Source organism: Cetorhinus maximus, chromosome 20 (genome assembly GCF_964194155.1).
Source record: "Cetorhinus maximus chromosome 20, sCetMax3.hap1.1, whole genome shotgun sequence".
Classification (NCBI taxonomy): Eukaryota; Metazoa; Chordata; class Chondrichthyes; order Lamniformes; family Cetorhinidae; genus Cetorhinus; species Cetorhinus maximus.
The window spans coordinates 25,092,086-25,153,033 of record NC_135898.1 but is presented as its reverse complement, the minus strand read 5'-3'; the positions used below and the strand labels follow the sequence as shown (position 1 = coordinate 25,153,033).

Below are 60,948 nucleotides of genomic sequence, written 5' to 3'. Positions count from 1 at the left end.
AATAAATACCATGAGTATTTGAAGCCTAACCAGAAATCTTTGCAGGACACCACTAGTCACATTCAGCTTATTGGAGCACTTTGCCCATTATCCCTACTCTCTGTCTCCTGCCACTCAGCAAATTGCCTAACCAGGTCAATAATTTGCGTTCAATTCCATGATTTTCAACTTTAGTTACCAATATCTTATGAGGGATTTTATCAAATGCATTCTGCAAGTCCATATAAATAACATCCATAGACATTGCTCTGTCCACTTAGTCACCTCTTCTAAAAAAAATCCAGCAGGTTTGTGAAACATGACCTCCCCTTTAAACATCCATGTTGGCTTGTTCAGCTGAATATTTTCGATGTGTTCAGTTATCCTCCAGCAATTCCCAATCAAAAGGTGTTAGGCTAACTGGTCTATAATTCCCTGGTTTCCATTTCATCTTTCTACATAGAAAAAAAGAAAATAGGAACAGGAGTAGGTCATTCGGCCCTTCGAGCCTGCTCCGCCATTCAATATGATTATGGCTGATCCTCTATCTCTATGCCATATTCCCCTCTCTCCCCATACCCCTTGATGCCTTTAGAGTCTAGAAATCTATCTATTTCCATCTTAAATATATTCAGTGACTTGGCCCCCACAGCCTTCTATGGTAGAGAATTCCACAGGTTCACCACCCTGTGTGAAGAAATTTCTCCTCGTCTCAGTCCTAAATGGTCTACCCCGTATCCTGAGACTGTGACCCCTTGTTCCAGACCCACTCCAACCAGAAGAGACATCATCCCTGCATCCAGTCTGTCCATCCTAAATGGTCTACCCCGTAGTGATATACTTGTGACAAATGAAATTTTCCAATCTAAAGAAACGGTTCCTGGGTTGAGAAAACTTTGGTTACAGTTCAGGCATCTGGAATGTTCTCTCCAATTTTCTTCAAAACTCTGGGGTGCAAACAGGCATAAAGCCATTATGCACAGAAGGAGACCATTCGGCCCCTTGAGGCCATGCTGGAGCTCTGTAGAGCAATCCAGTCAGTCCCATTCCACCACTCTATCCCCGTTGCCCCAAGTTTATTTGACTCAATTGCCCATCCAATTCCATTTTGAAATCATCCATCATCTCCCCCTCCACCGTCCTCGTAGGCAGAGAGTTCCAGCTCATTCCCACTAGCCGTGTTTAAAAAGTTCTTTCTCACATCCCTCCACTCGCCTTAAATCTGTGTTCCCTAGTCCTTGCGCCATCAGCTAATGGGAGCAGTTTTTCTTCCTGATCATGTGGGTTTGTCACTCTCTTTGTGCCATAATTTTCTTCAATATCATTTTGAATTGTTCATTTTGTCAACAAAATTAATTATTTAATTAGCATTAAAGTTAGTAACTAATCCCTGGATGTATAACTGCTGTTGCTGCGAACCTGTCATCCTAACCTCCGATGATGTTGAGCACTATTATTGAAGCAATGATATGTAAAATAAATGTCATCCCATCAGCCATTGGCATTGACAGGAGCCCATGTTCACAACGCGTCATTTGAGCTATGGTGGGAACTTAAACCCTTGAAAGGAGGCACTACCTTGAACTTCTATTTTTTTTTCCAAACATATACTTCATAAAATTTACAGAAGTACATTACATGAACATCCGGCATTGAAGTGCAAACTAAATCAGTTTCTTCCAATCCTGTAAGTTAGTCCATTTACAATTACAGTTAATATTTACAATATTCATTAAACTCAAACATACAGCCCAAGGGGTTTTACCCAGTTGCCAGCCCCTGGGTGTCATATATATGCTGTTGTGAAGAGTGTTAAAATGTTGGAAAGGTTTAGCTGGCCCAGCTCTGTGTGGAGAAAAGGCAGCCTGCCCTTGGTATCACCACCAAAAACAGAACGTTTGGAGCGTGTCTGGAATTTGTGGATTTAATTACAGCTTCAGAAGTGGCACATATCTGCAAGCTCTGTGAAACCTGGCCAATTTCCTTACGCTTTGCATGATAACATTTGTTTGCATGCTGTATCCATTCCGAGTGACACACAAAATGGGAGTGAGGAATTTCCCATCTATTTTGAGCCTTGAGTAACCTTTTACCTGAAATTATGCGAGTTTGACATTTTTCTGAGCGGTTTAAACCTTCAATTAAAATATTGCACCACTTTGAGGAAGACAGATTTTGCATATGGTTCGTAGTGTGCAGTTTTCCTTTACCTATTTTAACTTTTACTTTAAAATCGTAATTTCTTGTTTCTGTTTAAGCTGCGAGAGCACTGGATGAAAGAAATGTCTCCCATCACTGGAGACAAGTCAGTTGGAAGATTGTGGTCTGTGCTGTGCTGTTCTATGATTCTATAAATGGTGCTCAGCTTAAGCCTGCCATCATTAGAGCTTTGATTCCAAGTCTACTTTTTAAGGTTACTCCCTTGGCCGTGTGAAAATTATTTTCCTGAATTGGACTGAAGTAAACACTCCCAAAATTGTCCCACACTGGGCATGATTTGTAATTATGTCAACTTGTCTGGTCCTGCTTGTTCTTTCTCAGCCACCATTGACAAATCTTTCTGTCGCTCCTTTCAGTAGGCCTTAAGTGTCCCGTTATACTTCAGCTTGTTGCTGAACACTCCCAAGACTATTCTGCTTCACGTGTCTATCTGTTTCTTGGCTACTGAGGGAAGAGATTAGCCAAACCATGTGCCAAATCAGTTTTAAGAACCCTAAGCTCCTATTTTGGCAGTAGACTTCAATATCTGTGCAAGAACAATTCAGTCAGACCAGGAGTAAACAAGTCTTACCCTTATCATCTAATCGGTCACTGAGACTTCTGAAATATTGGCTCTCTCTGCCCCCTACTTTTATTCTGGTTTGAATTTTGGCAACTTTCCTTCTAGCCTTTAAATTGCATGTGTTTTCTTGCTGCAACGATTGCATTTCTGCAGGAATGAGTCATGACTGGGCTGAGTCTCAAACATACCTCAATTCATGTGGGGTCTCAAATGGATTTATTCAGAGATCTTCAAATATCCCGGAGACAAAATAATACATCTTGTGTTTCAAGCTGTCCCAGGTTATCTTGGAGTTCAATATGTGTTCCCTGGACTGAGAAAGCAGATTCCTTTTGTAAATTTGTGATGAGCATGTTACTAGGAGCCGTTGTCTAAGTGCCACAGTGATCTATTAAATATTGTTATATGTTGATCCAATGTGTTTGTGTCACACTTAATCAAAGTAATTTTTCAGTTTGCGACTGGATTAAGTTGATGGTCCCTGTGGATAGGGCCTACTATGTGTAAACATCATAATGTCAAACTCATAAACCTCAGGATTTGCATGCCATTATCTCAAGGCTGTGTTGATTGCAGTTATGAGAATATGGATAGCAGGAGAGACATTTATATTATCTCAGAGGAAACAAGATGCTAATAGTACTCAGTTGAAAAACAGACTGGGGTGGAGTGGAAGACAAAACATCGAAACCAGAAAATAATCACGTACCATGGTTAATGTGCGCACCTCGCATGCCAGCAATCATCAGCTCAGACTAATATCGGTGCATTTCTCTGCTAGTCAGGAGCAATAGGTTCTAATCATTGATCCAATGCCTCAGCAGCAAAGATATCTTGTCGGTGTGTAAAAATGGAACTGGATCACACGCTTTAATGACTGCAGATTGGTTACGTGTGCCAGCAAATCGTACAGTGGCATTAACTAATAACCCCCACTCCCCAGCCGTTTCAAAGACAGGAGGCTTAGCTCAGTTCTCTTTGAATTATAGAGCGCTGCAACACAGGAAGAGACCATTTGGCCCATCATACCTGTGCTAGCAGTTTGAAAGGGCTATCCAATTATTCCCTCTCTCCATAACCAAGCTGCAATTTTTTTTCCTTTTCAAGTGTTTATACAGTACCCTTTTAAATGGAACTATTGAAGCTGCTTTCTCCATCCTTTTAGCCAGATCAACTCACTGCATTTAAAAAATACTCTCTTCACCTCATCTTTTGTCAATTATCTCTCTTTACCAACTCTTCATCTACAGGGAATAGCTTCTTATCGACTCTCCCAAAACCTTTTGTGATTTTGAATTCTTCTATTTGATGTAGGTGGCAGCCTTCCGTCTTGTAAGATGGTGGTTTTCACCGTGGTGTACAGCTCTATGTTAAGCAACGCCTGGTGTGGTTCAGGAGTCCCACTCTGGCACGGCAGCCTCTGCTGCATTTACTGCAGAGAAGGACATTGGGCTGATTAAGTGCGCGATTTGCTGGCCTCTGATCCCTCTGGCTCCATCCTTGGCCAGCAGAGCTTTTCATTTCTGCTCGCTCTTCCGATGCCCTTCCAAACACTCAGTCTCCAGGCTGCCAGCGACTGCCTTCCACTTGCCAGTATCAATGTCCGCCATCTTCATATCTCGCTTGCAGGTGTCCTTGTGACGGAGGTACGGATTTCCAGGAGGTTGTGACTCAGTGGCCAGTTCACCGTACACAAAGTCGGTGGGTAAACGGCTGTCATCCGATGAACATGGGCAAGCCAACGCAGACGTCGTTGGCTTAGCAATGAGTGTATGCTGATGGAATTAGCAGGACCTCTGAGTTGGTGACCTTGTCCTGCCAAGAGATGCCGAAGATGTGTCTGAGACATTGAAGGTGGAAACAGTTCAGCTTTTTCTACTGCCCGGGTATCGCTACTTTAGGAGAGTGCGCCAAGGGTGCAGGTGGCTCCCAGTTTGGTGTTGTATTAAATATCCACCAGACCACCTCTGCTCTGAGAAGAAAGCCCCAGTGTCTCTTCATGTAACTGAAGTCCCTGATCCACGGTACAACTCCGGAAAATCGCTCCTGCACTCTCTCTCAGGACTTGTCATCCGCCTTAAATTGTGATGCGTGGGATTGGACACAATACTCCAGCTGAAGGCTAACAAGTGACTTCGAAAGATTAACGTAACTTCCTTGCTTTCATACTCTGCCCCTGATTATAAAGGCAAAACATCCTGAATGCATGCTGTTTTAAATCTTCCCAACATGTCAGCCATGTCTGAGTTGCTAGCACACTTGCCTTCATGTCGAATGGCTGACGGGTTAAGACTCACTCCGGAGACTTGAGCACATCATCTGGCCTGGCATTCCAGTGCTGTACTGAGGGAGTGCTGCACTGTTTAAGGCACCATGTTTTGGATGAGACGTTAAACCAACCAGCTTCCCCAACCAGACATTAAAAAAAATCCCATGGCACTTTATAAATGGTCAGCACTGTCCCAAGTGCTTTATTTCCTATTGGTATGCATCCTACTCACATAAGGAGTGTTGTGCAGTCACTTTTTGTAATGCATAATTCCTTTGTGTTAATTTTGTTTTGCAAGAGTCATTGCACAGCAGGACAAAGGCAAGAGACAAGACGCTGTTGAGTCAATCATGCTTGTTCCAGCCACAGATTGTGTGCAGTCTACTTTACCTGGAGTGTGCATCAACACTACTTCATGCCACCCTCTGGTGGAATTGTCAAATTTAAAATCCATATCTATGTGAAAGGACCTTGAGAATGGAAAATGGAGCAAGGAGAGCCAAGGAATATGAAGGCAGACCAATGGAGAAATCGGGGAATGGCTGCAATGAGCCTCGAGACTAGGCCATATGTTGTCATGTCACTTAATAGTCCCAAAAAGTGGCACAAAACGCCCATTAAATAGCAAGCACAAAATTCCCAAAAGATTACAAGATAGCCAATTAACTGTCTGAGGTGGTACCAGACTGTCCGCAATTGTGGTTTTGTTCTTGAAATGAGCTTCCCAGACACATATCACTCCGTCTCTAAAACAGCTGATTTCTAACTCCATAACATCGCCCCAAATCTGCCTCTGTTTCAGCTCGGCTGTGCTGAAACCCTCATCTAGGCCTTTGTTAGCTCTAGGCCTTGACTATTCCAACGCTCCCCTGACTGCCTTCCACCTTCCACAGCCGTAAACACTTGTAAAACTGCTGCCTGCGTCCTAACTCACACCAAGCTCCATTCAGCTGCTGGGTCCCCATTAGGCAACACCTTGATTTTAAAATTTTCATCCTTTTCAAATCCCACCACCAATCCCCCACTGCCCCCGCACCCCCCCCCCACAACAGCCCCACCCATGGCCTCACCTCTCCCCATCTCAGTAGTCTCCTCCAGCCATCCAATCCTCTGATATCCACCCTCCTCTAATTCTGGCATCTTCAGTATTCCGAATTTTAATCTCTCCGCCATTGGTGGCCATGCCCTCAGCTGCCTAGGCCCAAAGTTCTGGAAGTGCCTCCCTACACATCTCCGCCTCTCTATCTCCCTCGCCTTCCTCCTTGAAGTCGCTGCTTATAACCTCTTTGACTAAGCTTAAGGCCAGGATTTTCCGGCCCCATCATGTTGGGACCCCTGCCAAGGGGGATGCGACGGCCCAGCCAAAAGTCCATTGACTTTTGACAGGACTGGACGATGGCGGGAGCGAGCAGGGCTGGAAAATGCCACCCTAATTGTGCGTTCTGTCCCAATTTTTGTTTCACAATGCTGCTATGAAGCATCTTTGGTCATTTTACTAGGTGATAGGGCCTATACGAATGAAAGTTGTTAATAATCATGAATTTGGAATGTTAACTGTGATGAGAAAGAGATCAGTATTGATGATATGGATTGCAAGCGATAGAAAACTGAATGCGTTTCAGAAATTTTCTAAGCTGCTGGTAGTATTCCTGGTAGTATTCTCAGGATTCCTGAATCCTGGTAGTATTCTCAGCCCTAATTCAGAATGTTGAGAGTTGAAATCCCGCTCTAGATATTTGAGTGCAAAATCTAGGCTGACACTCAAGAGCAGGACTGAGGGAAGAGCTGCACTATCGAAGGCACCTTTTTCAGATGAGACGCTAAGCCCTCTGAGGTGGCTGTAAAAGACCGGTTGGAAGAAAGAGCAGGTGAGTTCTCGCTGGTGCCCTTGCCAATATTTATTCCTCAACCTGCACCATTAACAGATTTCCTCACCATTGTCATACTGCTGTTTGTGGGTCCTTGTGTGTGAATTTGGCTGTCATGCTTGCTATATTACACCAGTGGTGGCACTGCAAAAGCGCTTAGATGGCTGTCGAAGCACTTTGGGAGGGCCTGCAGGTCTTTCTTAACTTGTTCATTATCGCTGAAAAAAGACATTTTGTTGAAGTTTTTGGTCTTGCACTCATCAGGACACTTCGCAAGAATACCAATGTCAGGAGAAACAACAACTTTATACTGTATGAGAAGAGAGTGCTGATTGGTTGGCAAGTGGACTCTGATTGGTAGAGGTGTTGCGATGGAGAATGCACCAGTTAATGGTGACTGACAGTTAACTGCCAAGCATTGTTTAAAATTTAAATCAGGCAGCTTGACTCTGATTGGTCATGCCATTGCCCTGAGGAATGAACCAACAAATGGCTATCATTTATTTTGTTTAGCTGAAAAGAACAGTTTGAATATATGGAGTTTCCAATACATGCAAATGCACCACATTGCGAGCCCAACTGCCAATATTAAACTGGTTGTCAGTGTAATTGGGCGTAGGTACTCTTGCGGTTGTCCCGATGACTGCAAAATGAAAAGCTTCGACAAAATGTCTTTTTTCAGCAATACTCAGGTTCTGTACTCCCAAATGACAATTTGTTTTCCATTTATCAGTGGCTGTATTTACTGAATTGTACAAACAGGAAAACTGATTTTTATCCAAAGGGTTCTCGGTACTGGAGAATAATGAGAGAGCCTAGCTCTAAATTTATTTTCTGTTAAATATAAATGATGTGGCTGGGCTGAAGATCTTGAATCTGGGTCTTCCTGCTAAACTAGTTTGATTACAGAGCAAAAACAGAATTACCTGGAAAAACTCAGCAGGTCTGGCAGCATCGGCGGAGAAGAAATCAGTTAACGTTTCGAGCCTTCATGGCCCTTCGGCAGAACTGAAGCATAGTTAGAAGAAGGGAGAAATATAAATTGGTTTAAGGTGGGTGGGGGGGGGGTGGAGAGACACATTGAGGGTGTGGTGATTGTGGAGATGAGCAGATAATCAAAAGATGTCACAGACAAAAGGGTCAAAGAGGTGTCGAAGGTGGTGACATTTGTCTGAGAAAAGTGCTAATTAAGAATGGAAGACAGGATATTCAAAGTACAGCTCTAGTGGGGGTGGGGTGGAAAGACTAACGAGGTTTTAGTTTAGATTTAAAAATAATGGAAATAGGTGGGGAAAGAAGAATCTATATAAATTATTGAAAAAAAAGGTGGGGGGGGGAAAGAAACGGGGTGGGGATGGGGGGAGGGGGAGTTTAAGATCTAAAGTTGTTGAATTCAATATTCAGCCCAGAAGGCTGTAAAGTGCCTAGTCGGAAGATGAGGTGCTGTTCCTCCAGTTTGCGTTGGGCTTCACTGGAACAATGCAGCAAGCCAAGGACAGACATGTGGGCAAGAGAACAGGGTGGAGTGTTAAAATGGCAAGCGACAGGGAGGTTTGGGTCTTTCTTGCGGACAGACCACAGGTGTTCCGCAAAACGGTTGCCCAGTTTGCGTTTGGTCTCTCCAATGTAGAGGAGACCGCATTGGGAGCAACGAATGCAGTAGACTAAGTTAGGGGAAATGCAAGTGAAATGCTGCTTCACTTGAAAGGGGTGTTTGGGCCCTTGGACGGTGAGGAGAGAGGAAGTGAAGGGGCAGGTGTTGCATCTTCTGCGTGGGCATGGGGAGGTGCCATAAGTGGGGGTTGAGGAGTAGGGGGTGATGGAGGAGTGGACCAGGGTGTCCCGGAGGGAACGATCCCTACGGAATGCCGTCAGGGGGGGTGAAGGGAAGATGTGTTTGGTGGTGGCATCATGCTGGAGTTGGCGGAAATGGCGGAGGATGATCCTTTGAATGCGGAGGCTGGTGGGGTGATAAGTGAGGACAAGGGGGACCCTATCATGTTTCTGGGAAAGAGGAGAAGGCGTGAGGGAGGATGCGCGGGATATGGGCCGGACACGGTTGAGGGCCCTGTCAACGACCGTGGATGGAAAACCTCGGTTAAGGAAGAAGGAGGACATGTCAGAGGAGCTGTTTTTGAAGGTAGCGTCATCAGAACAGATGCGACGGAGGCGAAGGAACTGAGAGAATGGGATGGAGTCTTTACAAGAAGCGGGGTGTGAGGAGCTGTAGTCGAGGTAGCTGTGGGAGTCGGTAGGCTTGTAATGGATATTGGTGGACAGTCTATCATCAGAAATTGAGACAGAGAGGTCAAGGAAGGGAAGAGAAGTGTCAGAGATGGACCATGTGAAGATGATGGAGGGGTGGAGATTGGAAGCAAAATTAATAAATTTTTCCAGGTCCCGACGGGAGCATGAAGCAGCACCGAAGTAATCATCGATGTACCGGAGAAAGAGTTGTGGGAGGGGGCCGGAGTAGGACTGGAACAAGGAATGTTCCACATACCCCATAAAGAGACAGGCATAGCTGGGGCCCATGCGGGTACCCATAGCCACACCTTTTATTTGGAGGAAGTGAGAGGAGTTAAAGGAGAAATTGTTCAGTGTGAGAACAAGTTCATTACAGAGCCTGTCCTTGCATATTCTGTGATAATTCCATTGTAACTCAGGAGGGGACCTGACTTCAAACTAGCCGACAGCTTATTATCAAAAGCTATTGGGAATGCATGCTCATGGCTGGGGAGCCTGCTGCCATTTTGAAGTCTTAACCCCGCTCTTAGGAATGGAAATGCTGCTTTAACGTGAATGAGAGGAGGTAGGGAAAACCAATTTTGAGGCATCCTTCTGATCAGTAGCACTGTGAATCATAGCATGTTATGACGCAGCAGGATGCTATTATCCGCCCCCCCCCCCCCCCCCCCCCCACCCGTGCCTGTGCTAGCTCTTGGAAAGACTCGTGGGCGTCCGTCCTCATCCTCGTATACCTGCTCAACCCCCCTTCAAAATTATTCATCAAATCAGCTTTCACCACCTTTTTCAGGTAGAGAGTTCCAGATGCCGACAACTTTCTTGAGTGAAAAAACTATCATCTCCTCTCTGTATGTGTTTGATGATGAATTTGAATCCTGACCTCTATTGACCCGCTCGCCATAGGGAATAGTTTTTCTCTATCAGAAGCCCTTAACCTTCTCTGTTCCAAGGAGAACCGTTCTAACTTTTCCGATCTCTCCTTGTAACTGAAGTTCCTCATCCCTGGGGGACATCCTGGTAAACCTCCTCTGTACCCTTTCTAAGGCCTTGACGTATTTCCTTAAGTGCGGGGGCTTGTAATAGCCCACAATACTCCCTCTGAGGCTGAACCAGTTGTGAAGTTTAGTATATTGAGAAAGCTTTTATATTGAGAAAGCACTAAGACCATCACTTGGGGAAGACTATGTGGCCATCTGGGACTGGGACTGCTTTTTTTTGATACATATTAATGACTTGGGTCATAAAAAAGGGCACCATTAAAAATCTGCAGATAGCACATGACTTGGAAGTGTGGACTGAATAGGATATGTTTTTCTAAATTTATTCATGGGATGGGGGCATTGCTGGCATTTATTGCCCATCCCTAATTGCCCTTGAGAATTGAGTGGCTTGCTAGGCCATTTCAGACAGCTTTTAAGAGCCAACCACATTGTTGTGGGTCTAGAGTTACATGTAGGCCCAGACCAGATAAGGATGCAGATTTCCCTTCCCCTAAAGGACATTAGTAAACCAGGTGGGTTTTTATAATAATCAATAATTAGACCTTTAATTCCAGATTTTTATTGAATTCAAATTTCTGCCATGGTGGGATTTGAACCCAGGTCCCCGGAGCATTACCCTGGGTTGCCAGTGGCAATACCACTACGTCACCATCTCCCCCTGTGATAGACCTCAAGAGGGCATGAGCAGATGAAATTTAAGTGCAGAGGAATGCTAAGTGGCATATTTTTCTAGCTTTACAAGACTAATAACTGGAATGGGAGGGTTGTCTTATGAGGAAAGGTTGGACAGGCTAGCCTTGTATCCGCTGGAGTTTAGGAGAGTAAGAGGCGACTTGATTGAAACATATAAGATCCTGAGGGGACTTGGCAAGGTGGATGTGGAAAGGACGTTTACTCTTGTGGGTGAATCTAGAACTAGAGGTCACTGTTTAAAATTAAGAGTCACCCACTTAGTTCAGAGATGAGGAAAAATGTTTTCTCTCAGAGGAACATGAGTCTTTGGTACTCTCCTCCTCAAAAGGTGGTGGAAGCAGAGCCTTTGAATGTTTTTAAGGCAGAGATAGATAGAGTCTTGATAAGCAAGGGGGTGAGAGGTTATCGGAGGTAGGCAAGAATGTGGAGTTGAGGTTAAAATCAGATCAGCCATGATCTTATTGAATGGGGGAGCAGGCTCGAAGGGCCAAGTGGCCTACTCCTGCTCCTAATTCGTATGTTTGTATGTATATTTTGGTAGGAAGAATGAGGAGAGGCAATTTAAAATAGACAGTACAATTCCAATGCGGGCTTTATAAACAGATGCATAGAGTGCAAGAGCAAGGAAATTACAAAACACTGGTTCGTCCTCAACTAGAGTATTGTGTCCAGTTCTGAGCACCACACTTTAGGAAGGATGTGAAGGCTTTAGTGAAGATGCAGAAAATATTTAGAAGAATAATTCCAGCCCAAAGAACATCCATTAACCACTACTCTCTGTTTCCTGTTACTCAGCAAATTCTGTATCCATGTTGCTACTGTCCCTTTTATTCCATGAGCTATAACTTTGCTCACACGTCTGCTATGCGACACTGTCTCAAATGCCTTTTGGAAGTCCATGTACATCACATCAACAGCATTGCCTTCATCAACCTTCTCTGATACACCTTGGGAAAAACTCCAGCAAGTTAGTTAAACACGATTTTCTCTTAAGAAATCCATGCTGGTTCTCCTTAATTAACTCGCATTTGTCCATGTGACTATTAATTCTATCTTGAATTATTGTTTCTGGATGTTTCCACACCACCAAAAATAAACTGACTGGTCTGTAGTTGCTGTGCTTATCCTTACACCCTTTTTTGAAGGTGTAATGTTTGCAATTGTCCAGTCCTCTGGCACCATCTCTGAGCCTAAGGAAGACTGAAATTTCCAGCCAGTGCCTTTGCAATTTCCACTCCCACTTTCTTCTGTATCCTTGGATGCATCTCATCCAGTCCTGGTGCCTTGTTAACTTTTAATAGTCTATCCAATGCCACCTCCTTATCAATTTTAAACACTTCCAGTGACTGAATTTCCTCCTCCTTCACCGTGGCTTGGGTAGCATTTTCTTACTTCGTAAAGACAGATCAAGGTATTAATTTAATACCTCAGCTGTGCCCCCTGTCTCCATGTGTGAATCCCCTTTTTAGTCCCTACTCGGCCTTACTCCTCCTTTTACTACCCTTTTATTATTATATGCCCATAGAAGACTTTGGGATTCCCTTTTATGTTAGCTGCCAGTCTCTTTTCATACTCTCCCTTTGCTTCTCTTATTTGCTTCTTCACCTACCTTCTGAAGCTTCTGTTTTCTGCTTGGTTCTCAATTGTATTTTTTACCTGACACCTGACATAAGCACACCTTTTCTTCTTTATTTTAATTTCTACCTCCATTGTCATCCAGGGAGCTCTGGATTTGTTTGCCCTACCTTTCCCTTTTGAGGGAATATACCTTGACCGGGCCCAAACCATCTCTTCTTTGAAGATAGCCCATTGTTCAGCCACCATTTTTCCTGCTAACCTTTGACTCCAATTTATTCAGCCTAGATCCACAGTGCCTCCTTTCTCGTTGGACTCGCTAAATTGATCTTGCAGAGAGCCAGTGCAGACTCGATGTACTGAATAACCTCCTTCTGTGCTACAGCCATGCTATAATTCCATGGGCAGTATGTTTTGCTCATCGGGTGGATGCTGCCTGACCCAAACGAGCATACAATGACGCGGGATGACATCGGGCGAGCGACGACGCCCTTGCGCGGTATTTCGGTTGGTTGGCAGGCAGGCGAGTTGGCCAGGTGGCTTTTGGATCTTTTGCGGGCAGGATGAGGTTTCGAACAGTGATTTAAAAATTTTACAAACTAATTTCTAACATGTCCCAGCTCACATGACAGAGTCACATGAGGGGACATGTTCACAACATTTTTCAGTTCTTTATTTTTTACTTTAAAATCTTCAGCTCCCTGAGGCAGCTCTGTGGCTCAGGGTGCTTTTACTGCGCGCACCCGGGTGCATACGCGAACTTCCGCGCTAGCCCTCCTCCTGGCAACGCTCAGCATTGCAGCACGCAATTCTGGCCAGCCAGTGTGAAATCGCGGTCGGGGCCCAATCGCGGGCGGCAGCCTGTTTCATGCCGCTCCCACTCGCCCCCGCCGAACCCATCTGACGACCGGAAAATCCTGGCTCGCGTGTGGGTTGTATTCTAGAAATTCGCACACAACTCACTCCTAAACCAGAAAAGTGCCAATCTGAAAATTCCTGTGAGCAGAACTAGAACTGTGAGCAGTTCTAGGTGTTATATCTTCGGAAGGATATGGAGGGAATGCAGTGTATGTTTCCCGGAATGATACCTGACCCCAAGTATTAAATTACAGAGCGAGACTACAGGAATTAGAGCTGTATTCCCTGGAATTCAGCAGGTTAAGGGCTGATTTGATCAAAATTCAAGCTATTTAGAAGAGATGGGGTAGATAGGGAGAAACTATTTCCACGACTTGGGGAGTCTAGGGCTAGGGGGCATAGTCTGAAAATTAGAGCTTTGAGGAGTGAAATTCGGAAACACTTCAACACAGTGAAGCAATCCATGTTCAAACGCAGCAAGACCTGGACAATATCCAGGGTTGGGCTGCCAAGTGGAAAGTAACATTCGCACCACACAAGTGCCAGGCAATGACCATCTCCAACAAGAGAGAATCTAACCATCGCCCCTTGACGTTCAATGGCATTACCATCGCTGGATGCCTCACTATCAACATCCTGGGGATGTTGACCAGAAACTGAACTGGACTAGCCATATAAATATTGTGGGCTACAAGAGTGGGTCAGAGGCTAGGAATTCTGTAACGAGTAACTCATCTCCTGACTCCCCAAAGCCTGTCCACCATCTGCAAGGCACAAGTCAGGAGTGTGATGGGATACTCCCCACTTGCCTGGATGAGTGCAGCTCAATTCAAGAAGCTTGACACCATCCAGGACAGAGCAGCCCACTTGATTGGCACCTCATCCACAAACATTCACTCCCTCCACCATCAACGCACAGTGACAGCAGTGTATACCATCTACAGGATGCACTTTAGGTATTCACCAAGGCTCCTTCGACAGCATCTTCCAAACTCACGACCACTACCATCTAGAAGGACAATAGCAGCAGATAGATGGGAACACTACTATCTGGAAGGTCGCCTCCAAGTCACTCACCATCCTGACGTGGAAATATATCACTGTTCCTTCACTGTTGCTGGGTCAAAATTCTGGAACTCCCTCCCTAACAGTGCAGTGGGTGTACCTACACCACATGGTCTGCAGCGGTTCAAGGAAACAGCTCACCACCACGTAAACGAGGGCAATTTGAGATGGGCAATAAAGCCCACATCCCCTGAATGAATTTTGAAAAAACACAAAGGGTGGTGGGAGTTTGGAATTATCGCCCACAAACAGCAATTGATGCTAGAGAGCGATTTTCATTTTCCTCAGGCATTAAGAGTTATGGGGAAAAGTTGGGTGTATGGAATTAGATCGCAGGTCAACCATGATCTGGCTGAATGGTGGAATAGGCTTGAAGGACTGAATGGCCTCTTCCCGTTCCTGTGAGTTACATTTTCTATGAAAGGGTGATGGAACTAGATTCAATAACAACTTTCAAAGGGGATTGGATAAGTACTTGAAGAGGACTTTTTGCAGGGTTATGGGGTAAGAGCAAGAGGATTGGGACGAATTGGATGGAGCCAGCAGAGGGGGTAATGAGCTGAATGGCCTCTTCTGTGCATTGACAGGAGTTCCCCTGCTCCCTGCGCATGCGTCACCATCGTCCTTTGGAGACTCGGGAAACGGTTGGCTGCTGATTGGCCGAGAGCTTGCATTACTTCACTGCGACTGGCCAATCATAAACCCCCTTCGTGACGTCAGGCAGTTGTCCGTGCTGCCAAGCATGGACGCGCGGGGCGGACGGACAGCCGGCTTGACCAACGAGCGGCAGGGAGGCGACGGTGAGGGGGCGGGGCGCTATCCGAATAAGCCAATGGGGAGCGGAGGCGGGACGAGCGCCCTGTTTTTAAACAGTCAGGCGGGTCAGGTGATGGGACGAGTGATAGGCAGCGGAAGAGACCAATAGGGATGGAGAAGAGGCGGGCAGGCAGGCGGCGCGGCCAATGGGCTGCCGTGGGGGCGGGTCAGGGGGCAGGTCAGGCCGAGTGGCAGCGACGGCGGTTTGTGTTTGTGATCGGGGTGAGAGAGAAAGAGAGACCAGCTCCGGGGACAGCAGCCAGAGAGTAGCCCAGGGAATTATTGTCCCCTCTCTGTCCGGGCTTCAGAAACACAGTCTGCCCCCCGGTTTCGGTACCTGCACCATGCCCGGGGCTCAACACATCGAGCTCCTCATCCAGGCCGCACAGTATCTGGAGCGAAGAGAGAGAGGTAAATATACCCGGGCAGAGGGGGTAAATATACCCGGGCAGAGGGGGTAAATATACCCGGGCAGAGGGGGTAAATATACCCGGGCAGAGGGGGTAAATATACCCGGGGAGAGGGGGTAAATATACCCGGGGAGAGAGGATAAATATACCCGGGCAGAGAGGGTAAATATACCCGGGCAGAGAGGGTAAATATACCCGGGCAGAGAGGGTAAATATACCCGGGGAGAGGGGGTAAATATACCCGGGCAGAGAGGGTAAATATACCCGGGCAGAGAGGGTAAATATACCCGGGGAGAGGGGGTAAATATACCCGGGGAGAGAGGATAAATATACCCGGGCAGAGAGGGTAAATATACCCGGGCAGAGAGGGTAAATATACCCGGGGAGAGGGGGTAAATATACCCGGGCAGAGAGGGTAAATATACCCGGGCAGAGAGGGTAAATATACCCGGGGAGAGAGGGTAAATATACCCGGGGAGAGAGAGTAAATATACCCGGGCAGAGGGGGTAAATATACCCGGGCAGAGGGGGTAAATATACCCGGGGAGAGGGGGTAAATATACCCGGGCAGAGGGGGTAAATATACCCGGGGAGAGAGGGTAAATATACCCGGGGAGAGAGGGTAAATATACCCGGAGAGAGGGGGTAAATATACCCGGGCAGAGGGGGTAAATATACCCGGGGAGAGAGGGTAAATATACCCGGGCAGAGGGGGTAAATATACCCGGGGAGAGGGGGGAAATATACCCGGGGAGAGAGAGTAAATATACCCGGGCAGAGGGGGTAAATATACCCGGGCAGAAGGGGTAAATATACCCGGGCAGAGGGGGTAAATATACCCGGGCAGAGGGGGTAAATATACCCGGGCAGAGGGGGTAAATATACCCGGGCAGAGGGGGTAAATATACCCGGGCAGAGGGGGTAAATATACCCGGGCAGAGGGGGTAAATATACCCGGGCAGAGGGGGTAAATATACCCGGGTGAGGGGGTAAATATACCAGGGCAGAGGGGGTAAATATACCCAGGGAGAGGGGGTAAATATACCCGGGCAGAGGGGGTAAATATACCCGGGCAGAGGGGGTAAATATACCCGGGCAGAGGGGGTAAATATACCCGGGCAGAGGGGGTAAATATACCCGGGCAGAGGGGGTAAATATACCCGGGCAGAGAGGGGATAATATACCCGGGCAGAGAGGGGATAATATACCCGGGCAGAGAGGGGATAATATACCCGGGCAGAGAGGGGATAATATACCCGGGCAGAGAGGGGATAATATACCCGGGCAGAGAGGAGATAATATACCCGGGCAGAGAGGGGATAATATACCCGGGCAGAGGGGGGATAATATACCCGGGAAGAGGGGGTGAATGTGCCCGGGCAGAGGGGGTGAATGTGCCCGGGCAGAGGGGGTAAATGTGCCCGGGAGGGACGGGGGCGGGTAAATGTGCCCAGGGGGGAAGGGGGGAGGGTAAATGTGCCCAGGGGGGGGAAGGGGGGAGGGTAAATGTGCCCAGGGGGGAAGGGGGGAGGGTAAATGTGCCCAGGGGGGAAGGGGGGAGGGTAAATGTGCCCAGGGGGGAAGGGGGGAGGGTAAATGTGCCCAGGGGGGAAGGGGGGAGGGTAAATGTGCCCAGGGGGCAAGGGGGGAGGTGGTAAATGTGCCCGGGGGGAAGGGGGGAGGGTAAATGTGCCCAGGGGGGAAGGGGGGAGGGTAAATGTGCCCAGGGGGGAAGGGGGGAGGGTAAATGTGCCCAGGGGTGAAGGGGGGAGGGTAAATGTGCCCAGGGGGGAAGGGGGGAGGGTAAATGTGCCCAGGGGGGAAGGGTAAATGTGCCCAGGGGGGAAGGGGGGAGGGTAAATGTGCCCAGGGGGGAAGGGGGGAGGGTAAATGTGCCCAGGGGGGAAGGGGGGAGGGTAAATGTGCCCAGGGGGGAAGGGGGGAGGGTAAATGTGCCCAGGGGGGAAGGGGGGAGGGTAAATGTGCCCAGGGGGGAAGGGGGAGGGTAAATGTGCCCAGGGGGGAAGGGGGGAGGGTAAATGTGCCCAGGGGGGAAGGGGGGAGGGTAAATGTGCCCAGGGGGGAAGGGGGGAGGGTAAATGTGCCCAGGGGGGAAGGGGGGAGGGTAAATGTGCCCAGGGGGGAAGGGGGGAGGGTAAATGTGCCCAGGGGGGAAGGGGGGAGGGTAAATGTGCCCAGGGGGGAAGGGGGGAGGGTAAATGTGCCCAGGGGGGAAGGGGGTAGGGTAAATGTGCCCAGGGGGGAAGGGGGGGGGGTAAATGTGCCCAGGGGGGAAGGGGGAAGGGTAAATGTGCCCAGGGGGGAAGGGGGAAGGGTAAATGTGCCCAGGGGGGAAGGGGGGAGGGTAAATGTGCCCAGGGGGGAAGGGGGGAGGGTAAATGTGCCCAGGGGGGAAGGGGGGAGGGTAAATGTGCCCAGGGGGGAAGGGGGGAGGGTAAATGTGCCCGGGAGGGAGGGGAGGTAAATGTGCCCAGGAGGGAGGGGTGGTAAATGTGCCCGGGAGGGGAGGGGGGCATAAATGTGCCCGGGAGGGGAGTGGGGGGTAAATGTTCCCGGGAGGGGAGGGGAGGGGGGGGGGGGTGGTAAATGTTCCCGGGAGGGGGGGCATAAATGTGCCCGGGGGTGGGGGGAGGTGGTAAATGTGCCCGGGAGGGAAGGGGGGTGGGGGTAAATGTGCCCGGGAGGGGAGGGAAGGGGGGGTAAATGTGCCCGGGAGGGAAGGAGGGGGTAAATGTGCCGGGGAGGGGAGGGGGGTGCTGAATGTGCCCGGGAGGGGAGGGGGTGGGGGTGAATGTGCCCGGGAGGGGAGAGGGCGGGGGTGAATGTGCCCGGGAGGGGAGGGGGCGGGGGTGAATGTGCCCGGGAGGGGAGGGGGCGGGGGTGAATGTGCCCGGGAGGGGAGGGGGTGGGGGTGAATGTGCCCGGGAGGGGAGGGGGTGGGGGTGAATGTGCCCGGGAAGGGAGAGGAGGGGGGCAGTACATGTGCCCCGGAGGGGTGGGGAGTGTCACACAGTGGCTACATATGCCCGAGGAGGGGCGGTGGGGTTAGATATACCCAGTGTGGGCGGGTGTCTAAATACGCCGGGGGAGGGCGGCCTAAATACGACTGGTATCTACATATGCTTGGGGAGGAGGGGGTGGAGGGGAGGTCGATATGCCCAGGGATGGGGGTTAAATAATCCCGGGGATGGGGGGAGGTAAATAATCCCGGGGATGTGGGGAGGTAAATAATCCCGGGGATGGGGTGAGGTAAATAATCTTGGGGATGGGGGGAGGAAAATACGACGGAGGATTGGTGGGGGGTAAATGCGCCTGGGGATTGAGGGGGGTAAATACGCCTGGGGATTGAGGGGGAGTAAATACGCCCAGGGATTGAGAGGGGGTAAATACATCCGGGGATGGGGAGGGTAAATATGCCCGGGAATGGGGGGCTTAGATATACCCAGGGAGGGGTGTACTAAATATATCCGGGGAGATGGGATAAAGATGCCCGGAGAGAGGGAGGCAGGGTGAGAGGCAAAGAGGTAAATATAACCCAGAGAGAGAGGAATAAATATGACCCGGGTTGGGAGGGGGGGGGGGGGGGGGGGGGGGGGTGGCGAGGAGGAGGAGGAGGAAAGAGAGAGATAAATATAAATTTAAATTTAACCTGGGTAGAGGGAAAGAGATAAATAAAACCTGAGTAGAGAGGGAGGTAAATATAACCTGGGGAGAGAGAGAGAAAGGTAAATATAACCTGGGGAGAGAGAGGGGGGGTTAAATATAACCTGGGGAGAGAGGAGTAAATATAACCTAGAGAGAGAGAGAGGTAAATATAACCTGGGTGTAGAGAGAGAGAGAGAGGTAAATATAACCTGGGTAGAGAGAGAGAGAGGTAAGTATAACCTGGGTAGAGAGAGGTAAGTATAACCTGGGTAGAGAGAGAGAGAGAGGTAAATATAACCTGGGTAGAGAGAGAGAGAGAGAGAGATAAATATAACCTTGTGGAGGGGAGGAGAGCGAGAGAGAAATAGATAATCTGGGTAGAGAGAGAGAGAGAGGGGGGTAAATATAACCTGGGTAGAGAGAGAAAGGGGTAAATATAACCTGGGTGTAGAGAGAGAGGGGTAAGTATAACCTGGGTAGAGAGAGAGGGGTAAATATAACCTGGGTAGAGAGAGAGAGGTAAATATAACATGGGGAGAGAGAGAGCGGGGGAGTAAATATAACCAGGGGGGAAGAGAGAGAGAGAGAGATAAATATAACCTTGTGGAGGGGAGGAGAGCGAGAGAGAGATAGATAATCTGGGTAGAGAGAGAGAGAGAGAGAGGGGTAAATATAACCTGGGTAGAAAGAGAGAGGGGTAAATATAACCTGGGTGTAGAGAGAGAGGGGTAAATATAACCTGGGTAGAGAGAGAGAGGTAAATATAACATGGGGAGAGAGAGAGAGCGGGGGAGTAAATATAACCGGGGGGAAGAGAGAGAGAGAGAGAGATAAATATAACCTTGTGGAGGGGAGGAGAGCGAGAGAGAGATAGATAATCTGGGTAGAGAGAGAGAGAGGGGTAAATATAACCTGGGTAGAAAGAGAGAGGGGTAAATATAACCTGGGTGTAGAGAGAGAGGGGTAAGTATAACCTGGGTAGAGAGAGAGGGGTAAATATAACCTGGGTAGAGAGAGAGAGGTAAATATAACCTGGGGGAGAGAGAGAGAAATATAACATCGGGAAGAGAGAAGGGGGTGTAAATATAATCCGCCATGGGGAGAGAGAGGGGTAAATATGACCTGGGGGGTGGGGGGAGAAGAGAGGGTGGTGGTAAATATAACTTGGGCAGAGAGAGAGAGGTAGATTTAACCTGGGTAGAGAGAGAGGTAAATATACCCTGGGGGGAGAGAGAGATAAATAAATATAAACTGGGCAGAGAGAGACGTAAATGTAACCTGGGGTGGGGAGAGAGAGACAGAGAGAGTAACCTGGGGTGGGGGGGAAGCTAAAGAGAGGCAGGGGCTAAATATGCCCTGGTAGTGGGGTGTAAACAAACTGGGGTGGTGGGGATTTGTGGGAGAGGGGTAAATAAACTCCAGGGGGGTAAACAAAGCTGGGAGTAAATCACCTGGTGAGGCTAAAGAACCCCGGCTGGGGTGGAGTGGGAAGGTGAATAGTGCTGGGGGCGGGCTAAATGATCCCAGGGAGAGGTGAGCAGCTAACAGCCCGGGGGAGAAGGTGTGGGAAGGGGCTCAGCAATCCGGAGCAGCTTGTGTGTGGAGTAAACAATTCCAGGGATGCATGGCTTTGTAATCCCTGCAGTGGGGAGGTGGTAAATAATCTTGAGCGGCATGGGTTGATGAGGTCTCTGTGTTCACTCACACTGACAGTCTCTCTGTCTGTCTTTATCTCCCCGACCCCCAGAGGCTGAGCATGGTTATGCATCCCTGCCCCCACACCGGAGCGAGGAGACCGGTAGCAAAAGGAAAAAGAAAAGCAAGAAGAGAGCGGGGAGCAGGTAAACGTGGTGGGGTGTGCACTGGGGTAATGTCCATCCTCTCTCTTCCCCACCCATCGCTTTGTCTCCCCCCAACTCCCCTCTCCCCAGGACCAATGACAAAACCCTCCTCCCTCCTGAATCCCAGACTAACCCACCCCGAGACTCTCTTCAGCAACCCACCTGCCCCTAGCCTTACCCTCCTAGGGTACCAGATTACCCCCATTCCCTCAAACTCCATAATATCTCGCCTCTGTGTCTCTCCCCCACCCACTTGTCCCCAACATCCCATGATAACCTGACCTCAGAAACTCCTCAAGGATCCACAATTTCATCGCGATTTTTAAAAGAAATGTAATTCATTTTCCCCTCCCGCCAGTATCGTGGGATTCACATCATCCTCTCGCACTGTTGTGAGGATTAAATTGTCTCACTGTCCTGCAGAATCAGGCTGATATAATAACAAGGCTGTCACTCAGGGGTTAACGCTTATGTTGAGCTTGCTGTATAGCAAGATGCTTGAGTTGGACCCAGTTTGGCCCTGCCACTGTTTAGGGATTAAATTCATAGTTTATTTTCCTTCTCCCCAGTGCTGGGCCAGAGGGTGATCCTGGACTGGGCATTGGGGTGAGGAATCGCCCTTCAGACTGATATCAGCATCAGTGTGTTTAAAAGCAAGATAAATGTAAAGAATATGTATATGGATGAGGACTTGAGCAAAATGGTAGATTTTAGGAAACTGGTATGTTTAAAAATTACATCTTCGTTACTTTGTTTGATCTTTATGCAGCTCTTGCGTTTTTTAACATTTAAATTGAACTCCATTCATTCACTTTCTCTTCAGATGTTGTCGGCGTGCTTATTGCAGTTTAGATTCAATATGATATCGAGTCTGAGGCCCTGAGCCCTTTCCAAGATAAAACTGACTTTTTACTTTCCTTGCTCTTTGATCTTTGGGAACCTGCCAATCTTAAAAAGAGAAAAAAGCTGAATTAACATTCACTCCTGTCTTTGAAAGGACCAATTTTGAATATGAATGGATTTAGTCTGCCACTATTTACATGTTCACAACTTCATTTTTATTGCACGAAACACCATACTAGTAATCTGACTGGTTTGGCATTTAAAGGCTCTTTCACTTCCGGTTGCCTGATTTAAAAAAACAAGTACTGGGCATGACAGCAACCCAAGCTGTCAGCAACCCAGCTTACTCTTGCCAAACTTCGATTGTAGATTGAAGGATGAGTCATGAGTTGAATGGTAGGATTTGTTATTTTTGGGTGTATGTTCAGAGCTCAGATTCATTTCGACTTTATGTTTAAGGGGTAAAGCACTTAATGCACTTCAGTCCCACGCTTCTGATCTACGGGCACCTGGTGCGGAGGGGGGCCGGGAAGGAGGAGGACCTCCTCGTGAACCTGCTCCTGGGCCTGGCCAAGTTAGCCACTAACAGGTCCAGGCAGCGGGTGATCGAGGGGGTTGGCCCACCCGACTGTTTGCCCCTCTTCTGCGGCTACATTCGCGGCTGGGTGTCCCTGGAGAGGGAGCACACGGTGTCTGCAGGCATCGTCGAGGCCTTCTATGCCCGGTGGGCACTGCGGGGGCTGGGGTGCTTTATCGACCCTCTTAATCACATTTTGATTTGATGTTTGTAAGTTTTCTTTAAACTTTGTCTTTGGTTTTACAGCTAACCTAACTTAGGGGCTGTGTTTACTTTATCCCTCATTTTGTTAATTTAGTTTAATTGTTTGACTCTGAAAGAGTTAAGGGGTAAAGCAAAGCTTTCTTTTTAAGACTGAAATGCAATTTGCCTCCTCTGTTTTTCACTCAATCCGTGAACAGACTCTGGGAGCAAATATGATTCTCCACAACTCCCTCTCTGAGGAAAGATCAGCTGTTGATTCTGGAGCATCACTTGTGGTGGGAGGGACACAATGGGAGAGACCTTTGTTTTCCTCCTTGTGAGAAGACCTTTGTTTTCCTCCTTGTGAGAAAACACAAACTCATCCATAAGCAGGGCTGACGTTCGGAACTTCGGAGGAGGGAAGCACATGAAGGGGCGAAGGTGTGTGGGGAACAGTCCATGGCAACCAACTGGAGACATGTGTATCTTCAAGTGTATTTTAATTTTGGAACTGTCTGGTGGCACCTACACAAGTGAAAATCACCACCTTTTTGAGACAAGTAATAATTGCCTCAGCAGCTGCAAGTCCCAACCCACTCGTTCCATCTTTGGTTTTAGTTTGACCGCACTTGTTGCCGACCATTTGAGTTGGCCTGTTGTCTGATCCTCCGCATCTTTTAATGCTCTCTGCCCCTATTTGTGTCTTGCCGCCACTTTTGTGCATGCATGCACCCACATTTGCTTTGTCTCAATAAAACTGTTTGCCTTAATGCTGAGGCTGTAGAATTTGCAAAACTGGATGGGCCTGCGAGTTGTGAAGAGCATGCAAAGTGGCTTCAGGGGGATTTAGACTGGTGAAGTGAGTGGGCAGGGACTTGGCGAATGGAATACAATGTGGAAAAATGTGAAGTTATCCACTTTGGTAGGAAAACCAGAAATGTAGAGTATTTCTTAAATGCCGAGAGATTGGGAAATGTTGATGTCCAAAGGGATCTGGGTGTTCTTGTTGATGAGTCACTGAAAGCTAACATGCAGGCGCAGCGAGCAATTTGGAAGGCTAATGGTATGTTGGCATTTATTGTAAGAGGATTTGAGTGCAGGAGTAAGGAAGTCTTGCTGCAATTGTATACTGCCTTTGTGAGACTACACCTCGAATATTGTGTACAGTTTTGGTCCCCTTACATGAGGAAGGATATGCTTGCAATAGAGGGAGTGCAACAAGGGTTTAGCAGACTGTTTCCTGGGATGGCAAGATTGTCCTATCAGGAAAGATTGAGGAGATTGGGCCTGCATTCTCTAGAGTTTTGAAGAATGAGAGGTGACCTCGTTGAAGTGTACCGAATTCTTAGGGCTCAACAGGGTGGGTGTGGGAAGAATGTTTTTCTTGGCTGAATGGGGGGAGGGGGTGGAGTCTAGAACCAGGGAACACAGTCTCAGAATAAGAGGTCGGGCATTTAGGACTAAGATGGGGAGGAATTTCTTCACTCAGAGGGTGGTGAACCTTTGGAATTCTCTACCCCAGAGGGCTGTGGAGGCTCAGTCATTGAGCATGTTCAAGACAGAAATCGATAGATTTCTAGATGTTAAAAGATATTAAGGGATATAGGGATAGTGCAGGAAAATGGCGTTGAGGTAGTAGATCAATGGCGGAGCAGGTTGGCTGATTGTCCGCCTGCTGCTCCTATTTCCTACGACCCTGTTTAGCTGATTGTGAGGGGATATACTGACTTTTTTTTTAAAGTTCCTCATCTGGCAGGAGGGTTGGTTTATTTTGATGGCCTTGGCAACTCATCAACCAAGCAAATGGTTCAACACGCGAATACAATAAATAGCAGCAGGAGTAGGTCATTCGGCCCCGTGGCCCTGCTCAGCCATTCAATACAATCGTGCCTGATCTGATTGTGGCCTCAACTCCACTTTCCTGCCTGCTCCCTGTAACCTCTGACTCCATTATGGATCAAATATCTATCCAGCTCAGCCTTGGATATATTCAGTGACCCAGCCTCCACTGCTCTCTAGGGAGGAGAGTTCCACAGGCTAACGACCCTTAGAGAAAAAAATTCTCGGTCTTAAGTGGGAGACCCCTAATTTTTAAACTGTGTCTCCTAGTTCTAGACTCTCCAACAAGAGGAAACCCCAGTCAAGTCCCCTCAGGAATTTTATATTTCAATAAGATCATCTCTTGTGGTGGAAGCAGAGTCTTTGAATATTTTTAAGGCAGAGGTGGATAGATTCCTGGTAAGCAAGGGGGTGATAGGTTATCGGGGATAGGTGCAATGCAGATTTCAGGTTACTATCAGATCAGCCATGATCTTATTAAATGGTGGAGCAGGTTCGAGGGGCTGAATGGCCTACTCCTGCTCCTTGTTCATATGTTCATTCTTCTAAACTCCAGTGGGTATAGGCCCAACCTGCTCATAACCTTTCCTTGTAAGATAACCCCTTTATCCCAGGAATCAGTTGAGTGAATCTTCTCTGAACTGCCTCTAATGCAATTATGTCCTTCCTTAAGTAAGGAGACCAAAACTGTACACCACTCCAGATGCAGTTCAGATTTAGTGGCTGGGTTCTGCACACTGTAGGATAAGTTTAAATGATTGTTTTTACACTGGTATGGATTGCTGGCATATAGTGAATGCACATTAAAGGTTTATTGCCAGCAAATTGATGGGGCGACTATATAAAACATCCAAATGTTTAAGGAACTGTTTGCTTTGCAACTGGAAGGGAAGGAGTGTTAAAATGCAACTGATTCCTTTGCTATTTAAAGTTGATTTTAAACCAGTTTCCTCTCACTCCCATGGAGAAGGCAGCATTCCCTGGCATCACAGGCAAATTCCTCACACATGAAAAGAAGTGTGTTAAATGCTGAAACTCAAACATTGAGCAACCAGATAGCAGAGCTTAACTATAACCTGTGAACCACAAAATAGCTTCTGGTTGTGACTTCAAAGCAGCAAATTTCAGCTTGAAGTGGGTCCTGTGATTTGTGGTATAATGTTTTGCAGACATTTTGTCATTAGTATCGTTTAGCGTTTTGTTTTGTGAATCCAATTCTAATGTGAAGACATCAGTTTTCACAAGCAAAATTTCAAATTCTTGGATTTTATTCAGGACAAATGGTACTTTGCTCTAATAGTGATGCAAGGGTAAAAGAAAAGAGAGCATCTTTAAACCTGTTTGTTTTGTAGTAGCCTATTTTAAAGTGTAGTCGATCACAGGCTGAATGGATTATAATCCCTGTCTTAATTCTTTTTCCCAGGTCAACACACAATGAAATGGAAAAAAACAGGTAGGCTGATTGAAGGCTATTGGATGAGTCGGAATGTTAATGTGTTACTGTATTGTTAGTTAAATACTCTATAATATACACTTTCACACTGACCTCCTGATCATCGACTGGAGATTAGTTCTCGATGAATGTTTGCTTCAAGAGCTTAATTATGTGTCATTTCCAGCAGTTATATTGTAAACTGCCTGTATATAATCATTTCCAGTGGTTATACTATAAACTACCTGTATAACACACTTTCTAGCAGGTATACTGTAAACTGCCTGTTTAACATCCTTTCTAGCAGTTATACTGTAAACTGCCTGTATAACAATGAACCCCACGAAAGTTTAAAAAAAAACAGGTTTAATATTGGATTTCAGATGACTGTCAAAGTTCCTTTTCTGGCTAGTGTCACCATAGCCTTGCAGATTCTCTCAAGAAAATGTACTTCACCATTCAGATAAAAATAAGCAAGACTTGCATTAATATAGAGCCATTCGTGACGTCAGCACATTCCAACCACTTTACAGCCAATGAAGTGCTTTTTGAAATGTAGTCACTGTTGTACTGTGGGAAGCCAATTTGCGCACAGCAAGCTCCCACAGACAGCAATGTGATAATGAACAGTTAATTTGTTTTAGTGATGGTGTTTGAGGGATAAATATTGGGGAGGACACCCTACTCTTCTTTAGAATTGTACAGTGGGTTCTTTTACATTGCATGTCACTGTAATCTGTTAAAATTGTAATTCTGTCTTGGCCTGATATCAGAATAGCACTCGTTAATGTACTTGACAATAGGTGGTTAATTATTTAATGAGGAAGCGTTTCTAAACCGAAAATGTCAGGTATGTGTAACATAGGGATTATTGGAATGTCCATCTGGTTCGCCTTCTACCATCACGTTAGCCCCAAATCAAATTGCTGCAAATGTGCAGTTCAGGCAGTGTACTCTGTACTCAGTTTCTCCCAACACAGGTACTGCCTGACCTGCTGAGTATTTCCAATATTCTCTGTTTTTATTGCTGGTAATAGAGTTCTGGCTAATTGTAGTAAGCAATCTCTGTCATTTGGGTCAGATTCAAAAAAATAATAAATTGGGTGTTTGACCCAAAAGCAACACTAGTTGCGATCCTACCCTGGTGTGATTTATGCATGTTACACATGTTATTAATGCAAGTCACATCAAGTCTTCTGTTTTGCAGCTCACCATTTCCACACCTCAGAATGATTAATCCATTACTTTGGGACACAATGCTGGTAGTGTTGTGTCTTAGGTACGCACGAGATGTGGGAACTGTGGGCTGTGTACTTTTTTAAAAAACTCTTTGCAGTAGTAGATGCTACTGATGCTGATCAAGAGTGATGTAACTGTATCATTAAGAGCATTGGGTGGCACACCACCAAAACCTTGCCCCACAGTTTGCTGGAGCAGAATATCTCAAGGGTTTTCCCTGAATTAGACAATTTCCCCCTCATCTTTCAACTGGGATAAATGTTTGTGCCGTGATTTGCTCGATGTAGGGAGGGGACGCCACAGTTTCAGTTGTTCTCTTTCAGGATTCATTGGTGCTGCATGAACAATGATGTGGTCGTAGCACAGTCGAGTACCATCCTGAGCTTTTGGCGGGAAGTTTAATGTGCAAATCCAGCCATTTCTTAAAAATAGTGTGGAGTTGGAGGGGGGTGGGGTGGCATGAGCGAGTCTTTTCACCAGACTAACAGCAAGTGGCTCAACAGCTTTTGGCAACTTGCAAAAAGCGGGGTATCACTTTGTATAGTTGGGCAATGTATGCATTAATAATGGGGAGTGCAATAACTGGCTGTTATTCTGAGCCATCGATTGCTCCGTAACAGAAATGGGGCATATTTTTTTCATGATAAATGGGCTGTATTGATGTCCAGATATTGACGTTGTCAATGATTGTTGTAAAATGGTATAAACTCAACCCTGTGAAATGCAGCAATAAGGTTTGAGCTGTGAGATGAAGTGAGCGCCTGGTGCAGCATGAATGTGCCATTTCATCCACTAATGCCACATTCCTAAACAGCAGAAACCTAAATCCCATTTTAGATGTGAATTTCTATCTATCCAGCATGTAAAAACCATCTGTAGCTGCAGTAAAGCATCAGATAAGTTTGTGGTTAATGTACTCTTTCCTGTGGTATTAAGCTATACAGAGCCATTGCAGGGCTATGTATTGCTTTGTTCATTCTTTCCACTGTACCCCCCACTCCCCCCACCCTCCCTGCCAACCCTGCCTGATGTTGAATGACTACTCCTTATCACTATTCACTTGACTGCTCCTGGAAAGTGTCCGTTTTTGGCAGGCTGTGATGCCCAATGTAACAGTGTTGAATAGATGACACCCAATGTTCAGGTTTTCAAATGTAGGGTTACTTGTGGAAGCTACTGCATCCTACCAAATCTTTACCAAAAAAAGGATGAAATTGTACCTTTTTTAAATCAAAACTGCGTACAGAGCACTGATTGCTTCTTGGGATACAGGGGTTAATATTGAAAGATCAGGACATTTCTGGAAGCATTCCTACACACTGGAGAATTTCTATAGGTAGCCTTTCCAAACTCTCCCCTGTATTGAGCCTACGCACTCTCCAATCTGCCACACACCACCTACGTTCCAAGATGGTCAGATGGACACACTGCTTCTTGTATCATGCTCCCGCTGGTTGTGGTTAGTTGCCAAGAAAAGCACAGTAGAAAGTTCCCACGTTGGATGATCACTCCTTTGTTTGTCTCTGTTCTGGACCCCCTCATAGACACATGAGTGAAATGAGCAATCCAGTGATGGAAGGGATTGATGCTGCATCCACCCACATTTATTTGTTGGATTATTTCTTCACTGCACTGCTTTCTCCTAACCATTCTTATATGTCGGTTTTGACTGAAGCCTTTAACTGGTCTTCAAGCTCCCTTTAGAGCAGAACTCGGCCTGGGCTGCTTGCCTCACCATCCCAAGTATTACAAGCCGAAAAAAGTATCCCTTTCATCAGAAATACCGAGCACGCGGCTATTTTGAAATAGCTGATTTGTTTGTGCGCAATTTGCTTAGAAATATCTGCAAGAGAAAGAGCTTGGGCCAAGTATTCAATCAGATGCTGTGTACATGTACAGCTGCTGTCTCTAAACATGTACCTAGCTCTACAGATGGTTTGAGATCACTGATGAGCATTTGCAATAAGCCGTGGGTACCTGATCGCTCCGCCTCACACCACTGCTGTGTCTTCGTAGACCTCGAGCTGTCTTCTACATTTTCCCCAAATTGAATTGAGTGCTTCCCCTGCTCTGTAACAGATACAGCTTTGACCCCTTTCTTATCTCTGTGGTGCTGCCCACAGGAGGAAAGGAGCATCTCAGTTGGACAGTTGTTCTAAAGCATGTTGTTGCCTAAACATCACATTCCTAATGCTTGGTACCTGGTATTCTCAACACTTATGGTTTCCTTTGGAGAATGCAAAGCAAAATGGGGAGGAGGCCAAACAAGTGTTAATTCCTCCCAAGGTAACATGAGTTGATTGGGATTTCTTAAGTGAAAAATGAAGCCCAAAATCTTCCATCTGCAAACACAGCACTCAGTCAGTAAAGGCACCATTTTAGGTCAGGCTTTGAACCTGCCATTACTGCAGCAAGTGCTGTGTGTGAATATAGCACTGCCCTGGTTAAACACTGTTACATTGGGAAGTAGTGCACATTAAGCAATGTACATTGCAGCACATACATATCCGCTGGATTGTCCAGTATTTCACTTGCTGCCTAGTTGTATGCTTCTTTGAGATTGTACTGCATGCAGTTTTAATCTACCACAGCATCTTCAGCCCTTTTCAGTTCCCAATCAACTGCAGAAGTGAAGTGAAAGCTTTGAACCAGCTTGATGTGCATCATTTGATTAAGGGGAATTATTGTTTAACTCTTCAGATTCGTACAAATGCTAGTATAGCTCATACAAGCATACAAACAAATTGGGATCAGGAATAGACCACTCAGCCCCTCGTGCCTGCTCTGCCATTCAATAAGATCATGGCTGATCTGAATGTAACCTCAACCCCACATTCCTGATAACCTTTCACCCCTTGCCTGCCAAGAATCTATCTGGCTCTGCCTTAAAAATATTCAAAGCCTCTGTCTCAACTGCTTTTTGAGGAAGAGTTCCAAAGACTCTCAACCCTCTGAGGGAAAAAAAATTCTCATCTCTGTCCTAAATGGACGACCCCTTATTTTTAAACAGTGACACCTCATTCTTGATTCTCCCACAAGAGGAAACAGCCTTGCCAAATCCACTCTGTTAAGGCTCCTCAGGATTTTATATGTTTCAATCAAGTAAGCTCTTTCTCTTCTAAACCCCAGTGGATACAAGCTTAGCCTGTCCAACCTTTCCTCATAAGAGAGCCCTCCCAATCCAGGTAATAGTCTAGTAAACATTCTCTGAACTGTATCCATTTACATCCATCGTTAAATAAGGAGACCAATACTATATACAGTACTCCAGATGTGGTCTCACCAATGCCCTGTATAAATGAACCATAATCTCCCTACTTTTGTATCCAACTGCCCTTGCAATAAACAATAACATTCTATTAGCTTTCCTAATTACCTGCTGTGCCTGCATAGTAGCCTTTTGTGATTCATGCACTGGGACACCTAGATCCCCCTGCATCTCCAAGCTCTGCAATCTCTCACCATTGAGATAATGAGCTTCTTTTTTATTCTTCCTGCCGAAATGGACAATTTCACATTGGCCAATATTATACTCCACTTTGCCCACTCACTTAACCTATCTATAATGCCTATGTAGCCTCCTTAGACCCTCCATGTGGCTTTTAACTCCCTATAGCATAGTTGCTGTGTGATAGCTTCATGGGACAGCATAAGAAGATAAGAATTGGGAGATGAACAGGCCAAGATCCACCTGCTTCACCTTTACCATCCTGATACTCACATGATGCAATCATAATCCCTGGGATGACGGGATTGTCTTATGGAGAGATTGAGGAAACTCGGCCTTTATTTTGTAGAGTTTTGAAGAATGAGCAGTGGTCTCATTGAAACTTACAAAATTCTCACAAGGCTTGACAGAATAGATATGGCTAGGATGTTGCCCCTGGCTGTTGGGGGGTGGGGAGGGGCCTAGAACCAGGGGACACAATCTCAGAATAAGGAGCAGGCCATTTAAGACTAAGATGAGGAATAATTTCTTCACTCAGAGGCTGGTGAATCTTTGGAATTCTGTACCCCTGAGGGCTGTGGAGGCTCAGTCATTGAGCATGTTCAAGATAGAGTCTTGGATACTAATGAATAATATCAAAGGATATGGCGATAGTGGAAAAAATAGCATAATGGTAGATGATCAGCCATGATCAGTTTGAATGGTGCAGCAGGCTCGATGGGCTGAATGGGCTACTCCTGCTCTTATATCCTATGTCCTCTTCACAATGTACTCTCCTACTACCTTACTCCCTACCTTTGTATCATCAGCAAATTCATAGCTCTCACTAACTATTATTGGTTTGAGACAGTCTGGGAGCAGGCGTCATGTTTTAATGCAAAATACTGTAGGTGCTGGAAATCTGAAACAAAAACTGAAAATTCTGGAAATACCCAGCAGGTCAGGCAGCATCCATGGGGAGAGAAATTGTGTTAATGTCTCATGTCGATGTCCTTTCTAAGTTTGTTTTTTGACAGTTGTCCCCGTGGGGGTGGGTTACCTGTCCCAGTTGGGCCTATATGTGGGAGATGGGAGAGAATCGCAATGGCACACATGTTGCTTAAGCCTACGGGGATCTGGTCTGCATACCATATTGAACATGGATAGAGTGGCGAGATTTGGAGTGATTAAAATGTACAGAATAACATTGACCAGGTCCTGACCAAAAGAGTACTTTGAAAATCAGAAGGACGCCATTTAGCCCCTCAAGCCTGTTCTGCCATTTAATGAGATGATGGCTGATCTCATTGTTATTGTATTTGAGTTTAAAACCCCTGTTGTTTTTCTGGTCTCTGTGGACTTGGGGCAGCTGCAGAGAGTTGCGCACGCTCTCTGCTAATGTTGCCCTAAATTGGCTGCACGGAGAATCTGCATTCCAATTTTCTATATATTTTGGGGATATTTTTCGATTGTGAGACGATGCTACAATGCTGACTGGCAATTGCCTTCGTTCAGCTCAGTTGCAGTCTCGAAAGTGAGTGAAGAATTGGGTCTCAGATTGTATGCTGTAGGTTTCTGAATGAGATAACATGGTGCTCCTGGTGGAAAGGTCCCTGTTGTGATGAAGGCGGTGTACTTTGCAGATCATGTGACAATGTCATCGATAGTTGGGTGTAGGAGTATTACAAACTTGCGAGGACAGCTGTATTAGAGCTGACAGCAAGCCTTAACACTTGCACTTTCAAAAATCAATCATGGAAATTAGTATGTTCCAAATTTTGTTTGAACAAATTCTCTTCGCTCCACGTGAGCAGCACTGTGTACTCCTGTTGTCGACTTGTGAGTTTCATCAGGCTGCAGAGGTTATGAGTGCAACATGCATTTTAGCTTATATTGCCTATTTCATCTGGGAAGAGAACTGACTTAGCATGGAATGATGAAGCTAGCATGGCACGAGAACAGTTCTCACATGGATGCAGTGGCGGCAAATGGCAAACTGTAAGGTTACAGAATGCGAGTGCCCTTTCTCCTCTTCCCTCTCCCCGCCATAGCCATTGGGAATGTATCATTCTGTCAATGTCCATTCGTTCTTCAATCACTAAAAACAGAGATGGCTGATGGTTTGGTATATGATTTCAGCTCTGATCCAAGTGACTGACATCTGATGTTCATCAAGGTCCAGCAATTATTGCTCAGGCACACTCCCATTTGGCTCAAAGAGCCATTGCATAATCTTTGTACATACATGACGTGATAACTAGGTTAAAATGGCAATGGTGGTGTTCTTCTCTGCACTGAGCTCAAGCACATGCACACAAGCATTACTTGTTTTAGTTTCTTGCCCCTTTATTATAATGCCAGTCTTCATACATCTGTTTCTGTTTGTTGTAAACAGTAATAAGCTCTGTTTCAGGCTGGAATGTACTCCACTGTTGTGAGCCCTTTGGTCTACGGCCTGTCGGATATGAATGTCACATCGTACCTCCTGCATGCGCTGGGTGTTGATGTTTAAGTGCAGTTGCCATTGCTAGTTACATCCATTTCCACTGTTTTTAATGCTAGCCTAATTGATGTTCAAGGACTGTTGGAGCGTTGGGTATATGGATAGAGAAGGAAACTGCTAATATGAGTGAGATTCAGGCAAGGCTGTGTATGATGGCTTTCATCAGATTTCACAACACGGCGTGTATTTTTCCTTAACCCCTGCAAGCAGACACAATGTGTGGGGGCAGTGGTGGACATAATTCCATAGATGGAGACATCTTATTCTGAGTCCCATTCATCCCATTTTGAGTATTGTGCTATTTATTGGATGGTGACCATTTTGAAGCTGTAGTTGCCTGCCATTCCCATGCACCCACTTCGAGCAGGAGTTTCTTATGAAGCAATCAGGAGCAAGGACATCATCAGTATCAGCTGGTCAAATAAAGCTATGAAACTTCCCAACTTTATTATACTTGTGCCTAAATGTGCAAGTTGTGCATTGGAAAGGGAATGGCCATGATCAAACCAAAACAGAAACTACTTCGCCTCCTGTACATTGGTCTATGAGTGGTTGGAAGGAATGAAGCCGGGAAATCGGTTTGGAAACACAACTGCCCTCGATCGGTGCCCTGTTCCGAGACAGTCGAAAGGAATTTATCGACTTATTTTCTGTTGAAACCTTTTGTGGAGTGTTATGAGTCTGCATTTTAATAACAGGTTATTTTGAGCATACAGGGATGAGGTGACGAAGGGCTCTGTGGACTTTTATTATGTGGCCCGAGTTGATGCAAACGGCCCCAGCAACCCAGTCTGGGTGGACAAGGTATCTGGTGAACAAAGTATTTTAAAATATAATTGCAGTGCCTCTGAGAATCATTTCTGGTCTCTCTTGTGGCTTACAATTTATATTTTTGGAAATATTTGATGTGCAGCCTTTACGCATGCTTTTGGTGTGATGGAAAGCATGTTCTAGGGCAGGCCAGAATTTGCTGAACCCTGAGTTAAACATTTTTTTTATTCAAAAGGGGGTTTAGGTGGCAGATCTATATCCAAACTGATTTCCTAGCCTCCTCAAGATCCCTTTTTAACTCTCTCATCTCTGTACATTATTGGCCATTAGTGCATCCAAGAACCTTCCATACCAGCGCTTCAGTTGAGGAAAAAGGTAGATCCAGGATTCCGCCCCCCCCAAATCACTGTCCGTCGTCTCCCCAACCAGGCGTGGTTGACCGGGCCCTTGACTGTGCCTGACCTCCAGTGTGATACCACCACCAAAGACGACATCTTCCCCTCCCCTTTCACCATTCCGAAGGAACTGTTCCCTCTGCGACACCCTAGTCCACTCCTCAGTCACCCCCAATGCCCCGTTCCCTGTCTGCAGCACCTTCCCATGCAAGCGCAAGAGATACAGCATTTCCCTTCTCATTGCCTATGGGCTTGAACACTGCTTCCAGGTGAAGCAATTGCTGCAAATACACAGCAGGCCTGGCAGCATCTGTGGAGAGGGAATTAATGTTTCAGTTCCTGACCTTTCATCAGAACTGGGAGAATGTTAGGAATGTGATTGGTTTTATGTAGGTGAAATGGGCAGGGTGGAATAAAGAACAAAAGGGAGGGTCTGTGATGGGGCGGAAGACATTAAATGACAAAAGAGTTTAGTGGGGCTGATGTGTGCAAAGAAAATGAAACAATGAAGGCAGAGAAAAAGCGGACTGAAATGATCTAACTTAATGTTGAGTCCAGAAGGCTGTAAAGTGCCCAATCGAAAGATGAGGTGCTGTTCCTTGAGCTTCATTGGAACACTGAAAGCAGACCAAGGTTAGCGAGGTCAGCGTGAGAGCAAGGTGGAGAATTAAAATGGCAGGCTGCTAGAAGCCTGGGGGCATGCATGAAAACTGAATGGAGGTGTTCTGCAAAGCGGTCACCCAATCTGCATTTGGCCTCCCTGGTGTAGAGCAGATTGCATTGTGAGCAGCGAATACAGTATACTAAATTGGATTTTGCTTTTGGGAGGGTATCCACGATGTCTGCTTAAGGACACTGAACAACTAGCCCTTGGCTTCTTGTCAGGGAGGACTTTGCAGTAAAGAGATTGAGGACCTCAAAGTAGCACCGACCCATGTCACTAGTGCAGAGATTCACAGCTTAAAAATGTAGATATTTGTAAACCCAGACTTGAATATAAGAAAGAAGTAGGCCATTTAGCTCCTTGAGCCAAATGGAGTCTTAACGTCCTGTTTACTGAATAGTTATAGTGTTGGTGCAGTGCAATGAAATATAAGTAACCGATGCATATTTAGTTTGCTCTTTTTGGTTTCTTCAGTCAGACTAAAGAGCACTTTGAACCTTGGTGCAAGGAAGCAGGCTAACATGTTTGTCAGCAGATTGGAAGAAAGTTTATTTTTATCATGAATAGGCAGTAAATCAGACGCTTGTCAAATTCATTTCTGATATCTAGGAACGTGACTCCTTCCAGCAAGACTACTCGTAACTAACTGCAAACTAAACTGAGTTAATGATCAAGTCCAACTTGCTGCTACAATGGAGCAGGCATAATGTCAACGTGTGTGTGTGCGCGTGTGTGTGTGGAGTATGACCTTGCCAGATCACTGTTTAATGCTGATGAGGCCAGTGATACAAGAGCCTTTCTTGGTCTGTATGATTGTACTGAGCTCAGTGCATGCATGTTCCCAAGTTGAGCAACGTTCGGCACTGCCAAAAGCATCAGTTCGTGACCAGGGGCATGTTGTTTAGGGAAGCATGCCTCCAAAATTTGTATTTTGCGCATGCGGCTATCTGTGGTTACCCTGCAGCTAAAATGAGGTGAAAGTTGCTTCAGTACAGGTGGGACAAAGACTCCCGACAAGTAAAATCTCAAGCAATTTCTCTCCCTGCTAGTCGGCAGGTAATGCAGGGCTGCAGTTACTTCATGTCCCAAGCAGCAGGGCAATCATTTTAAATTTATCTTTAACATATATAAACCTGTTTCTCAATAAACGAAACCAGTTTGGGGAACTGTGTGGTTAAGGTATTGCGGCACTCAAAGTAACATCCTTAATTATCTGTGGTAGGCTGTGAAGTCATATTGGCTCATGAGGTTGGAGGAATGAACTGGAATCTTGTTGGATTATCTTGGGGTTGGATGAAAACGCCATGTACCAGTTTTTAATCTTGTCATTATATTTGTTTTTTCATTGTGGTTTGGTTAGTTATAGTGCAAATGATACTTGGCCTATGGTGGGGGTGGGGTGATGATCTTGAGGGACTTGGAAGTTTCTCTTTATATATTGACTATGGAATTAAAAACCATTTTTATTGTCTCAAAGACTTAAAGGTATGCAGGTACTTTTCGCATAAAATTATATGGAAGGCAAATTGCTGCAATCATGTTGAAGCACATGGTCACTATCTCGCAGAATAGTTAGTGGTGGCATAAAGATCGGATTAGATTAATCTAGTGCAGTTTTTGTTTTGATAAAGGGAGTTGGACCTTTCGATTTAAGTGAACTTGTGCCAATTAAGGAGTTGTGGCACACTAGCTAATTTGGGGTAATTCAGAGTGGTGATGTCTGGTTGTTGGATACTGTTCATCTGACGTCTGCAATTATAACCTCATTTCCCCTTGAAAAGAAAGTGATGGCAAAGATTTAGAGTACTTTCTAAATCACCAGAAAGCAAAATAATTATTTAGTAGTGTTGCGTGCCCCGATGATGTTTCAGCATCTGTTTGGCTGATCTGGAGAAGGCAAAGATTATATAAACCCTCGTTTATTTGCAGAAACCTTTGGAAGAGCCTTTGGCTGCAATATGTTTCAACTGGCATTAAAGCACGTGGCCATATCCCTAGAAGGTTCCAGAATTTTCTATGGTGACAGCAACTAAAAATGAGCACCCAGAGTAGGTGCTGTACAGCCATTGAAGTTCTTCAGTTTGTTCTGTTTTCTTTCAAAGACATATCAGAAGGGTTAAAATTATGCTTTTTCTGAAGTTGCAGTGCAGCTTGCATACGTGTCAACCTGGAATGGGTGCAAAATCTGACTAGCAGGTGACTCAAAAACAGCTGTGGATCTAGGCATTGGAAAGCTTGTCACAATCTTCAACTTATTGGAAAGTAAAAGGTAAAGATGGGTGCTTAGAGGAAAAAGGGGACCTTTCACCTGCACTTGTAAGAAAACAAGGTTAGGCACAACATTGGCCGAGATCTCTGGGTAAGTTACATGGATCTTGAGACTAAGAAGTGCCTGAACAGAGTAAACCTGACAGCATTAAAATTAAAAGCTGAGTCGCTTCTTTGAACTGAGAATAACTGCATCAGGGGTGTGTGGTGATTCTCCTCTCGACCCCTCGCTTACTAGACATAAATAGCGTTTGTTTTGTCATGTGCATCCAATCAGTATGGCTTCAGCTCTCAGAGAAAAGGACAACACACAGAATGACAGAGTGAGAATGGGCGAGGGTGTCTGCTGATGCAGCCTTTGGGTTTCACATGAGCCCTTCTGAAAACCCAGCCAAGGCTGCTACAGGAATTGTAACTTTCAGTTTCCTTTTTCGATGCTTGACGCTGAACACAGCCTCTAGAATACCTCACGAGGTAGAATGTTGCCAAACAGGATCTTTAAAGAATATTTCTATATCTGGGAAATTTAAGCTGCAGCACAGCTCATTTTCTTCATTCGAAAGGACTGAACTTGGTTGTAATTGCTCCCTGTACAGTGCCACGCTTTTCGTTGCTGGGGAAATTAAACTTTGATTTAACTCTATATATTTTGAGCTAAACTGTGACTATGACCAGTTTTTCCCACTTTGAATATTGCTGGATTTATCCATCAAAATTTAAATTTTTACCCCACAAATGTTAAGCAACCCTTACTCGCTATATCAGTGCTCCTGATTTTTGAGTCCTTATTTAAATATGAAGCAGGCCCAATTTGTATCACCTACTGCAGAATGAGGTCCATGGTGGTTTTGCTCTCACTGTTTAAGACTTGTTCTGCAGAGGTGGCATGAGGTCCCGTGGGATAAAATGTCTCCTCCTGGTGGGGTGCTGCGGCACACGACAAGTTCCTGTCCTTGGTGGTGGTGCTGCTGTTAGGAGGAGCCAAGTATGAGAAGCCATCTCTGCACAAGGGACGGTGAGTTCACTTGGGTCTGTCTAATATTAGGCAGGTGAGGAGCAACATTGACAAAGACCAGCGTGGAGTCAGCTGCCAGAGGAGCAGAACTCCAGGCATGTGGGAGGAGGTAGCAGTTTTACTGACTTTAAAAATGTTTCATTTTGATTGGCGGATTGCTGCTGGAAACCTCCCTATCTCTCCCCTGCCAAAGTTTCCATTAATGGTGACTCGATTAAGGGGCTCGGCTCCACTTAACTTGGCGAAGTTCTTTTTCTGCTTCCCCAGTGGCTGAGTGACTCTCAGTGCACCATGATGTGTGATACTGAGGCAATACAGACGAGCAAAGTCCAGCTCTCCAGCCCTGACCTGTTGATCCCAGTTTGCAAGGTGAGCAAGATAATTGATGATCTCAGTGCTGCAAACTTCAGGAGTGAGACAATCTGAGCAGGATCAGTGCTCCTGGCAGCTATCCAGTGACCTGTGCTGGGAAGTAACCATCGAAATAAAACAAATTGCACTTCCATCTAATCACTGTTCCCTGCCCCCTCTTTCCAGATTTGTTCAGAGTATTTGATTGTTAGACAACTGGCACATAGGCATTTCAGGTAGGGGAGATGCTTTAACAGGTGCCACTCCCAGGTTTATGCCATTGAGAGATAAAAACAGAATAGCTGGAAACCCTCAGGTCTCTCTCTGTGGGGAGAAAAACAAAGTTAACATTTCGAATCTGTATGACTCTTCCTCCGAGTGGTCATTCAGAGCTTCCATATGGAGGCCATTGGGGATCCCCCTGTAGATGTGCTGCAATGATGCATGGGGATGTTTCACCAAACAGCTGCCCAAGATGTCGTCTTAAATGCATAATCCTGGTTAGCTGCGCCCCCCACCCCCCAATCTCGGTTCAAACAGCAGTGTGTACGTCTCATTGCATAGCAAGGTGTTAATTGACATTATATGGAGTGAGACCCGTGATGGATAGATGATTTGTCTGTAGAGTAACTGATGGAGTACTAACTGGTGCAGATATCTACACATCGTTAGGTGTAATAGAAAGCCTTTACATTTGCTTTTTCACTAAAGGACCTCTCTAGTTTTATCATTTTGTAACTTTGGTCCAGTGTGTCGGTGAGTAACTGAGTGAACCAGCCTGGGCTGAACATCTTCATATTAGAATTCCATGCCAGGATCAAAATTGGGTAACAACAATTTGTATTCATAAAGCATCCTAAATGTCATAAAGCGTTCCAAGGCACTCCACGGGAGAGTTGCAGAACAAAATAAGAAACTGAGCCGTATGAGGTATTAGAGCAGATCACCAAAAGTTTTATGATAGAGATGGGGTTTAAGGAGTGTCTTAAAGGAGGAGAGTGAGGTAGAGAGCTGTAGGGAGGGAATTCCAGAGCTTGAGGCCTAGGCAGTTGAAAATAAGGCAAGGTGGTTAACTATAGCTCACGAGGGAACATAGGCATCTTTCTCTGTTAGAGAGCGACAAGTGGTTACACAGCTCAAGGGGCACCACTCCACATTAAGCATGGGACAAGGTAAGGAGGCAGCTCTTCATGAATTACCACAGTTGGTACGAGGACTGAATCCAGGCTGTTGGTGTCGTCTTGCGTCATTCTCTAACTAACCAAACCTCAATGACAGCTGAAGTCACAGCCACCAATGGTGGAGCGCTTAATACCTGGGGTGATGGCCAGAGTTGTCTCTGGGGGTTGTGGTACTGGAGGAGATTAGAAATAGGGAGGGACAAGGCCATAGGAAGAATTGAAAATTAGGATGGGAACGTCAAAATTGAGGTGTTGCTTAACTCAGCGAGCACAGGGATGACATGGGGATGAGTGTTGGTATGGGTTAGGACAGGGGTATGGTGATCTATTTACGGAGGGTAGAATGTGGGAGTGCTTTGGAATAGCCAAGTCTCAAGGTGACAGAGGAACGGATGACTTCAGCAGATGGGCTGTAGTAGGGAGTCTTAGTGATGGTGCAGATATTTTGTTGGAAGCTCATCGGGGAGGGGTGGGTAACAAGCAGTTCAACCTCGGAGAGGGGTGGAGGCGGTGGTGAGCAGGCAGAGTTCCTGGCGGCTCGCTAGACAATGGCTTTTGTCTTTCCAGTTCTTAATTGGCAGAAATTTCTGCCCATGCAGCGCTAGATGTTGGACATGCAGTCTGATAATTGAGAGAAAGTGGAGGGGTTTGGAGAGGCCATGAGGTAGAACCAGGCATCGACAGGGCAAATATGGAAATGGATGTGTTTTTGACGAGACTGAGGGGTGGCATGTAGATGGGGAATAGGAAGGGACCAAGGAGCGATCCTTGGGGAACTCCAGAGGTAACAGTGCAGGAGCAGGAAGAGAAACCATTGTAGGTGATTGTCAGGCTATGATTAGGCAAATAAGGATGGAACCAGATGAAAGCAGTCCCTCCCAGCTGGATGACAATAGAGAGGCATTGCAGGAGGATGGTGTGGTCAACCGTGTCAAAGGCTGCGGACAGGTTGAGAAGGATGAGGAGGCAAAGTTTTCCTTTGTCACAGTCACAATAGGAGGTCACTTGTGACTTTGATAAAAGTTGGACGTCCAACCAGCTGCAGCAGAATGTTTATCAAGGTTGTTTTAAATGCATTAGGATGTAATATTTTTTGAAAAACTTCCTGACTTTCCAGTGACGTGTATATAATAGTATCTGCTGAGCCATCTATTGTTATTGCAGGTACTGTCAGTAGTAATGTTTGTCCTAATATGAGTTTACATTCTCCCCCCGCCGCCCAACGCTGTTTACACCGTTATGCTTACTGGAACCAAGAGGTGATCTTTCATCAACTCCAGAGATGCCTGCGAGTGAGACTGAGGGATACTGCTTCATAGTTTTCTATTCTTATCCCTATCAAAGTGTCTGGTTTCTATTTGGACATCAGGAACGTACCCATCTCCACTGAAGGCCAGAATTCCAGACGACATCAGACAATAAATGGTCAGTAGAGATACACATCTACAGTTGCCCCACATACACATGAAATACGTGGCACAAATTCCCACAGATAATAACTGGTTTATGGATAGCATGGGCTTTTAAAAGGGAGAGAGAGAGAAAGAACTCTGACAGAATAATTAGAGAAGAGCTGTGGTTGGAAAAGAATGGATTGAATGATTTTTCCAGATTTGACTGGAACTGCAGTAGAGTTTGCTCCCCTGTGACCGAGGGATTTGGAGCCATACTCTAGATATCTTTGTGATTAGTTCTTTATTTATTTGATTCTTTTGTACCATAGATGATAAACCTTTGCAAGCACAAAGCTCATGAGGAGTCCTGCAGTTTTGCTTGGCAAAGTACTGCATTAGCAGACTCAATAGCAAAATTAAAACCTTTGGAATCAAAGGGACTTTCACAGCATGGATATAAAACTAGTTGAGGGACAGAAAACAGAAGTGGTGAATGGTAGTCCCACCAGAGACTACAGTGCGGTGTTGTCCAGAGGTTGGTATTAGAATCATGACTCGGCAGATGATATGAAACTCAAAATGTAGCAAACAGTGAGGAGGGCAGTAACAGATATCCAGGAGGACAGCAACTGGTGAAATGGGCTGACATGTAGCAGTGAAGATTAGCAATTGAGGTGATATATTTAGAGATATGAAATGCATGGTACAATTTTAAAAGAGGGTGCCTGAGCAGAGAGACCTGGAGGTTTATGTACACCAATCTTTGAAGGTGGCAAGACAAGTTGTGAAAGCCGTCATAAGAGAATAATTTTTAATAGAGGCATGGAGTACTGAAGCGGGGACATTGTGTTAAGTCTTTTGTAAAACACTTGGTAGGCCTCAGTTGGAGCATTGTTTTCTATTTTGGTCACCGCACACCTTAGGAAGGATGTTGAGGCCTTGGAGGAAGGCCTTGAAGAGATTTACCTGAATGGTATTGCACCAGGGATGAGGAGCTTCAGTTATGTGGAGAAGCAAACTAGATTAAATGTGAAACTATTTCTAGTGCTAGAAGGCAGAGTAACCAGAGGACACCAATACATGGGTGATCAAGAGAACGACCAGAGGTGACATTTCTTTAGAGTCAGTTGTGATGACCTGGAATACATTGTGGGTAAAAGCAGATTCACCAGTCACATTCAAAAGAAAATTGGATAAAGATTTGGAGTCTTTCCAAGGCTGTTGGGGGGGAAAAGCAGGAAAGTGGAATAAACTGGATAGTTCAACCAAAGAGCTAGCACAGACATGGTGGGCTGAATAGCCTCCTGTACTGTCGTTCACCATTCTAGTAGCAGGTAGTCAGCAAGTCTTTGAAGGAGATGAGGTGCTGGAGTAGACCAGAAAGTCTACATGCCACTCAGCAGGGAAAATACTGTGGTTGATACAGTAGGAAGTTGAGTGCTGGTCTAAATAAGCTGATCTTGACCAGAGTTGAGTGTGGATAATTGGAGCTCAGCACATCTGGGCTAGAGAGGGAGCAAATGACCTGTCAGGCTTTGTGAACTAGTTTGGGTTCAGCCGAGATGTGGTGTGATTGACGAAATATCTGCAAGCTATTCAAAGCCAGATCCCCAGAACAGCAACCGATTCAATCTTGTTCTGTTGTTGATGTCGGTGGATGGAGAAGTGGAGGCCTGGAAACTTGCAACATTCTCGAGTCTTGTTTGAAAAGTTTTATGTGCACAATACCAAAGCTGCCAATGCTTTTACAGAGCTGAAAATTCAGAATGTTACTGCATTCTGAGGTACAAACATCAGTAGTATGTTTTTTCAAAGAATCCATTAAATGTAGTTGTGGAAATGGCTGCAGGAATGAGGAACTTTCAGTTCCGTGGATAGATTGGAGAAGCTAGGGTTGTTCTCCTTGGAGAAGAGAAGATTGAGAGGAGATTTGATAGAGGTCTTCAAAATCATGAGGGGTCTGAACAGAGTGGATAGGGAGAAACTGTTCCCATTGGTGGAAGGATCGAGAACCAGAGGGCACTGATTTAAGGTGATTGGCAAAAGAAGCAATGGAGACATGAGACATGGAGACAGTGAGTGATTGGGATCTGGAATGCACTGCTTGAGAGTGTGGTGGAGACAGATTCACTCAAGGCCTGTGAGAGGGAATTGGATTATTACCTGAAAAAGAAGAATTTCAGAACTGCGGGGAGCAGTCCAGAGAGAATGGCGCTAGACAAATTGCTCATTTTGAGAGTCAGCACAGACATGATGGGCTGAATGGCCTCCTTTGCCGTAACAATTCTGGGATTCTCCTTTGCTCTGTCAGTTGGATTGGATGAACAATGGTGGTTTGTTGCCATGCCTGGAGAATAGTAACAGGTTCCTGAGCAGCTTGTTTCTCACCAGTTTGAGGAACAGCAGTGTGCCTGGCTAATCTATTGGCAAATGACGACATTTAAATCAGGACAGCTTGAATTGGTGCCTTGGATTGACGTTGTCAGCTTGCGTTGCATTATCTACAGCCCATTCAGCCTGGAGTAAACCAGCATGGAACCACGTGCTTTGCAGGCTTGTGTGAAATAATGTACTACATTACCCTGGCATTGGGCCCACTTCAAGCTCCATATCCACCAGAGGCACAAGGAAACAGTGATACTGAGACATTGATTTACAGGCAGCCTCTACAATCCCTGCAGAAATCAGTCCTGGCTGCTCGTGGTCCTGACTTCAGGTGATTTTGAAAGTTGCTGGACCAATTCTCCTGGAATCCTTTCACATTTTTATCACAATTCCTTCCCTTTTAACTAGGAATTTGTGCTAGGGACAGTTTGCCATTTCAGCACGTACATAATGAACCACTTTCAAATAGCTTCTTCAGGGTCTGCCCTCCATGTGCCTACAGTACTATAGATTATCATAAATCCAGTATTGTAAACTGCGTGCACTCTGATTACAGGAACACATCCTTTCTTCCAGAGAGAGATTCTAGAACAGTTACTTTGGAAGCAAATAAACTCTGGACCATTTGTAATTCTTGGCCTAACTCTGCAGCCTTGTCGCTAAAGAACATCACTGGGTGTGTTTGTTTTTTTTTCACGTATTGACTTGACGTTAGCACACTCAACTCTCATCATACTCCCACTTTCAATACAGTTAGTTAAGAAGAAAAACTTGGTTCATATTGGCAAATAGGACTCCTCAAGATATGAGTTTTTCACCAGAAGGAAATCTAACAAAGGGTATTGGTGAGACCAAATCTAGAGTACTGTGTACAGTTTTGGCCTCCTTATTTAAGAACATACGAATTAAGATCATGGCTGATCCGATTGTAACCACAACTACACATTCCCACCTACCCCTAATAACCTATCACCCCCTTGCTTACAAGAATCTGTCCACCTTTGCCTTAAAAATATTCAAAGACTCTCTTCCTCAAAAGACAGTGGAGCAGAGTTCCAAATACTCATGACCCTCAGAGAAAATTTCTCCTCATCGCTGTTTTAAATGGGTGACCCCTTATCTTTAAACAGTGACCGCCTAGTTCTAGATTCTCCCACAAGAGGAAGCATCCTTTCCACAACTCAACCTGTAAAGACCCCTTCAGGATCTTATGCAATTATGTCCTTTCTTGAAATATATTAGAAGCAGTTCAGAGAAGATTCACTTGGCTGACTCCTGGGGTGAAGGGTTATATTTTGAGGAAAGGTTGGACAGGTTATTAGGGATGGGTAATGCTGTCCTAGCCAGTAACGCCCACACCCCATGAAAGAATAGAAAAGGTTGGGCCTGTATCCATTGGAGTTTAGAAGATTGGGAGGAAATGTGACAGGGTGGATGCTGAAAGGATGTTTCCTGTTATGAGAGACATTAGATCCGGTTTAAAAATCCAATTAAGATGCAGATGAGGAGGAATTATTTTTGACGGTCGTGAGTCTGTGCACCCCAGAGAGCAGTGGAGGCAGGGTCATTGAATAATTTTAAGGCTGAATTGGATTCTTGATTGACAAGGGAGTGAAAGGCTATTGGGGGTAGGTGAAATGTGGAATTGAGACCACAAACTGATCAGCCATGATCTTACAGTCACATGAACAAGGAGCAGGAGTAGACCATTGTCCCCATTAAATGCTTCACCATTTAATAAGATCATGGCTGATCTGGTAGTAACCTCAAATCTGCATCTCACCTACCCCCGATAACCTATCACCCCCCTTGTTCACCAAGAATCTATTCAGCTCTACCTTAAAAATATTCAAAGACTCTGCTTCCACCATCTTTTCAGGAAGAGAGTTGACAAGATTCACAACTCTCAGAGAAAATTTCGCCTCATCGCCATTTTAAATGGGCGACCCCTTATTTTTAAACAGTGAACCTAGTTTTCCCACAAGAGGAAACATCTTCTCCACATCCAATGTCTTAATGAATAGTGGAGCAGGCTCCAGGGCAACATGGCCTACTCCTTCTCCTAAGTTGTACGTTTGTATACTTTTGGAAGAGTGATCACTTGAACCAATTTATGCACAGCAAGGCCTCACAAATAGTAGATGAGCAGAACAGCCAGTTGATTTCTTCAGATGGTGCTGTTTGACAGGGGACCAATTCCAGGATGTCGAGATGCCCCTGCTCTCCTTTGAATAATACATCCACCTGAGCAGTCTCACCTGAAAGACTGCACCTCTGACATTGCAGCACTCTTTTAGTACTGCACTCTCATATCAGCCTAGATTATGTGTTCAGCCTTCTGATTCAAAAGTTGCCAGCTGTCCCTGGGGCAAGCCCTGCACAGTTTGACCTTGTGCTGACTGATAAGTAGGTGTTTTGTAGCTTCAGAAAATAAAAGCCAATTGTCAGATTGTGATGGGTGCCTATCATAATAATCCCATTCCTTTTCACATTGATTTATGGTATAAGGAATTATAAGTATCTTCACTGCAGTATGCCATCTTGTGTACCTGGCAATCGGGTCGAAGGTGGAGGGATCTGGGCATGGGGTGGTGGTGGTGAAATTTCATGAACTGCTTTGTGTCCCAGTTTCACTTAGTAATTCATAAATGATTGCACCTGCCTGTCGTTGATGAATTGTTGCCCTTTCAGCTACTGGCTTGTGAGTTTTGGGGGAAAAAAAGTGAAAATGCTTTTTCTTTAAATCAGGCGGGCCCACCTGCGACTTTGCTTGGAGCGGTTGAAAGAATTGGTGCCGGTGGGAGCTGAGAACACCAGACACACCACACTCAGTTTACTCATGAAAGCCAAATTGCATATCAAGGTGAGTTCACTGGGGCGGAGAAGCTGCTCGTGTTTCGGTCCTGCCCAGGGAACCGCTGGATGAGATCGCTGGGTCTCTCACTGGCAGCACTGCTGTTGTTCACAAGTAAGTCAAGGGCTGGAGGGGCTGGTCCCATTCAATAGCGCCAAATTGAAATCTCTTCCTAACTCCATGGCATTTGGATGTTGCTGTTCTTGGCTAGAGCTTGTGTATTGTGCATGCTTCTAGGTTTTCAACAAATGCTTTTTAGGATTTTAGGAGTTTAGTTAGGGTTAGAATTTCTGGAGGGTTAGGTTTAGAATTTCTGGGCAATTGAATGCGGCTTTACACTTTTGACTGCAGCCGACACCATTTCTGAAAGAATGACCTTCGTAGTTTCCTGGTCTCTTCCCTCCAGCTACTACGGCAGTGCACTGCATGATCACGTCACCATCTTCCGTGCTGTTAATGCACAAGAGAATGTTCAGCAGTAACGTTCATGTCAAATCCTACCAAGCCAGTGTCCCGGCACCCATTGCCTCATTCCGATTTTGACTCCTACGGACGTTTAGGAGTTAGACCATTGAGCAGAAATGAGGCAGCTTGTAATTATACAGCGACTGTAATGTCGCAAAACCGTCCCAAGACAACTCTTGGCTGAGGAAGTTTGATACTAAGCCACATGAGATGTTAGAACAGGTGACTAAGAGCTTGGTCAAATAGGTAGGCTTTGAGTAATGACTTAAAGAAGATGAGAGAGGGGTTTAGGGAGGAAATTCCAGAACTAGGAGCCCAGGCAGCTGAAGGCCTGGTGGAGAAGGGGCTGATCTAAGGAGGGAGGAAAAGAACTTACCGCCCAGCAAATGGAATGAAGCTAAAACTTTTATTGTATTGCTTTCATTGACATAGGAGTTATACCTGCACACCTCATCAAGAAAGTAGAATTGGCATTAGAACAGTCCTGAGGGGCTGACTGGCCTACCCCTGTTCTTCAGTCCCTTGTTTATTTTCTTTCCCCTCATGCTGGCCATGCTCGGGGATACAGAGCTGTTGAACTGCCAGCAGCAGAGAAAGACCAGGTTTTTTTAAACCTCGGTTGCCCTGAAAGTTTAGCCTGACTGTAGCTCGCCTGCAGAGAGAGCCTGTTGCCTGACTGGTTGGACTTAGCCCCTGCTTTGTCATGGAGAAAGCTAGTGCTCCACAGGAATGTTTGACCCTAACTGGTCTCAATGGATCCAATCTGTGTTTCGGCGGGGGGGGTGTGCGCGGGGCATTCACATGATATGTTTGGCTCCTCACCCCGAAAGCTGAAAGTCCATTACGCCAACAGGTTAAAGGCAAGGATATTCACTCTTGAGAACTTTCCGGTAAACCCCTGCTCTGTTGGTCAGTGTGAATGTGTATAAGCAACATTCTGTGGGTTTCCTCCTCAGACACTTGAAGAAGTTGACAGAAGGGCACTTCATCAGATTGACCAGTTACAACGAGAGCAGCGTCACTTGAAGCGGCAGCTGGAACTGCTAAGCGTGGAGAGAACGCGGATGGACAGTATAGGATCGACTGTTTCTTCGGACAGATCCGATTCTGATCAAGGTAACGCCGTAAAGCAGAGGTTGCATCATCATTATCTGCCGTGCCAAGCTTCTGACAGTACTTTGTGTGGCATTGATTGAAGAATCCCTAAAATTCTTAATTACATAATTGTGAAGTTGCTTTAGGCACGAATAGGAGAGTCTATTTTGACAGTTTGTGTTTTATCTACATGCTCAACCTCTTTAGTCACATAGCAACAGAAAGGTTGTGCCATTCACCCTTTGTTTTGGTTCCAGGATGAGGTGAGTGAGACTTGAATGTGTTTAACTAAAGTGCTATAAAGTGACTCATGCAATTGGTAGTTCAAAATCTTGAGCAGCTGAGTTTGAGCAGAAGTATAGACAGGGCTATTACAGAGCAGTTTGTTTTCCCCCTCCTTTAGGAACCGAGACTTCAAGGTAAGACTGGAGGAGTGAAGCAGTTAGCAGAAGATGATGGCGTGTGCTCCATTTAGACTTGGGTCAGGGGCCGGGGTCCGGGGTCTTGAAAGAAAATTGGTCAGAATGCTGTTAGCGATTTGTGAAATCAATCATTGAACAGGATAGCGAAATAATACTACAGATCATCTGCCGAAGAATGGCTCTTAGGTGGGAACTGTTTCCCATCACAAGGGTGTTTTAAAAGGAGTCACTAAGCATTCCAATAGATGCAAGAAACTTTGTAATGTTCCTGGCTGTTAGGTTACAAGTCAGGCGGCAAATAATTTCCCATTAAACGTATATGCACTTTTAAAAAGTGGGTGAGGTAAGGATGGCAGATTCCCTTCCCTAAAGGACATTGGTGAACCAGAGGGGTTTTTATGGCAACCAGCAATGCTTTCATGGTCGTCATTATTGAATTAAAATTTCACCATTTGCCGCGTTAGGATTCGAACCCAGGCCCCCAGAGCATTACCCTGGGTCTCTGGAATACTAGCCAGTGACAATAGCACTCTGCCACCACCTCCTTGAGGCCTAGTAGAAGAATAATCCCGAGGCCCAGGCTCATGTTACTGGTTCAACTCCCACCATGGCCGTTATTGAAATTTTAAATTCAATTGAGGATTCAAAATATGGAATTAAATTCTGGGGTTGTTCTCCTTAGAATGGAGAAGGCTGAGGGGAGATTTGATATGTACAAAATAGTGAGAGGCCTAGATAGTGGCTGAAAGGGTAGTGGAGGCAGAAACTCTCAATCCATTTAAAAAGTATCTGGATGTGCACCTCAAGTGCCATAACCTGCAGGGGTACGGACCAAATGCTGGAAAGTGGGATTAGGCTGGGTAGCTCTTTTTTCAACCAGCACACATACAATGGGCCAAGTGGTCTCTTTCTGTGCCATGAACATCCTACGATTCAATGTAACCGTGAAAGTATAATCGATGTTGTAAAAACCAACCTGGTGCACCAAGGTCCTTTAGGGAAGGATATCTGCCATCCCTACCTGATTGGGCCCACAGATGTCTCCAGGCTCACAGCAATGTGATTGACTTTTAATGCCCTCTGAAGTGGCCACTCATTTCAAGGGCAGTTGGGGATGGGCAACAGATGCTCACATCCCGTGGAAACTCCTGGAGACACAAAGGTATTCGCAGCAATTTGAAGTTATAACTTATACAATAAAAGTGGGGGAAATGTAAAATGGCTGCATGAGCAAAATGGAGGGAAAAGCTCCTCACAACGTTGGGTCATAAAGGTGATATTTCTCTGTTTCCTGCAGAAGATATCGACGTAGATGTGGAGAGCACGGAATATCTGTCAGGAGACCTGGACTGGAGCAATAGCAGTGTGAGTGACTCTGACGAGCAAATCAGTGTGAAGAGCAACTGCAGCGATGAGGGCTACTTCAGCACTGACAAGAGAATGAAACTGCTCCCAGCCCCCCTCAAGGGCCAGTCCAGCCTATAAGGAATACCAGTCCAGTCGGAACCTTGCAACTCCATTGTTGGATTTAGTGTTCAGTAGCACAACATGTCTCTTTTTCCCCCTATTCACCAAGCATTATTACCTCCTGGTACTTCACAGTTGCCCTGAAGACAGTGCACACCGTTTTAAGAATGCAACAAAGTGCAGAAGATCTGAAGGGGGAGAGGAAGAGGGCTTTTCTCTCTAAAGGGACGCCTCATATTTTCACAGGTCTCGCTTTTTCTTTCATGTGCTTGTTTGTGCGCACGTTCTTTCCATCTTTTTTCACCTCTCCACCATCCCCCCAACCCCTCCCCGGCCACTTCCCAATTACGTTTGGAGGCACTTATAATGCTTGCATCAGTGTCGGGAATGAGAATTGTTAACAGCTGCAAGCACGTCACAAAGGGTGCTGCATCATGCCACATGTGGGCTGTAAACCCATTTCGCCCAGGAACTCCAAGTGGCAATTTAGTATGACGCACATGTTGCATTACTCACATTCTCTAGTTTAAACTTGTTTATGATACAAGAAAAGTTACCTCATGTTTTCAACAAATTCAGCAAAAAAAAGCATCAATTTTTATATAACTCTTAATATGGATTAATGAATATGGGTTTATTTATAATTGGTACTGTTTTTGTTACCAATCAATAATGGTTAAATTTCAACTGCATTTTATTGGATTGGGTGTGCTAGCCAATTCCCCTTCCCTCTCCCATCCCCCTTTCCCATTGTAACAGATGGATACGGTGCATGTAGTTCCTCTTGAGGTAGACAGCAAAATCATTCTGTAACCTATTCGAGGAATGGCAGTGGAAACCCTGTGTGAAAACCTGTCTTTAAATGTTAATCTGTCAAGTCAGAGAGGCCTCTTGAGGTGGGGGTTGGGGGGTGGGGGGAAACAAAACCTGCACTTTGAAGATGGTTTGCTTGAATTCACTGGCACTAGCCTGCCTGAGAGTTCTTTGGGGCCTATCTGTGTTCTAAGATAGCCTCAAATCCAATACAAAGGTTTTTCAAAATATTGGTACTATGAAATTCTCTAATGATTGTAAACCTATCTTTTCCATTTTGCTTTGAAGTTGAGTCTCAGACTCTGGGTCTTTCTGGTATGTATTGTGCCTTCTGAGTTTGGTAGCAGTGGGAGGCCCCGTATTCTTTGGATGGGGGGCATTCCCCAAGTGGCCCAGGCTTAACTCATCCTTGATATGCAGCTGAAGACTGTGGGTGTTCCACATCATAAGGCAATTTAAGTGCACATGATGGCATAAACACCGGGCAGCAGGATTATAACTCAGTTGGCATGATGTCCAGGACCCATATTGCCCAATGTAATTTGCACTTTGCCCATGCCACAGGCAAGCATCTGCTTAGTGAGCCGCAGAAATCCCTGTTCTGTGTATTTACTCCCTGCTAAGCAGTCACCTCAAATCACGGGCCTTGAGCTGATACCTCTCCAACTCCAGTCAGCCTAGCTGTTTCCATTCCTGCTGCAGTACTGGAGAGGTGACATTGCAGCCTGTTGGATGTACAGACCACTGGGGATAAAATAGAGGGTGCGGAAAATGAATCTAAATACTCCAATTCAGTTAGTCTGGAAGTTTGAGGATAATCCATCGTGACTTTCCTGAAAGTGGACAGACTACTTTTGGTGAGCTGGCTGTTTACTATAAATGCTGTGCAGACCAAACTCTGGTTTCTGCTTGTCTAGACAATAGTGACAGCGTTCTAGGTTTTTTTCATTTTGTTTTTAAACAATTTATTTCTTGTCAAACCCTTAGTCTCATTATTTCTTTAACCTGTTGTACTGTGAAAAGGGATTATTGCTCCCTTTTCTGTTTGAAAACTTTTTTTTTTGTCGTCTTTGATTTCTCAAGCACTTGCATTATGAAACCCAACCCTTAGTCCACTGTCCTCTGCGAGCAAAGCAAGAGGCCACCTTAGAAAAAAGGTCAGTGCTAATGTCTTGCCTTTGCACTACTTAAGCGAGACCTGCACTTCAAGACCTGGTACAGCAATTCCAAAGCTGTTTCTGGCTGCTAGAAGATAAAATGAGCTCTGAGTTCAAAAAGGGCACAATTGGTACAAAGGATTCCTCTTGTTTTTAAGGAAACTGTGACCTTTCCTGGCAACTTGGACCTACCTGGCAGTCTTTCCTAGTGTAGGCCACTCGTACCCATGTGTTGCTTGTGTCAGCAGTTCAGTTATTAAAACTGTGACAGTTGCACAGTGGGTATCTCTGACCACCATGTATGAACCAGCAAACATCTGTCAGAACAATGAACGAATGATTCTCACTTTATAGCCTGTATTGGATTATTTCTCTGGGGCCCACTGGAATCAGTCTAGAAAGGCAGCTGAACAATGTGGCTTCACTCAGCCTTCATAGGAATTAGGCCAGTGTTAAATTTGAACGCTTGTGTTTCTGATGTATTTTCAGCACTGGTGCCACACTTGACATTTTCCCTGGACTTGCATCAGTACAGCACCAAGCTGCAGATGCCAACTTCAACTCGCAGACTGAAAGGCTGCCCCCAAGAAGTGGCCTTGTGCCTGTTTGACTGAGCTGTAAGATTGCAGCTGTATCGAAGACCCTGACTTGACTGCTTTTAATTATCCTCCCCTTTGTTCAGTTTTCACTTCAACTCTTTTTGCAATCAGAAGTGTGCGTGCGCCTGTGTGTTTGTGTGTGTGTGGAACTCTCTTTTCACGGTCCAACTCTTACCCCCAGTCATTGCATAGGGAGTAACTTCACCTGTACTTGGGTGCCAGCACTGATCCCAACTACAGCACTGTCCCCAGTGGTTTTACTAGCTTGCACTAGTTGAAAAGTGAGAAACTGCTCACATTGTCACCTCTGCCCACATAAAAGCACTTACAAAGCTGATACAGTATGCTCCAGCTATTGCCCCTCCCCAGCATTAATAACTTACTGCCTTCGGGTGGTGAGAGAAATTATGTGGACGAAGCTCTACCATTTTAAATTGGTGAGAGGAACCACATGGCAAACGCACAAATTCCTCTCAGAGGTGTGTATGCCTTTACTGATCACATCAGCATGTACTACTTCCCTTTTTAAAAAATTTGCTGACAGATTTGGTACAATTTTGTTTACCCGATGGGCAGGAAACGAATGCTGAGCATTCCGCACATTGTACCAATGACGTCACTCTGCTGAGCAGAGCTAATACACATTTTCTTTTTGTTTTAAATGGCCATTTCTCTCCAGACATATATTTCTTCTCTTTAGATGGCGTTTCGTTTCCAGTTGTGCCTATGATGCACCAACCCCACGATTGCACTAATCTTTTTCGCACTAATGATGGGCACGAAGGAATTTTCTACTTAAAGCTGCAGAATTTTTCTCTTTTTGCATTGTATTGCTGATTAACAAGGTTAAAAATTAAATGAATGCTCAAAAACAAATGTTGTCACAAGACATATTGATACAAATAAGCCTCAACGAAAAAAAATCATACTTTAAATCGCCCCCACTATTATCCTCATTATCTGACCTGCAGGCCCCAGTACTTCGTGGTGTTATAAAAGTGAAAGTGCTGTGTTCAGACACAGCAAAATCTTTAGCTGGTTGGCTGTTTGCTAAAAATGCCTGCTGAGTAAATTTCTCATCCGCCATTCCACCTTGGTTAAACGCCAGTAATGAGGTGATGGCATGATGTATGTCACAGTTAGGACGACGATTTTCAATGTTTCCCTAATGTTGAACAGTGTAAAACAAGTGTGGGGTATGACCAGGTTTTGTTTGGCGTGCAGATTGCAATTATAAAATGCCTTCATAAGACTTTGCAGAGTGCCTGTATCGTTCGCGGACTGGGCACATCTGTTTTCATCTGTCATCGTGCAAACGAGAGAGAGAGTCGCATTGTTGGAATAAGCCTGCCCTTTTTGTACCTGAACTGAGCACTTTTGGAACTGCAGTACAAAATGCCTCACAGAAATGTTTGATGGATTGACACCGTTTCGCACTGGTGCAACTGTGCCTTCTCCCCTGTTGCGTTTTCCTACTGAAATTTGTGCATGGTATCCTCCGCAATCTGTGGGTTTCAAATGGACAGTGAGCATGTTTCTGGGTCAGTCCCTGTGTCCCTATTTTAATAGTAAACTCTCAGGTTTTGTCACTGAGATTCGAACCTTGTGCATTTGGATTTGAGTATGGCTGAATTGCTATCAATAATTTGCTGTCAGAGCAAAAGGATGACGGAATACTTCAGAGCTGGTTCATGATGCCTGTTTCGACTTTTTTGGTACGTTGCACTTAATATGTAGGCTGGGCTTAAGAATGCCAAAATCCTTGTGCGTTCTTGGGCACTTCAGTACTACAGGTCAGTTATGAATGTTCTAGTCAGTCCTCTGTAGTGTTGCAAAAAGGGATTTGGAGCAGTGGTTTGTCCAGGTGAGGCCAAGTTAGAGAGCAGGGGTGAGGGGAAACGGATGTAATGCAGTCCCCATTTTGCAGGCACACAGCCTGTCCTTTCCAATAAATTCCAATATCCACATTTCTACAGAAACTGCCTCTGTAATCTGGTCACACTGTAAAGCAATACTTGGTGTAAATATGTATAGTCTCCTGGTCACTCAGAGTGCAACACTAGGGAAATAGGAATGGAATAGGTTTGCAGCAGAGGCGATGCGTCTCGTTTTTCCCCCATGTTCCTCTCGCAACCCCACTGACACCTGGCTGGCAAACTCCCTGAAGGAATTGTCACAGGCATGGATTGCAGATGTTGTCAGATTACAGAAAATGGCCATCTACTGAATGCCTAGGAATGAGCATCCATGTGGCTTTGCTAAACTGCTCTAGCTACTTTAATGTTACCTTCTGGCTGTCGTCCAGTTCCAACAACAGACTGTATGTATGCATCCCTTTCATCAGCGTTTCAAAGGCTGCATTTTTTAAAAAAAGGCCTCCGCCCAGAGCAAGTTTTCTTTTAACATTGTGTTCATAGTCATGTGTGGGAGGGGCACGATTAACGATGCAGCAATGTTGGGGGGTGAGGACGGAAGACTGATGGGATTCATTTTCAATTGAAGAGAATTTTGACCTCTTTTATTTCCGATTTAAGCTCTCTTTTCAGTGCTTTGTTCCATCTCCTGTTGCTGCATCAAGGGAAAGGAATTGTGCCAAGTCTCCACAGAGGCAAACCTGGAGCCAGCTACTAGGGAGCTACCTCCCTCAGTCACCTGGCCTCTCCATAGTTCAGAGAGAGATCGAGAGTGTGGGGAATTGCAGATGTGATCCAGTGTGCACCACTCATTAACCACATTGGCCATTGTTAGAATGAGTCTATTCTGTCCCCTTTGGACCTGATGGCTTTTCTCTCACTGTCCTGTTTAGTTTCAGTCCAGGCTACAGCTCCTTTCCTTTCACTCATCTTTCTTCCCAATATTCCTTTCCTGCCGCTTCCCAAGCTCCAAACTGGATCAGCTGGGGAAAAAATAAATAAATTTTTAATCACCAGCTGAATCTTCAAACATGAATCTGCACAACAGATCGACAGAGGTGAGGGCCTAATCCTATAGTTTTCACATTGTGATTATTGTAAATACCTCGTCTTTTCCCCCCCCCCCGTCAGGACCATACAGTGGTGCTTCTTATTCCAGGTAGTATGTACGTTTTTAAGCTACTGTATGTGTTAGACGTATTGCTGTGTATATGTATACTTAATGTATTGTTCAACTGTTGTATAAGATTAAAAAAAACAATTTATTTCATTACTTTACTGTCCCTGTTATGATATGTAAACAGCGGTGTGACTTTTTATTCCACAGTCAACAATTACGGTCTTTTATTTTTAATCACCTTTTAGTGGTACAGTGACCATCAGTTTCAGGTATACCACGAGATTAGGGCTGAGGCTTGTCGGTGTGGAGTTTGGGGGAGCATTACTCCGCACTTGGCTGTGTTGCACCTGACCTGGATGTGTTCAATGCTCCTGTTTTGTGTGTCTGAAATGGTGAAAAAGCTCTGTCCCCAACACGGATGCCTCCTCATGTTATTGCGAAGAATCAAGAGTTGATGCAGCTGCATGCATCAAGAGTGCCCAGCTACAAGCAGTTTTCGATCAAGTGGGTTAAGTTGGTGTACAAGAAGCTCACTTAAATTGGGAGTGTAATGTATCTCCGAGGGTCTCAAAAGGGAATGTTCTAGCTTGCTCCACTCCTGCAGTCACCACCGAATAGTTCATTGTGCATGGTTACTTGAGGCTCTCTTTGCAGTATTCACGCATTTTCAAGGCATTACTGCCTTGAAGTGTCTGCTCAAAGCATCAAGAACGTGATGACCAATGTGATCTGAAGTTACCTTTGAACTCCCTCTTGGTAGGTAAATCAGACCTGGAGGAATGATGTATTTCAAAGCCTCTATTCAAGTTTCCATGTTGTTTGAAACCATTATGTACAAAATTCTTTTTCTTAAAGGTCAATCCCATGTTTTTTCAGCCATGTCTGGCTTGCAGTGTGTCTTCATATTGTTTAAAGCTCCCACTTTTTAAATGATGCCTTACACTTGACTGTTTCACCAAGTTCTTAATGTTAACTCTACCAGCGGCAGATTTGATCTTGGGTTGAGCCAAGTTTGTCCTGGTACATTTTCATGCTCTCAACATTGGTTGAATTCTTAAAAGAAAAGGCCTGCAATTGTCAAGCACTTTGCGCGACCTCTGGAGGTCCCAAAGCGCTTTGCAACATGGGAAACACAGGAGCCGATTTGCAGACAGGGGACCTTCAAACATCAATGTGATAAAGAATCGGTTTTAATGACATAATGAGTGCAAAGTATTGGCCAGGACACCAGGGGTAGCTCTCTTGCTCTTCTTTGCAATAGTACCGTGGGATCTTTCACCAGCACCCAGGAAAGCAAACGGCTGCGCTTTAATGTCTCATCGGAAGACAGCACCTCAGACAGTGCAGCTGAGGAGGTATCTTTAATGATTCCCTGTGCTCCTGCCACGGTATTCCTTGTGTTGAGGAAGTGGGTAGAGTATGGAGTACTCTCCTAGTGAGTCCTGCTATTCTTACCACCACCTCTCTACGAGGTTGTCCAACTGAACATTCCTGATTCCTCTAATGCCAACACACACAAACTTCCCAGCAATTGTTGGACAGATTTAAAAGGAACAGCCTCTGGCTAACATCTTCCTTTCCCTCCAAGTCCAGTTGACCTGAGGGAGGTTGAATTTTTGGTGAAAAATGAGGCAAACTCTGCCCAGGGCAAGTAGTGTGTGTTGTACCTGAGCACATGTGCATCAAGCTGATTAAAGCACTTCTGGATCTCCAGCACAGAAACCTGCGGAAAAGCTTATTACTACCAGTGTCTTGCTGTGGTTTTTCAATTGCCCACATCTCGCACTTGCTGTATGTTCAGAGAGACCGGGTGTGGTGCTTGCTTTAATCTTCAGGTGCACTCTTTTTGTTCCCCACCTCACCCCACCCCGCCCCAGGGCTGGCTTTCATTTTCACTTGCTACCTGCTGTTTCAGCTGGACTTCCCTCTTACATGCCCAGCTGAGCGAACTGTCAAAGGCTTGAAAGAAATATCTAAAGAGGCACATCCTGAAACCATTTAGAATACAGGTTTGATAATTGGTGGCAGACAGCTGTGCTGCATTCATAAAAATAATGTGGACAAACTTTTTACAAGTGACTCTCTGCTTGTGAAGCAGAGGACTGAATACAAGCAGCCCTATTTTGAAGGTCTGAAGGTTGTGTTTCCTAGTGCCAGTAGGAAAGAGTATTCACTTACATGGGGGCATCCCGAGGTCATGAAAGAGACTAAGTACTTCAGTCGTTTTGACTGTAATTTATACAAATGCAGCTTCGAATTTGACACAGAAAGCTCCCACCAGCTGCAGTTAGTTGACTAACAGGTTGACCTATTTTGACGGTGACGATTGAGGGGAGTGTATTGATCAGGACCGTTCAATGATTTTCAAGGAATTGCGTCCACCTGGATAAGCAGTGGGAAGGTTGGGTTTTTAATACTTCATTTGAAAAATGGTTAATTTTTTTTTTGTTTTTTTTTGTCCTACTTCTGATGTCCCGGAAGCATACAGCACAGAAAGAGGCCATTCAGCCTATCGTGCTCGTGCTGGCTCTTGAAGGAGTTATTAAATTTGTCCTGCTCCCCTACTCTATCACCAAGACAAATTCTTTTCAAGTATCTATCAGCTCTGTATTGAATCTGTTTCCACCACTGTGTTGGCCAGTACACTCCAACTTGCCGCAGAGGGAAAAATAAATTCTTATTTCACATCTGTGTTAATCACCCTGACTCTGTGCCCTCTGTTTCTGACCCTTGTGCAACTGGAAGCTTGATCAAAATCCCTCCCATTTTGGAAACCTCGATCGAATCCCCCCCTTAATGTTCCCTGTTCTAAGGGGGGCAATCCCCAGCTTCTCTCCTCTGTCCTCCAGAACCATCCCTGATAAACCTCCTCTACGGCCCAGAGCTCTGAAAGATTGCAGAATTCGCTGCCATTGTAGTCAGTTGAAATATTCAGTTTGCTGGATTGGTGCTGCAGGCACACACTCCATTTTGATGCTGCAGTCTAGCTACTTACATCACCCTGCTGGGGAACCATGTAATTTTGTCAATGTAAGGGGATATGACGCGCGTTTCAAAGATTAGTCATGGAAGGGTCAACAGTCTCCGAAACTTGTTTTTTCCAGGTCAGTAGCTGCTGCTTCCCATTTTATCCATGCTAAATTGATCAATAAAAGTCTGCAATTCTTCGCAAGTGGCTGCCCCACAATACAGTATGTTTTGTCCACTGATCTTAAAAAAAAACCCAACGCAAAATTCACTCGCTTTCTAAAAACGGTCAGCACGTACTCTGGGGAAGTTTCCTGGATATGAGGCTCTGTTCGAGGCAAGACGAATCGGGTTTAACCTCCCCACAGCTTTAGGACAAGGGCCTGTCAGCACCAGTGGTAATAAGGGGCAGCCTTTGATACTCAAACATGCCAGAGTTCATCTCAATGTCACCATAAATGGTGAGTATTTGGCATTGTTCCAGTGAAGTTCTTGAGCAGGATCTCATCTTTCCACTCGATGCTGTGCAGCTCCTGGACACATTGAGTTCAACAGCTTTAGATTGTAACCTCTGCCCCCATTCTGTTTTGTGTTTCTGATTTGGATTTTTTCTCTTGTTTTCACACAGCAGCTATCCTGCCATTTGCACCTCCTCTGGATACATCTTTCTCTTCACACATCCCATTACCACTCCCTTTTTTGTCCCCCACCCTCCACCCCCTTCACTTGCTCAAAACCTCTGACGAATCCCGATGGAAGGTCACAGACCGGAAGCGTTAATCCCGTTTCTCTCGGACGCTGTTCTTTCCAGCGTTTTCCACCTCTGATTTCCAGCACCTGCAGTGTTTTGCATTTGTGGAGTCTTTGGTGTGAACATGTGAAGGAGGGACTGCCGAAAGAATTGAGATGCTGAGAGGAATGAGTCTGATATTACAGAGAAATTTGTGACAGAATCCCGATTGGTCAGGGTTACCTTCTATGCCAAGTTCATCCAGCCTGTTGAACTGAGAACTTTAACCCCTGACCACCACCCCCCGCCCCCCCACCAACTGCAGGTTTCCTCATTCTCGGTTGTCGTCTACTTTAACCAGCACCAATAAAAAGAGGCTGTCTTTGAAATTTGCCTTTGTCTCCATTTTCAATAAAGTCGAGTTGTTTCGATGTGGAGAACATTAAAAGCGCTTCTTTCACAACACGCTGGCTCTCTGTAATTTTGGAGGCAGGCAAGTATTTTGGCTTGGTGTAGCAGAAATGTAGATGGCACTGACGGTCGATGTTTAGGCTTTGGCTTAAAGCAACTTCCGTCTCCTCCGGTTACCTTGATTTCTCAGTTTCGTTTTAGAAGAAGAAACTTATTTGTGTCACTAAACTCAGCCTTTAACGCACACTCACTGGAGAACACAGATATTCAGCTGCTCAGGGTAGTTAAACGGGTCTGTCCTTTATCTGGTACTGTTGCAGGAAGTTAGCCAGAATTAAGCATAGTGCTGCTTAATATGTTTAAGCAATAGGCTTACTAACTCCAGTGGTGTCAACGTTAAAGGGGTGACTAAGTGCATCTTCCACACTGCATTGGTTCCAAGCCTTTACTCGGGTTATGTGAGTGCTGAAAGTGCCAGGAAGAAGCTGGCAATATTACAGTAGGAAAACATAGCAAATCTCTTCACCACGTCAATGCGTTTGTGCATTAAATTGTTATTAACTCCCTCCTCACTGAGGCCTTCAGCTTAAGGCCAAAAGAATGAAATGTGTCATCGGCCGCTTGTTGACCTTTCCAGCAAAGTTAGATTCAGGCAGAAAGCAGACACCCATCAACAAAAGCACTCGCACTCTGCAGGTATATGCGCCCTGTCAGCTGGGAGGAGTTAGTGGCCCTGTTGGCACGTTGCTGCCAAATGCCAAGCCTGGCAGGAGAGACAGGGGGGTTGGGGGTGGGAGGGGAATGGGAAAATCGCTGTAGAGTGTGGACCACAGGCAACCTGAGATGAGGGTGAGTACAGTGCAGAGAGCTGACAAATAGACATTGAACTATACAGCTGTGGTTGAGAAATACCCTGAGTATCATTTGATTATTGTTCAGGAATGAGTGCCCCCTCACCGCAGCCCCCCACCCTCCCAAAATTCTTGCAGGTCTGTTTGAATTGAGAGTGTTTTCAAGTAAATTCTGGGCTGCTGTTTACGACCAGCTGTCTGGGTTGAGAATGCAGGAGCTGGGAATTAAGTAACCTGCACCATTCCACACGTCACATTGGGCCCAGGCCGATGGAGGATGAACTGGACAGAGGGAGCAGCTCAAGTTGTAGAATGACATGCGGAGGAGTGAGGGTGCACCTCGTTTGAAGGTGGTGCGAGGGTTGAGGGTAACGAGGGGAAAAATGCCACGTGACTTGGAGACATTTAAGACACAGAAGCAGGCCATTCAACCCATTGAGTCCACGCCGGCCCCCCATATGTCAGCCCAGTCAGTCTCATTCCTCCGCTCTATCCCCATAACCCTATCAGTTTATTTCCCTCCAGTGCCCATCCAATTTCCTTTTAA

General features: G+C 45.5%; 1 protein-coding gene across 2 annotated transcripts; it reads left to right on the top strand.

Annotated features, from left to right (window-relative positions):
- The first annotated feature begins 15,337 nt into the window (after positions 1-15,337).
- On the top strand, positions 15,338-55,595 carry mxd1 (MAX dimerization protein 1). 2 transcript variants are annotated; one of them, XM_078565799.1, is made up of 6 exons: positions 15,338-15,564; positions 20,977-21,070; positions 25,936-25,965; positions 46,286-46,400; positions 47,813-47,972; positions 49,674-55,595. In XM_078565799.1, the coding sequence occupies exons 1-6, from the start codon at positions 15,498-15,500 to the stop codon at positions 49,856-49,858; spliced, it is 651 nt and encodes a 216-aa protein (XP_078421925.1). In that variant the 5' UTR covers positions 15,338-15,497; the 3' UTR covers positions 49,859-55,595. The 2 variants fall into 2 exon arrangements, with proteins under 2 accessions (XP_078421925.1, XP_078421924.1); XM_078565798.1 differs by having other exon boundaries at positions 49,671-55,595.
- Positions 55,596-60,948: the final 5,353 nt, after the last annotated feature.

Excerpts from the sequence above, each read along its gene's own strand:
- mxd1 (XM_078565798.1), top strand. The coding sequence starts at position 15,498 with ATGCCCGGGGCTCAACACATCGAGCTCCTCATCCAGGCCGCACAGTAT. Across the intron at positions 15,565-20,976 it reads TCTGGAGCGAAGAGAGAGAG|AGGCTGAGCATGGTTATGCA; the intron begins GTAAATATACCC and ends CCCGACCCCCAG. Across the intron at positions 25,966-46,285 it reads AATGAAATGGAAAAAAACAG|GCGGGCCCACCTGCGACTTT; the intron begins GTAGGCTGATTG and ends TCTTTAAATCAG.